This window comes from Glycine soja, chromosome 12, assembly GCF_004193775.1.
Source record: "Glycine soja cultivar W05 chromosome 12, ASM419377v2, whole genome shotgun sequence".
Lineage (NCBI taxonomy): Eukaryota > Viridiplantae > Streptophyta > Magnoliopsida > Fabales > Fabaceae > Glycine > Glycine soja.
In genome coordinates, this window is record NC_041013.1 from 920,902 (window position 1) to 971,658 (window position 50,757).

General features: G+C 32.3%; 7 protein-coding genes across 9 annotated transcripts; 4 read left to right on the forward strand and 3 right to left on the reverse strand.

Moving 5' to 3' along the window:
• Nucleotides 1-1,460: 1,460 nt before the first annotated feature.
• Nucleotides 1,461-5,162, reverse strand: LOC114380379 (cell number regulator 6-like). The gene is made up of 4 exons (XM_028339398.1): nucleotides 4,911-5,162; nucleotides 3,384-3,498; nucleotides 2,634-2,911; nucleotides 1,461-1,932 (listed from the first exon to the last, which is right to left on the reverse strand). The coding sequence occupies exons 1-4, from the start codon at nucleotides 5,013-5,015 to the stop codon at nucleotides 1,705-1,707; spliced, it is 726 nt and encodes a 241-aa protein (XP_028195199.1). The 5' UTR covers nucleotides 5,016-5,162; the 3' UTR covers nucleotides 1,461-1,704.
• A 1,165-nt stretch (nucleotides 5,163-6,327) lies between these two features.
• LOC114378481 (peroxisomal membrane protein 11B-like) lies at nucleotides 6,328-7,282 on the reverse strand. Its single transcript, XM_028337079.1, has one exon. It carries the CDS (start codon nucleotides 7,141-7,143, stop codon nucleotides 6,457-6,459), a length of 687 nt encoding a protein of 228 aa, XP_028192880.1. The 5' UTR covers nucleotides 7,144-7,282; the 3' UTR covers nucleotides 6,328-6,456.
• Nucleotides 7,283-9,805: 2,523 nt separating this feature from the next.
• On the forward strand, nucleotides 9,806-12,623 carry LOC114380163 (luc7-like protein 3). The gene is made up of 7 exons (XM_028339111.1): nucleotides 9,806-9,987; nucleotides 10,086-10,214; nucleotides 10,503-10,542; nucleotides 11,143-11,218; nucleotides 11,323-11,523; nucleotides 11,655-11,864; nucleotides 11,945-12,623. Exons 1-7 carry the CDS (start codon nucleotides 9,945-9,947, stop codon nucleotides 12,284-12,286), a joined length of 1,041 nt encoding a protein of 346 aa, XP_028194912.1. The 5' UTR covers nucleotides 9,806-9,944; the 3' UTR covers nucleotides 12,287-12,623.
• Nucleotides 12,624-15,379: 2,756 nt separating this feature from the next.
• On the reverse strand, nucleotides 15,380-21,932 carry LOC114379799 (conserved oligomeric Golgi complex subunit 7-like). The gene is made up of 11 exons (XM_028338529.1): nucleotides 21,863-21,932; nucleotides 21,350-21,681; nucleotides 20,957-21,046; nucleotides 20,723-20,842; nucleotides 20,514-20,615; nucleotides 20,145-20,425; nucleotides 19,811-19,956; nucleotides 18,889-19,087; nucleotides 17,716-18,385; nucleotides 16,663-16,992; nucleotides 15,380-15,993 (listed from the first exon to the last, which is right to left on the reverse strand). The coding sequence occupies exons 2-11, from the start codon at nucleotides 21,632-21,634 to the stop codon at nucleotides 15,712-15,714; spliced, it is 2,505 nt and encodes an 834-aa protein (XP_028194330.1). The 5' UTR covers nucleotides 21,635-21,681; nucleotides 21,863-21,932; the 3' UTR covers nucleotides 15,380-15,711.
• A 5,577-nt stretch (nucleotides 21,933-27,509) lies between these two features.
• On the forward strand, nucleotides 27,510-28,850 carry LOC114380589 (heat shock 22 kDa protein, mitochondrial-like). Of its 2 annotated transcripts, none has more exons than XM_028339719.1 (2): nucleotides 27,510-27,869; nucleotides 28,180-28,850. In XM_028339719.1, exons 1-2 carry the CDS (start codon nucleotides 27,656-27,658, stop codon nucleotides 28,602-28,604), a joined length of 639 nt encoding a protein of 212 aa, XP_028195520.1. In that variant the 5' UTR covers nucleotides 27,510-27,655; the 3' UTR covers nucleotides 28,605-28,850. The 2 variants fall into 2 exon arrangements, with proteins under 2 accessions (XP_028195520.1, XP_028195521.1); XM_028339720.1 differs by having other exon boundaries at nucleotides 27,517-27,866.
• Nucleotides 28,851-36,812: 7,962 nt separating this feature from the next.
• On the forward strand, nucleotides 36,813-40,919 carry LOC114379476 (putative glycerol-3-phosphate transporter 1). 2 transcript variants are annotated; one of them, XM_028338147.1, is made up of 3 exons: nucleotides 36,813-37,008; nucleotides 37,732-38,757; nucleotides 38,932-40,919. In XM_028338147.1, exons 2-3 carry the CDS (start codon nucleotides 37,752-37,754, stop codon nucleotides 39,480-39,482), a joined length of 1,557 nt encoding a protein of 518 aa, XP_028193948.1. In that variant the 5' UTR covers nucleotides 36,813-37,008; nucleotides 37,732-37,751; the 3' UTR covers nucleotides 39,483-40,919. The 2 variants fall into 2 exon arrangements, with proteins under 2 accessions (XP_028193948.1, XP_028193947.1); XM_028338146.1 differs by having other exon boundaries at nucleotides 36,814-37,008; nucleotides 37,685-38,757.
• A 4,587-nt stretch (nucleotides 40,920-45,506) lies between these two features.
• On the forward strand, nucleotides 45,507-50,213 carry LOC114380102 (RNA polymerase sigma factor sigA-like). Its single transcript, XM_028339035.1, has 10 exons — nucleotides 45,507-45,675; nucleotides 45,959-46,752; nucleotides 47,525-47,723; nucleotides 47,815-47,907; nucleotides 48,467-48,595; nucleotides 48,694-48,747; nucleotides 48,830-48,907; nucleotides 49,046-49,108; nucleotides 49,584-49,696; nucleotides 49,867-50,213. The coding sequence occupies exons 2-10, from the start codon at nucleotides 46,079-46,081 to the stop codon at nucleotides 49,973-49,975; spliced, it is 1,512 nt and encodes a 503-aa protein (XP_028194836.1). The 5' UTR covers nucleotides 45,507-45,675; nucleotides 45,959-46,078; the 3' UTR covers nucleotides 49,976-50,213.
• Nucleotides 50,214-50,757: the final 544 nt, after the last annotated feature.

The following is a 50,757-nucleotide window of genomic DNA, read 5'->3' on the forward strand; positions in this document are numbered from 1 at the left end:
TAAAAATGAATACTGCAACACAGTATTTGATCTAGATTGGGAATAAAAACTTTCAAGAGTTAATTGATAACATAACACAAATAGTAGGTTACATCAGAAGTTGATGAAAGCAGGGAGAAGCGTGAGAAAGTGAAAGCATCGAAGGAAGTAGAAGTAGCAGCAGTTGTTGTTGTTTTGTCTGCGCTTGAGGTCTTTGATTTCCCGTTGGCTTCTCATGCTCTCCATCACTACATCCTCCTTATACATACAATCATCGTTCATTTCTCGGTGGTCATCGTTGCCGTAGAATACGTCTCCCATACCTTCGTCTCACCCACAGTTGTCACTATGATCCCTTTAGCTATGGCGACATAGATCACTAAAACAACTTTCTTATTATTTTTTTATACATTTCATTAGGAGAATCTTACCTGTTACCAAAACTCCATTCTGTTTTCAGTTAAATTTTATAACTTTAAATGAAACAGTTGACTTCGATTAATCCCTAAAAATAATAAAGGTTGCGTAAAATAACGACTCTACATGTTAAATAAAAATGGGATATGGATAAGTACAAAACGTGGACAAAGATAAGCATTATAAGAATACCCAATTGTTTACATTTTATAATGTTCACACGAAGTAACCCTGTTTATAATAGTATTCAATAAGTAGTCACAAATATAAGTCGCAAGAATCTTCACCAAGAACAAGTCCTAAAGATTATATCATTTAACAATTTTTTATTAAATTATGTGACATTAATTTGATTATTACATTTATTAAATTTTAAACAAATTAAACACGATTGTAAAAATTTATAGTTCATATTATTTATATTTTTAAGTAATATATTACACGTTGAAGTAGTTCATTATACAGTACATTAAGATAGTATACACACGGCTCTTAAAAATAAGGATATACACACACATAAACCCGATATACGCATCATTGGATGATATCAGATGTGAGTCTTGATAAATTTATACATTTATTAATTTAATTATTTGATTGCAAGTTTTTAAAAAATAGATAAGATTTATAAAATTTTATACAATTAAAAATCCCACTGTTATCAAAACTGTAAATTAAAATTTCCATTTAACATGTCCGAGTCATCGGAGCTAAAGTAGCCGCGTTTCATAGTTTTATCATATGCATAAAAAAATAAAAAATAATAAAAGTCTTTTGGTAGGTCTCTAATGTTTTTGGAACTAAATCCCGGTTTCTTTACATAAATAAATCCAGCATATAAAATGCTGAAAAACTTCATACATTGTAATATTAATGAAGTGCCCATGTTAAACATTTCTTACTCAAGGTTTACTCTTAACTTCATTATCACTGTCTGATTGAATATCACCGGAATGATTAATTGGCGGCTTAATTTTTTTTAATTATATGTACCTACTTCACATCTGTATTGAATCAGTGAATCTTGACAGTAAGAAATATGATGAAAAATAAGCCGAAAAACAAAATTGAAAGATGCACTTGCATATCACCAAAATGAAAAGATAGACTCTTGCAGAGAGCATTAATGGTTGAAGCCGGAAAACATTCAAAATTAAGGATACGGTATAATTTGGCTCTCTATAGCCGAGGAAAGTAATATGTGGTACTCCTACATATGACACGCCCAATGAAACAGGAAGAAAGAACTCCAGTCAAAGGTCAAAAGAAAAAATTCTCTATTAAAAAAGCATAGTATTCCTTCCTTCCTTATACAGCCTCTATCTCCAACTCAGTATGCTCGATGTTGTTAGGTGAAGACGTTTCAGGAGTTTCCTTGTCATCGGTAGATTTCATCTCTTGAACGGGAGGAGGGTTTACAACGGTCATTTCTGAAAAAATGTTGTCCGAGAGCCGTCCATTCATCTCCCTGTGTTCTTGACACAGGGCGCACCAGTGAAAGCAGCAGTGCACACAACATGCATTACACGGTGAATTCTGCAATCATAAAAAAATGATTAAGCAAGCCTTGAAAACAAGTTTCATGCATATAAGTCAAAGGAAAAATCAGAGGAAAGAATTAACAAAATCATGTGTGTAAGTATCATGCTTCTAGGAAACACAACAAATGCTATATGCACTGAATTTGACCATCTGAAATTCTCCACTGCACCAATAACCATCATTATGCATTTGATGGTTATTGGTGCAGTGGAGAATTTGAAATTGTTCTAAAGACAAGGCCATCATAGAAAAACAAGAAAGAGTGGATCTACCTGTTAGTTACACCAGATAAGGGAAGAGATGACATGCAACACAAGACTACCCCTCTGCCCAGTCTTGTAGCATTGAAAGAACAAATGGCAATGCTACAAGTTTCTCAGGATTTCATGGCTAGGTACCAAGATTAAGACGGCAAGTCTATCTGTTTCCTTTCCATTTGAGTAGTTCAAAATATGCATCCACTTACATAAAAATTGTCTTATCACCAAATAATTTTGCTCAAAAAGAAAATAACATAGGTTTCGTAACAGAACAGGCTCCTGAAGAAGGACATAATTTTTTATATGCATTGATTCTACATTACAAATATAACGCAAGCCAAAGAATACTTCTCACTAGAGGGATATCTGATATATATCATTCCAGATTTGATGTTGACCATTTATCCTAATGAAAAATATTTTCAAGATATATACCTTCAAGTGATATTTCTTCTGTAAAGATTGGCGCACTTGACCAGTGTGAATGCCACACATCCACCATGTAAACAATAAACCCTCAATAATGAGACATACAGTCCCTGGCTCAATAGCAGGAAAGATGGAAGTTGCAGCAGCAGTTGCTATTGCCAGAGAAATGCCACCTTCAATACAAATGGCATGACAAATGCATGGCCCAGTCCAAGGAGTGTCTTCCTTCAATCTTTCTACATTGCGCCCAAATAATACACAAGGACAAAACAGTCCGGTCAAGCCTGCAAAGAAGGTGGAAAGAATGCAAAAGGAAGCAACTCTTAACTATAGTATGTCAAATGCAGTGCAACGTGCAAACTCCTACCACAACCATGCATATAAATCCTTCACATTGAAGTTTAAAGCATAGCCCAACCATACCATATACTGAAGATATTTTGATAGTAAGAGAACAACTTGGTCAAGGGAAGTTTATAATGAAATTTTATGTGATACTGATGCTCACTCTTTACTTTAGTCTCTGGCTAGACAACAAGTTAGTATTAAATGAATTCATGGATCTGCATTCTAGCCTTATATAGCTAAACTTAAATCACATCAATTGGAAAATTTACATTGGCAAAAAATTACACATTGGAGACTATTAGCACACACAATGACCATTCCCAAATCTCAGCTGGCTAATCTAGAATATATCATAGCTACCATCCCAATTCTAGTAAAATTTAAGAGCTTGATCATGCATTAACTTACAGCTTTCTCTGTCTTCAGCACATCCAAAGATCCCAGTCATCCAAGGTTCATCTGCAGGAGGAGCATAGCTTTCAGGTAGCGGCTGTCTACATTCAGGGCACTTGCGAACGTCCAACTGAAAAGTATCAAAATCATGAGCAAATATTATCTACTTAGATGAAAAGTCACTCAAAACCCCAAAGAAATACAGACGCACATTTTTAACATTTACATATTGATGTGACTCACAGATCTATAACTATTAAGTGAAATTTTAAATTTTAAAACAGAAACTGCATCACTAGTTAAATTAAAAGCATCATTGGAAGTTTCTACGGGACGGGGTGTAGGCAGGTTTTTCCTTCCCCATCTCCGCTCCCTCCCGACTCCTTGACTCTATCCTCGACCCCGTCCTGATTCCTTTCGGGGGAGGAAAATAAGTAACCTTCCTTATCCCTGGAGGGGGTTGGGTTTCCCTGCCCCACCCCCAAATACTATATTTTTTATTAGATACATTTCTATCACTTAATGCATACATTTCTCCATGTTTTTTGCAGATGCTTTTTGTCAAAGAGCTATAAATTGGTACTAGTATTATTTATTGATCTTTCTAAATTGATTAATATAGTTATTCATTATTCTCGATTGATTAACAAAGATGATTTGTAAAATTGAAATAAGTATGTTTTAAAAACAATGTACCAACCTGTGAGAGTCAAAGTGAGAGAGCACTTCAAGCATAAAGGTATTTTTGAAATTTTCCTGAACAGCGGGATGGGTATGAACATCCCCTGACTTTTAAAAATAGAGAAAACCTGAACCTGAATCTAGCCCCAGTAAAGTCGTGGGGAGTTCAGGTGGTTCAGGTGGTTCAGGCTCTTTTGTTATGCCTACCACCATATCAACAACTGTTGTATAGATATAACAGCAAGAAGCAATAGAACCTACTTATTTTGTAAGTCCTAAGCTGTCATGTCTATACATGTTCTACTCATCACTAACTGACAGGCAAGAAGGTGCAAAAACATTAATACTCTGCATCCAAGATCCATGATCATAACATTTTCCTACAAAACTTGAACACCACATTTCGATGTCGTGTCTGGTCAGCGTGTTATTTTTTTGTTAAATTTTACAAGATTTACATTATAACGGAACAGTTTAATCAACAAAAATTGCATCATGTTTGAAGTGATGAAATGGTGTAAAAATGTGAAACATTAGACTAGTATGAACCACTCCATTCGACTTGGTGTTTGTGCTTCATGGATTCAAGTTGCGGTGTTGCCGCGTGTTTGTTGTTCATAGATTCAATTTCACGCTAGCAAGCGAATTCAGAGTTTAAAATAAGAGAAACACAACCCAAATTCACATTGTAATGATGGTGGTGAGTGAGGAGCCAAGATTTAATGTTGGAGACCTAAAAACAAGGGGATTGTGCCCATTTGACTGCAATTGCAATATTTATCCCCTTGGTTGCAAGTGGAATAGAATAAACCCTTCAACAAAAGATAAAGGAAAGAACAGAAGAAAGCGTTGGTTGGTTACCTGAGGAACCTGAATTGGCTGGTTGAGTTCGCCAGGGGTAATGTCTTCGAGAGGTGTCTGATCTTTAGTCAACTTCACATAACGTGATTGCTTCCTTTCTTCCATCTCACCGAACACCAAAACACTATTCAAGATCTAAACAACAACAACGTTGTAGATCTCGTCGGAAGGAAGAAGAAGAAAAGAAACAGAAAGGAAACAGCGTTGCAACGCTGCTTACTTTAGTCAACCGCCATATGCTATGCCTGTCTTTTATCGCCATTTATTAAGGTTAACTTTCTTTTTTGAAAAAAAAAAACATATGTCGGTTAATACTACTACTAATACTTTTTTTTTTCGAAGTGTTATTTAAAATAATTTCTGATTATTTTGAAAATTAAAAAAAATTATAGAACATTTACAAAAATGATAATATTTTTTAAAACTAGTCTTTTATGGAAAAAATATTCCAAAAGAATCCTAAATATTCCTTGAATATGACATAAGTGATTGAAAAATACGCATTTAGTCTCTTAACTATCGGCTAATCCCTTAAATACTAGTTAATTCCTTAATACAAGAAAATGTTTACGTGATTATCAATTTTCACGTAATTGAATTTTATTAATTATATCTTAATAATGTTAAGCACTATCATGTAAAAAGTTAACAAAATGGAGCAATTGACTTCAGGGTATTATCAAAGAGCAAATTTGGCTACCAAAAAAGTCTAACTTGGCGTAATATTTATATATATATATATTTATACGGTCTTGCTAACTTGTTTAAATTATTTAAAGAGAAACATTTTATTAAAAATTATAGAAAATTATATTTTTACATATTTCAATAAAAAAAATTGTCTTTATAGAAAATTATATTTTAACTAGTGTTCTTAGTTAGGTTAGCTGCCCATATTTATATTTTACCTTAACTCGTTTGACAATTTGACACATAGATCCAAACGTGAAAAATACCAACTTCGACTCGCTTGGGTCTGATGCCTCAGTGCTGCTGGTGATAATGCAGTACTTGGGGGCGTGGATTAACATATATAGGAAAATTTGGGATTTTATAAATAAAAAAATGAGCCAGATGAAAATAGTCTCTAATCCATTGTACAAGTAAAAGCAAGTGGTGAAAAAAGCACATGCGTGGAAATAACCATTATATTAATATTATCAGTTGAGTTACAAATTTATATATAATAGTTAGATTAATGGTGATTTTCATAACTTGTTTCTCTATGACAATTTTTTAACTCAAAAACCACAAACAATGACCTTTTTGAGTCTCTGAAGTTTCTAGTTAATTATTTCATAAAAGTTCTTAAAATCAATTAATTATATTAATATTATCATTTAAGTTACAAATTATACATGACAGTTAGAATGATGGTGATTTTCAGATGTTTTTTTTTTTCAAGTCTCAGAAAACATGCACGAACACTGACCTTTATTTGGCCACTTAGAAACAATAAGAAAAACCATGTAAGAGTTTATAAGCTAGACACGATTAAATTCAAATATTTATTGAGCATCCATTAATAATAACAGCTAGCTTAGGTTTATGAAGGCCAATTTCTATACCAACCAGCCCAAGCAGAAACCAAGCCACTAATGCCAAGAGTAACAGTGTGGTTGCAGAAGGGGTTGGGCTCAATCTCGGCTATTGCTATGAACAAATCCGCAAGATTAGCAGCCACAGCCATTAGCCTCATGATCCTATCGCTTCTGATCTTCAGAATCACTGCTTTCTCTTCCTCCTCGGATTTCTCCTTGGAGCTGCTTCTTCTCAGCTTTCTCTCTGCCTTGAGCCCTTCTTTCAGCATAATGAAATCAGCTATGATGAAGAAGACATACCCAACAGACTCACCAAAGGCGGATATGAAGCTCATCTTCTTCGCCAAGCTCGCGTCTATGGTACCGATTCTGGCCAACCAAAGAAAGTGGTCGAAGAAGAAATACACCATCTCGCCAGCATTAGAGAGCACTGCTAGTAGCCTCAGAGAAAGGGTGGAGCCTGGGTTTCTGCGAAGAACGTTGAAGCCGGTGAGGAACCTTCCGGTTCTGAAGGCTTTTCTGCTGAGGCCGGAGGCCACTTCCCATTGCTTGAACCTCTTGGATGTGTCGGGGTGCGTGGCTTCCACGTGCCAGTTTACGAGCTTTGACACGTACTGGAACGTCTTCACCAGCTTGTCTATGCCATCTCTCTTTGCTAGGAAGATTACCAGTTTGTCCACTGAGTCATTCATGCTTGTGGGGATGTGGTTCTGTTCATGAAGCAGAGGCAGAGTTTTGTCGTGCCAGCTTTAGCTATGTTAAACTTACTTGGGTCACAGATGCTAGGTTTTTTGGATAAGAGAAGTTTGTGGTTAGACTTTGTTTTACTTCATACCACCATTCATTTTTTTTGTGACATTGAAATTTTGTTCGTATTTCAGACACTTGGTTTTGTTTTTATATTCTTCTGCTTCTGGCTACGTGTACATCTGTTATTCATTTCATTTCTTGTCAAAATGTCTAAGGGATGATTTGCCAGTTATCAGAAAAATATGATGCTTTTTAATCCGTTAGGCTTTAATTTGATTTATAATATGGAACCACGGGCTTTCTCACAGTCCAATTAGCAGGATAATAAGACTTTTTGTGATGGGGGATATATAACATGTTTGTCCCTAAAATCGGAACTATATGGCAATAATAAGGGTATTTAAAAATTATTTATATTGGAATCTATATCTATTAATTTGATTTTCCATATTCATATTCCAATTCATGTTCATATTGTAACTAAACGTATCTTTTTCTTATAAAGTAGTAAAATAATAATATTGTTTTAGAATTAAAAATAGATATAAAGGATCATTTTTTTTTCTTTTCATTTAAGACGAGCGTGAGTGTAATATTTCAATTATTATTATTTTAAAATTATGTATTTTCATTTTTTAAATCATCAATAAAATAATTACATTTATTGAATTAATCTAAACCTAAATTTTTTTAAATTTTATAATTTCTATATATTTACATATATTTAAAATACAAAATAAATACACAAAATATTTATTAACCTCTTATAAATCATAATCTAATCGATGATTCCTTGCTAAACATACCAAGTTGTACAAGTAACGTAAAAGAGTCTAACTCACCTAATTTTATAATTTATGTATATATATTTACATATATTTGACACGAATATGATTATTACCCACACATTATAACATACTTTAATCATGATTCCTCAAGTGAAAGAGTCTAAATCACCTAATATCTATTAGAAAAAATTTAAGTCACACATTGGTTAAAAATAAAGGCAAGTTAGAGTATATAAGTGAGGGACAACTCTCACTCTTTAAGCTAAATTTTGAGGTTAAATTAGGTCTAAATTCACATTTTAAGAATTTAAGATGATATCAAAGTATATCCAAGATTAATCCAAAGGACCACCCACCATTGTTATCCACACACTAAGCTCAAAAAGTGTTGGACATGAGGGGTGTATTGGAAAAAACCTTAATCCCACATTGACTAAAAATGAAGTGAGTTAAAGTATAGAAGTGTAGTTTCTTACACTAAGCAGTTTGCTTGAGTTAAACAGTTCTGATTCGGAGGTTACAAATCTTTCGGATAAAAACTAAAAACTCAGAAAAAGTTAAGCTCTTATTATTTTAACACAAAATAAATAATAAACAAAGGAAAAAAATGAGATAATGACCATGTAATTTCAGTATACAAATGATGTATGCATACCACTTATTACTATCCCATCAAAATTCATTTATAATGATGAAAACATGCAATAATGATTATAATATTGGTTTGCATTCAATTTAATTCATTTTAAAAATGTAATTGTGTAATTCTTTAATTTAATAAAAAAATAAAATTAAGTATTTATTTGTATAAATTTTAACATTACCAAACATGCCACTGGAGTTAGGGTCTATGGGCATTTATGGGACAGGTTTATCTATGTCCCTGTTTGATATGAATTTTGGATAGGTTAGAGCTACACTAAAACAAACACAAGGAAGCAGAATTCCCCTAAAGTCTTCCCAAAAAAGACTTGTAACCACAACAGGTGGTTCGACAAAAAATTAGATTGATGTTATTCATGGGATAACTATGAGCAATAAAGGCCAGCTTTTTAAGGTATGTTGTTGGATCATTTGGTGAGCTTGCAACAAAGTAGTTTTTCAAGATAAAGAATGACCTTTTTTGTTTTGCATCAACCATTCATAAGATTCTCTAAGATGATACAAAACACAACAATGTTCCTATATCCCCTATGATTGTTAAGTGGTTCCTTTACTCATGGCAACTCGGTAGGCAATCCTGGTAAGTTTGGGTTTGACGGCTTAATTCGCAATGCGAAAGGAGAACGCGCCTTGGGCTACTCGTCCTCTTGCGGTTACATCACCAACATGAATGTTGAACTTTTGAAAATTTTCTTTGATCTCAAATTAGCTTAGGAGTAAGAAATTAGACAGTTGATTTGAGAATCATATTCATTCATGGCCTAATTATCAATGAAGGATCTACATTTCATCATCTATATGCCTGTGTGATCAAAATGCATAAAGTCTAACTTTCTAATCTTTAATAAACCCGTCAAAATTTCCTTTGAGTCCAGCCTAGTCAGATGGGTCGTGAGGAGTCATAATACTCCTTATTAGAGTTCTAGGAAATTTATTTTGAGTAAATATTTATTTTTGGTTGATTCAATTGAATGTGAGTATGTATTTTTAAAATTAAATAAATACAATAATTTTTCAAAGTCAAAGATTTATCACTAAATTGTTATTTTTAAAATGTTTAATAATTTATGAAAACAATACCATATTAATAGTGTTATAAAATTAATAATAAACAGAGGAAGAAAAAGATAAAAAGGAAAAGTGGTAACTGTCCATTTAACCAGTGTTCAAGGCACCCACCCACAAACCCTACCCTATAAACCAAATTCGCAATCCCGTGTTCTCTACCCTTCCCATTCCAATTTCGAGAGGAATTCATTTGAATTAGGGTTACTCTTTTTCTTCGTTTCATCATGGACGCTCAGAGAGCTCTACTCGACGAACTCATGGGTGCAGGTACGTATGTCTCTTTTTCGCATTCTCAATTCACGAAATCCACTATTCCTAAATTGACGAATTTGTTTGTTTTGTTGTCACTGTGCTGAATTTTTCAGCGCGCAACTTGACGGAGGAGGAGAGGAAGGGGTACAAGGAAGTGAGTTGGGACGATAAGGAAGTGTGTGGATTCTACATGGTGCGCTTTTGCCCTCACGATCTCTTTGTCAACACGCGCAGTGATCTCGGTGCGTTTCAATTTTTATTACAGTTCATTCAATTTCAATTCTCTGTAGTTTGATGTCAATTCAACTACACTGTCACTTTTACTTCACGTGTTAGATTGTTGTGATGCCTTCGTTTTAGAGTGTTTTTATTTGTGTGATTTGGCTGAGGTTAGTTAATGAATTCATTATTACTAATATATCTTTTGAATTGAGTTCCCTCGGCAACCATAGGGATCTTCTTTGTTGCGGTGGCTTTGGCTGAATCTCATTTTTAACCATTTGCTTGATGTGCGGTAAATTTTGATGCAGGACCTTGTCCCAGAATACATGACCCGAAGTTGAAAGAAAGGTGAACAATTAAATTTATGTTCATATAATTCAGGTTCTGTAAATGAAACTGTATGAGATTTCTAATGATGAGCTGCATGGAACTTCTTTAGTCTTGCTGCAAATATTCGCTAATAAATCAGTGTGAAAACTATTTACGTTTCTGATTGTTAGGCATACCTGTATGAAGATGCAATTTTATATTTTTTTTAATGTTAGACAGTGGTTTCCTGTGTGGTTCTATTGCAAAAATTTTGCTACTGTTAGTACTCTATCATTGCATTGAAGTTGGTTTAATGTTGTGTTACTTGTAAATTTCATTTTAAAGTAGATCCTAGTTCTATTATTAACCTGTTTCAGTTTATATTACCATATTCAATATAAGTTTCAGAATTCCTGCTTCAATTGGTGCTATAGTGGTTTTTTACAAACCTTACCAGTGATGCTTCTTTTCACAAGTTTACTATCCTTTGCCAATTTTACTTTGTCATATGTGTACATTTGATAACAAGATATGCCAATAAATGAAAAGCACAAGTCTCATTACATTGCTTTTAGATTATTCCATAGTTATATAGTTGGGTTTCTGATTTAATGAGTTTTACTGTATTGGTGACTTCAGTTTTGAGAAATCTCCAAGACATGATGCATATGTACCGAAATTTGAAGCTGAACTTTCTCAATTTTGTGAGAAATTGGTAGGTCACCTTCCTGTTGTCGTACCCTCCCAAGTCCCAACACTCCAGAATTTACTCTTGTTTGTATGTTGACGAATCATTTTTAATATTTTCTGTAATCCCAGGTGATGGACTTGGATAGAAGAGTAAGACGTGGGAGAGAACGTCTTGCTCAAGAGGTAGAGCCAACACCACCACCACCACTGACAGCCGAAAAATCTGAACAGCTATCTGTGCTGGAGGAGAAAATTAAGAACCTTCTGGAACAAGTTGAATCTCTTGGTGAAGCGGGGAAAGTTGATGAAGCTGAAGCTCTTATGAGAAAGGTGCTGAAGATGATGCAATACCTTTTTTGCCTTTCATATAAAATTAACTTATAAAGATTTAGCTCTGGCAGATCTGAAGAACCTTGGGCTAAATTTCCATTTTTGGGTGTGGACCTGACTTTCTCTTACAGGTGGAGACACTTAATGCTGAGAAGACAGCCTTAACGCAACCTCAAAATGATAAGGTGTTGATGCTTGGTCAGGAGAAGAAGATGGCACTCTGTGAAATATGTGGTTCTTTTCTTGTGGCAAATGATGCTGCAGAAAGGACTCAGTCTCATGTCACAGGAAAGCAGCATGTTGGTTATGGAATGGTTCGCGACTTCATAAATGAGTTTAAGGCGAGTTTAGTTGTCTTGAACTAATTTACACTAAAAAATTTATAAAATGTTTCTTGATATAAGTTGGTATTGTTTTTCAGATTGCTAAGGAGAAAGCTAATGAAGAGGAAAGATTAGCTCGGGAAAGAGAGGCAGAAGAACGGAGGAAACAGAGGGAGAAGGAGTCCGAGAGAAGGAGACGAAGTGATTCAAGTGACAGGGATAGGCATCGTGATAAAGATCACAATAGGGAGCGGGATAGGTATAGAGATAGAGACTCAGATCGTGAAAGGTCTCGGGAGCATGATGTTAGAGGTTATCGAGATGGAGGAAGGGGGGTGGATTATAGGGCGAGAAATGGAAGAAATGGAGGTAGAGACAGGTACCGTGATCGGAGCAGGTCACGCTCCCCTGGTAAGCATAGCCACAGAAGGTCTTCTTGAAGTCCAGTTTGCTCAAATTAGTGGAATTTCTTGATAGATGTCAGAATTTAATTTTAAAAAGGTAGTCTTTAATATCCCAAGACTTACATAAAATGTGCTTTTGGAGAGTTTTTTTTGTCACCTTCAAGGGTGAATTTACTCTTTTCCCATCTCAGAGCTTTGTTGAGACTATACAATCTCCCTTTCATCAATATTATTAATGGAGAAAGGGGTTGAGGTAGGTATTTCACTGTTGTAACTTTTCTTACAATTTGTTTTGCACCTTGATTTAAGTGATTTATGACGATTCATCTCTGAAGCATTGTGTGTAGTCTTTCTTTTCTCCCATTTCTGGAAATCAATTGATTGATTTAAGATGTCCGACACAAAATTACATGAATGATTGTCATTGCTGCTGAGGGGGATGGTTTTCTCTTGTATTGAGGTAACATGTGAATCTTATACCCTGAGACAAATAGATTGATATTTGTTCAGCATACAAATGTTTGTTTTCTTTCCCCTTTCCTTTTTTGTTTCATTACCTTTGTGTCTTAAGTTGACATAAACCAACAGGTTTAAAAAAATGCTGCTTATTCTGACATGAATTTGACATTGAACTGCATTCCGAAGGCACCAGTTTAGAGGATATAGGTAAACTTACTGAATTTGTTGTTAGTTATCTCCCAAATCCATGGCATCATATCTGTTATATATTTGGTGTGATATCACCCGATATGATCTTATCCTCTGGTTAGACAATTATTTTTTATTTCCTAGTAGTTTCCTGAATCCTGATGTTATTCTTAACACGGTTTCTGATGGGTAAAAAAGATTAGTATGTTGTCCAGTATAAGTAAGCAATTGGGAACTGTTTGGAATGGTAATTAGAGAATGGTGAATCATCCTATGTAAAAGTAATATTTGATTTGCTGAGTTTGAATAGAAAATTGAAAGGACCGGCAAATACAGGGATTTGGTTGTCTTTGCCGGGTAATTTGATAGCCCGAATGGTCGACATTTGCATGAAAAACTTTCGTTGAACTGGGTTGCAGAATGTCTTCTTCTTTCATGAACCAACGCCCTACCTTTATTGTCTGGGTGATTAGAGGTAAATGTTTCTCATCTGAATAAGAGCGTTTAATTTGGTGTTCAGGCACACAAAAATGCCCTTGTGATCTTTGTTGGCTTGATTGTTTCTGGAGGTGATATGTGCAGGAAAACAATCGTCGCCTCTTGTTATTAGAAGCGAGGCAAAATGAAAATTAAGCCTTTTCTTTTGATATCAGGAGAAAGCGTTGTGTTTTTATCATTCGAAATGACAGTCAAATTCAACAAGCCTTGCGACAAGTATGGTGATAGACTCGATGAGTTTGATGTCTTAGCAAATGCAAGAGCCTGTACGGAACTTACAATGTATATTATTTTCGAACTTTATACAAAATATATAAAATATTTTCTGATCTTATTTATAACTCAATCAAGTTTCTACGCATTCTCAAATATAAAAAGATAACGGGATTATGTGGATTAAAAAAATACAATTCAACAAGCATTCAGTAAGTTCTATTTTTGGGTTGAAAAACCACTATTTTCGTTGTTAAACTATTACTTTTTTAAGCATAAAAAACTTACTATTTTAAGTAGTCTTTAAAATAATGAAATTATCTGGGTGATTCTTAGAATATTGAATTTTTTTAATTTTAATCCTCAAATATATTTTAGTAAAATTCAGGGATTAATTTGAAATCTTCAACTTAAAAAAATGGGAATTGTCTCTTTTAACGTTGCGGTGGTAAGAAATTGCGACTGAATGTTAAGTTTAGACACGAGGGATTAAATTCCTCTACATTATTGTGTTAAAGTTATCGGATGACGTTATAAAATATTGATGTGTGAAGATTAAATAGAAAATAAGTGTCACGTATTAAAGTAAAAATATTTTAATTTGGTCCTTATATTTTACGTAAATTTTATAAAACTTGACAAGCAAACACAACTTAATGACTGTCAAGGATTCAGAGTTATTTCTCATCCTTATTCCTTTCTATGAATTTGGGTTCAATGTTCATTAAAGTCTCAAATTTTATTTGTTAGGGAACCTTAGTTGGATCCTTGACCCTCCAGCTAGTTGAGTAGATGTAATATAACTAGGTAAATTTGTTTGCAGTTTGGGCTTGTGCATTGATGTCTTGCCCAGTAGTATTAGGAGATTCCCGCATTTTACCACTTTTCTTCAACGAAATTATGACTGATAATATGATCAAAATTGAAAACGGTTATGCTTAAGAAAATTAGAATTATATTTTTTTTATAAGATTGAAATGTAGAATGAGTGATATGAGAGAGATTTAAACTTAAAAAAAGTATGTTCGAGAGTTTTTTTTTTTTTTTTCCATCTTTGACTTCCCCTCACGGACTGATTTTGTTTCTTTTTATATTGGTTTTCCGTCGTTTAAGTGTTGTTAGTAGTCCTCTCAAATCAATTTCCTACAATGTGAAATACGGTTCAATCTGAAATTTATAGGTGATATTCATTTAACACACATTTTAAATTATATTTCTAATTTATTTCTTGATGTTTTTTCTTTTACAAATTTTGAGAAAACCTTGCTTATATTTAATGTCCATCAAAAGAAAAGGGAAAAATTTTCTTTTACAACTAGAGTCAAACAATTTCTATTTAAGTATTTTTTAATAATGCATATATATTGAAAATCAAATAAGAAACGAAAATTATTATAGATAATAGTGTATTGCACATAATCTCAATTATTTAATATTTAAATAATGAAACTGAAAGAAAAAATAAACACAACTTTCACATATCTTGTCAATTGAAAATGTCACATAAGATCCACTCCAGCGATATTTACTCAACAATGTTCGCACCTTCCTTTGGAGTTTCTCCTACTCTTGTAATTTACTAATTTCTGTTTGATCTTCCTTTGGGCTCTGCCCCGTTTTATACAAAAAAACAAAAAAAAAAAATAATGTGTAACTGGGCTTCTCAGTTTGTTTTTCAATATTTTAATTTCTCTGGTCCAATTATATTTATATTTTTTAAATTAAAATAAGTTTGTTAAACTTGTTAAAGGATGGATCAGACATGGAAGATTACTTTCACGCGAGAGCTACATCTTTTGTAGATTGGCTTCAAACAATACAAACGCGTTACAAGGAAAAGAAATAAAGCAACAATTGCTGACAGACTACTCTTTCTTTTCTCCAATAAACCAGAAGATATAATATGCAGGAGATTGTATCCCTTTTGTAACTAGTTACAAATTCAATATGCAAGTAGGTAATAGGTATATTCACCCACATGACAAAAAACTGCAAGTAGGCATTGCCGATGTAAAAGAATCTCCTCTGCAACGCAAAAACATGTCTGGAAAAAGGGAGAGAGGGTGGAAGGGGCTCGGTTGCTTGAAGTTAGTTAGGAACATTCACGAATCCAAGTTCACTCGTCGCATCTTACAGACGAGGTTTGCTGTTGGCATATCAAGTTGGTTTCCTGAATCTGTCTTCAAAAGATCTTTTAGCTGGTTTCTTGGAGTAGAAAGACAACTTTGGAATGTAGCCAGAACTGGAGGGATTGGCATTGACAGAGCAGAAAGCACATTACTAAGATACTCAATATCAACTGATAGCTGCTGTGCTCCACGATCTGAAATGTACTGAATCCCACGCAACTGCTCTATGTAAAGTGCAGTTGCACCCTCTGCAACCTAAACAGAAAAAACGTTTGTCATTAGTCATTTAATTTGCAGACAGAAAAGAGATTCACGATCTAAGAAGGATATCAAGGTCTGAATCATTTCGAATAATCCTTATTTAATGCACAAGCCTATATATCATCTCACCCATCTACTTACGTTCGGAAACTAGTCGCATCTTCCTTACATTTGGGGATAATTTTTATTGCCATGTCATAAAAGGAAAATTTTTGTTTATAAGCTATCCGAGAATCGTGTAAGCAGGCTCAACACTGAAAACAGACATGTATATCAAGGCAGAAAACAAATTGATGGTGTGTCAAGAATACTAACTTCATGCTGAAGCATTCAGATCAAATTGCAGGAAATGATGACACTTGATTTACATTACAGGGAGATTCTATGTAAAGAAGAAGCTGTTTTTTGTTTGGTTGCAATTACAGAAAACACTCTTCATTACAAAAGGTAGTTATATTTTCGTTTCAAAAGCTAATCTGTAGCTTCACAAAATAATCAGAAATCTTATTTCTATATATATATATATATATATATATCAAACACTAACAAATTTTATAAAGTGATGTTTTTAAAGATGAAATGTGTGTGGAAAAAAACTTAACAGGGTGACAAAACGGAAAATTGAATCTGTTTACTTTGATCTTTCTTTATATTATGAGTTACCTTGAACATCCATTCAGTTGCAAAGAACTGTGCTTCATCATTGACTTCATTGTTAGAGATTCCCTCAGCAAGTGGCTCTAATTGTTGGGGTAAAGTAAGAAGATATTCACCAACACTGGTGACATAGGACTGTGGATATGCACTGAAGGTAGGGAGAGGAAAGGATCCTTGTTCCTCAACTGATGACCAAATTGGCAAACGGGACACGTCACTGAGGCGTTGCCGTACTTTAGATATGAGGACATCATATACAAGTTCATTAACTGTATCTGTAAATGATGCAACTCTTTGAGATGCAACGGGAAGTGCGTGAAATCGAGGATCTTTAGACTGCAAAAAATAGTCATATTTTATGTAAGTCCCAAGAATAAGAAGACAGGGAAAAGTGTGTCAGCACAGAGAAAAAGGAACACCAAGGTAATCTTGTGGTCTTAAAAAAGCAATGAATCACATTCATTGAAAACCATAGGCATAAATTTTAAGTTGTTTGAATCTACATTAACCATTTTCAGATTACAACAAAGACGCAATGAAAGAACATTTATTTTCCTTTTAGTTTTGCTTTTCTTTTTTTGCAGGCAAAACATCTAATTCTATATATAGGAAACAGAAAAATAAATGTTTTTTCACCACCTTTTTCAGAAAAATTATGGTAGAAGCATGTGGATGGAAGGACACAAAACAAAGGGATTAAAGCACATGCAAACTGCAAAGAAGCCAATTCCATAAGAACTCTGAATTCATAACCTTATTTAATTTCTTAAATTATAATATTTACCAATGTGAATAATTAGCATTTTAGGGAGGGGGGGATAGGGGTAGTTAAATCATCAGTTCATCACCACATTCCAGCACACTGCTAGGAGGAAGAAAGGAAGATTTAAAAAGATTAAAAGAATGTTAAAAGGATTGGGTTATATGATAGATTCCTATCATTATATCTTTAAGGTTCCTCCTAATTTCAACTTTAAATCTATTCACTATCCCTTCAATCTATTTTAAACCAAAAGAAAAAGAAAAATGAGACTACAATAAAGCTAGTCTTATATATACCTGATTCAAAAGGTTAAAGAGTTTCCTGGCTTTCTCAGGCACATCAACCAACCGCAGTGTTGCCATATCTAAGGCAGCCCTTCCACCATAAGACGGTTCCCCATCTACACTACTATTTATAGCCTGGTGTTGGTCTAAACTTGAACCAAATGCAGAAAAAGATAGAGTTGTGCTCAATCTAGCAAGAGTAGCTCTTAAGGATGCTTCAAATACAGAAGACCTGCTTGTCAAATTATCTGCAACTGTCAAGATCTGCAATGCCCCTTGGACTATCGACCATTCCTCCTCATTTGAGATCAAATCAACTCTCCGAGCATTTTGGTTTCCATCCTTCTTCTCCATGTCCTTCTTAAAAGTACCATCACTTCCATAATCCACACCACAGACAGTTCTCAGTGACTTGAGAGTTTCTTGCAGAGTGGAAATGTATTGTAACATTATGTCATCAAGAGCAAGAATTAACTCATCTGCCTCAGAACCTCCAGTGAAGTTGATGCATCTCTCTGCAGCTGCTTCAAGAAGTATAATTATTTGGGGAATAGACTCCTCCATCCTGCGAACTGTTTCACTGAGTTCAACACCTTGGGCTCCCAACCCTCGAATAACAGCTCCTCTTAAATCTACTCCTGCAATCTCAGCAGAAAGGATGGCACGCTCCATTTGTCCATATCTGTAGGATATTCCCAATAAAAGATAGAGTAAGGATAAAATTGTACATTTCTAGGAATTGGAAAAGGGTTTATATATCTAATAATTAGGAGCATGCCAGCAACACACTCCTTCTATTACATACTCTATTATTGGTTAAAATTTATTGAAAATTATAAAATACAACGAGAGAATCATTAAATAACAAGTGGGACACACAAAAAATTGTAATTTTCAATCAATTTCAGCCAATTATAGAGTGTGATCAAAAGAGCACGTTGCTAGCATTTCTCAAATAACAAGCATGACATATCATAAGGCCAGTGGTTTATTAAAATTTATCTTTCTGTTCCTCTTATTTCATACTTCTACATTTTGAGACATAAATTGTGAGATATGAAGCTCTCTCCCATAGACCCACCCAATTCTTCTATAATACTGAAGCCAAATGCCAAAAGGCATAATCAGCCAAACTTAATTTATCATTTTTTTTCAATTATGCTTTAAATTAAAATACACTTTTACCTCTGTTTAAACGATTCATAAGGCAAGTACACAGATTTAAGCACATCCATTAAAACCCGGACATCAGAAACAGAAAATAAGTGCTGAATATTCCTTGCAAAGGTCCCAGTCATATTGTGTAATTCAATCAAGGCCTCCAGATGCTTTGTCTGAAGCTTAATACCCTTTTGCATATCACCAGCTAAAATATCTAACAAACCTACAAAAATTCATGAGCTTAAAATATCAACATCTTGTAGAGTTAACACAAAGCAAAATAGCTAAAATATCTTACATTTCTGTTAAATGAAAGATATACACTGAATTATCACAGTTCTAAACTTAAACCTCTGGTTTCTTCGAGAACACTATTCTTTCAGAAGATCAATTAAGAGAGAAGAAAAAGGAATGAAATATAAGATTTCATGATCCATTGTGATAAATGATACAAGGGACCAAGGAACTCGGCATTAATAAAAATGCAATAATTAGTTAACTGCAGTCAATTACATATCTTGGGCCTCACTAGAGTACATAGCAGAATTCACCAAAAAAAAAAACTAGCGTACATAGCAGATTTTCTTTTTTTTCTTGCTATATAGCTCTATGTAAACTACAAGTTACCTTAGTCATTCATCATTAAATTGTTTTCCCTAGTGAGCAGAAAGAACAATTCATTGGAACAAGAACTAATGACCAACTGACCAAGATAGTTCTCTGTGGAGCACTACATCTACAACTATTTTATATTTTTATATACATATAAAAAACAGCCTGATGTGCAGGGACTAAAATCCATTATCACTTTGAAAGATCAGTGAGGGTAACCATTGTTATATAGTGAAAAGTTCTATAATGTTATATGCAATGAAATATAAAAAATATGTAAACAAAGCTAACAACTTTCTCTGACAGGAAACCATTCCAAAGATCTAAGAACCACCTTTAGCCAGTGCTTTTGTTTCTGGAACAGCATCTCCAATGGCAAGGTTGATACGAGATATGAAACTGGAGCCTATAGCCATCATAGTCTCACTTAGTAGCTTTGGGACAAGAGTTTTATAGTCTTCAGGAAAAGCAATCATACACCTGCAAGCAACAGCTCAAATGCTTTTATTATGCTACTTTAATATGCAAATTTGATTAGTATCATTTTGTGCCAGCTGATTTTTCAGTAGGCCGAAGCACTACATTTTGAGTACAGAATTATTGTTAGTTGTAGTGTTTTAACCAAACATTTGTTCAACAGTAAAAACAATGTAAGCTAACACTAGTACCATTTCCATTCTTGTTCAAGATAAAGTAGTAGCTCATCATAAAAGCTTGGTAGCCAACTGGAGAATGGTATTGCAGGTGAAACTGACTGAAAATCACCACCACTTGATGTCCTATCCATCTCATTCTTCTCATTTGCAGGCTTACTAGCTCTTTCTCTTGAATCAAAATCTTCCCAAAGCTGCTTTATTGGTTTCAGGTGAACCTTTACATATTGTGATTCCAGAGACTTAAACCTTCCAATTCTAATGAGAATTCCACGTAAATCTTGAGCAGCATCAACCTGAATAACAGCAATAAGAGCTAATACAAGGGATTCAACGCAAACCATAGGGTGTAAGAACATGTTTGACAATATATATGTTTATAACCTTGCGATTAGATAATGCATCCATAAGACGAGGCTGCACCATATTGTCTAGCCTGTCCTCCAAGACTTCAAGTTGCTTTCTTATGTTGGCAAATTCAGCAACCTAAATATAGTGTGAGAGTAGGTGAAAACGAAACAACAATATTAAACCAAATTATAAAATATCAACCCTCGGGAACTTCTTAAGTAAGCAGAGGGGAAAATTAGTACCTCCCCAACTGCAGACAAGCAATGCCTCATGTTAGCTAACGTTTCTGCAGCACGAGGAAGATCTCCACTGGCAAATACATCCTCCACGGTTGCACTCAATTGAGTTAATCCCGCAGCATCCTGTCATTAAATTGCAAATGAAGTGAATCTGCCACATCATAGAGAATCTCACTGAATTACATCAATATGAGCTAACAACTTTCCAATATGCAAATTACAATCCCTATTCGCTACCTGCAACGTTTCATATGCAGCTTCCATCCTCTGCTTGACAACATCCACTTTAGCAAGTGCAGCTATAGATTCAGCCGATGATCCCTCTGCCTATAACAAAATTAAGGATGAAAAAAAATAAGTGAAAGCAAATTTACAAGTGCTTGCTCTCAACTAGATCTCAATGACCAGATCAGAATTTCAGATCATTCAATAGCGTGCGAGATAATGCATAATGGTGCGTAAGTTACCAACCTCTAATTTCTACAAGGATCTATAAGGAAATCAAAAGCATTCTAAAACTTCAATTCAGTTATCATAATTGATTCATTGTTCAGCTCAATGCGATGTAAGATTTCTAGGAAACAAGGCAAATTGGAAACCTAATCCGATCCGGAATTTCTGTGTACGTACCTTCTTGAGCTTCTGGAGGATGGAGGAGACAGCGGAGCGGAGAGAAACGGCATCGTCACGGAGGCGGATGACGTCGCGAGTGGCGCGGGGGACGCGGAGGAGAGCGGCGGCGCTCTGCTCCTCGAGCGAAGCGGCGATTTCCTCGGACACCATCTGGAGCTTCATCTCCATGTCCACCAGGTGTTTGTCCAAAGAGTCCTGAGGGTGCCGACTCTGACACGCTGAGTTGATCCATTTCTTCGGGTCGAAGTTCTCATTCGAGAATGGACCCAAATCCAGCATCATGGTCGCAGAAACTTATCGTCTTCTCTTCAGGCTCCAAATGCCTGCAACTGCAAGATGCACAGACAAACTTACTGCGTCTTTGTGTTTGGATATGATCTGACGATTTTTAGTGGAATTATTTGTAAAATTTGTTTTGGAAGTGAAATTGATTAGAAACTAAAAGCACCCTAAACAGAAATTTATCCTAACCAACAAAGTACAATATCCAAATTTCACTGGTGTTCTTGCCTGAAAAATTTAATAACTTCAATCGCACCGTTTTCTTCTTTCACTTAACTAAGTAGCATAGAAAACATATCTGAATTCTTAGTTCTTGTTATGGAAATAATTCTTTCCAATTAAATTAATAAATGAAAAAAATATATATTATATATTATACTAGAGTATTGTGATTCATACCATACATACGTAAATAATTTTTTTCTAAACTAAATTTCAAATATATATTTTAAACTTTGCCAATAAGAATTATTTATAATGTTTACTTCTTTATTTTAACCATTTAGTATTTAGTTATTAATTATTGCGGGCTATAATAAAAATAAAAATAAAATATTTATAAAATGATATTTTTAATTATGTATTTTTAAATTAAAATTTAAATTCATGTGTGTCATTCATAACATATATGTTGTTTTTTTGAAAAATAATATAAAACATTTTAAAATTTTAACATATAAGAATTTAAAAATTTTGAATTAGGAATTATAAATTAAAATCAATATTTTTGTGCTAGATATCAATAATGTATTATAAATATAATAATTTTTAAAAGTTATTATTTTGTAATATAAATAGTCAGTTGAAGATCCAATTGATTATTATATCTTGAAAAATATGGAAATAATAAAAATAAGAATTAAATTTATGTTCACTTAATAAATTATTTATATTTTATCTTAATTTGAGTATGTTGTAATTTTGAATCAAAATATATTAATGTTAATAGTCAATCCAAATTAAAATATATATTACTCCTAATTATTTTAAATTAATTAAATTAAATATTTAAAAAAATGTTTGAGTATTTCATGTTGAATTGTTTTATATTTAAAATATTTTTTACTTACAGAATTATAATGAGATGAATGATATTCATAACCCAAGAAAAAAATATAAGCTGATATTTTGTTCACACGTGATAGAATTATCTATTTTAACATATAAATCAATCAAATAAAAATTAATTTTTTTGTTAATTTATTATGCAAATAAAGGATATTATTTGTTTCTAAATTTTAAAATTTCTTATATTAATATCAACTTATTTTACTCAATTTATATATCAATTTAAAATAAAATTAGTTATTAGCGACTACACGGATCGCGATACTCTAATTTAACAGTATATAAAACCTTCTTTTATATTATATAATTATTTTTTACTTGCTTTTGTTAATAAACAATTAGTTTAATAATAATAATAATACATATGCAGTAAAAAAAATGTATCATTATCATATACCATTGTTAATTAATTTTGTTATTATAAATTATAAAAAAAATCTTATTACAGTCAATTATTATAATTATATTACAATTATTATATAATTTAAAATTAATTATCTTAAAAAAAATCAAATGAATTTATCACTGAGAGCTCTTGTGAATGTTATGTGCAATCATTCCTATTAAAAAAACATTTTCATATGTATTATTATAGATTAAAAAAATGTTAATAGTTAGTTGAATTTAATGTTAGAGAATGCAGTGGTTAAAATGAAAAATGATTTTGTATAACTATTTAATCATGTATTATCATATTAATATGTTGTTTATTAATTTAATATCACTGAATTATATTGAAAACAATTTCTTAACATTGATAATACTTCCAATTATACTTGAGTTTTGTTCAAAATATAAATTATACTTGTGCTACATAAGTTGATTTTTTCAATAGATTAAGGGTATGTTTCATCTAACTTAATTTTGACTTAAAAGTTATTATAAGTCAAAGTTAAAAATAAAAGCTTAAAATAAAAAAGTAGAAGTCGGTGGCAGTTGGTAGGCGACGACGACGATAACTGTAATATGAACAAAACTGTCATGTATATTTATTATATTATTATGACCTGGATGCAAATAGCATACAGTGCAAACATAAACACAAACCCAAGTATTGTATCAATAACATATGGAAAAATTATCTAAAAACTAGCTCAGAGAAATGCCCTAATTTTACAATGGCTACTGCCTTCTCGAACCGTATTTGAATTTATAATAAATATTAAATTTTGTTTAGAGAAATAAATTTTGAACTTAACGTTTGGTTTGAGGTTCAATAGGTGAAATATTCTCCTGCAACTCAGCATTAGGTCCTTTAAGTCTTTTGTGCTTTAGATAATATATGCGTATATTATATATATATATATATATGTAATCTTATTATTTATGAATATAAAAAATACAGTCTCTCTACCCCAAGGATAACACACTTCCGAACTCGATCGTTACATAAACATGGGCAATGCAGCTCAAGCATAACACGTAATTAGGCATGTCCCCAATTCCATCAGAAACAACAATAAATACATATGTATTTATGTTGAATGGAACAAACTCAGATTCTAAATATTAGGAAAAATATAAAAGGATTGAAAGAAAATTGAAAAAAAGACAGAAACTACCTTAGAAAAAGAAGAAAACAATCGAATATGTATTTTTTTGCGTGTACTTATTCCTCCATAGAAACTCAAATGAAAAGAATAGATGTTAGCAATTAACTCCTTTAGAAGAAAACAACAGTGAACGTGAAAACACTCAAGTATGCATAGGTATTTATTATTGAATTGATTATCGGATTAGGTTTCATTCCATGAAGAGGTGTGTTTATGGCAAATAATATTTTTATATAAATACAAATTACATGATTGACATGGAATGTGAAATTAAAGTTATATGGGATAAAACAATATGAAAAGTTAGTTAAAAGTTAAAAAATTAATTTATTAAATTATAAATGTTAAATAAAACCAATGATTGATGTAAATAAAAAATATAAAATAACATAAAAATAATAAAATAATTATTTATTAAAAAATAAATAAATATGCTAGGAAAAAAATAAAAGAAAATATAAAAAGTAAAAATTTAATATTTTAAAAAAATATTACTTCAAATAATATTTAAAAAAATATTATTTTACATGATATTTTAAAAAAACATTAGAAATTATTAAAAAATTATTTACCAATCATTCAAATAAATTTATCCGCCGGTAAAAAAATTAGAATTCAGCTGAAAAATCTTCTCAAATATAATCTAAAAGTTTTCAAATTATTTTGTATGGGGAAATAGTAATGAATTGATTAATTAATGATTGTTTTTTACGAAATTGATTAGTGACCGATATACCAACTTAAAATCATGTGAGATTGATTGAAATTGATAAATGATTGATGTACCAACTCAAAGTTATAAGACATTTTTGTATAATAACACCGGCGAAAGTCATTGCAAGGATTGAAATTAGAATTGAAATTACATCTCCGACCATATATAATAATGAAATTAACTTGTTTTAATAAATGAAATTAACTATTATAATAATAACGTCATTTTTTAATGACTATATATAAATTCATCCTCTCGTTGCGAGGATTCCATTAATTTAGTAATTATTGTACATGAATTTGATTTTAACAAAGGAAAATAAAACAGCTAAAAGTGAAATTGATTATATTTATTTAATTGAGAACAATGAATATAAGATTATATATGATATCATCCCATAAAATAAAAATTTATTCTATATAATAAAATAATAAATATATTATTAATTGACGAGTCATCACAATACTAACCCATATTAAAGCTCACACGTCACATCTAACATTAAAAGTCAACTAAGGCAACTGGATGGAAGACCAACAACAAATTGATCAAATAGGGTCACTTTTACAAACAATTTATCAAATAGGATCCATTTTAAAATTATTGACGAGGGGGATCTTTTTTTTCATGTATGTCACCATTGATGCCGGCGATACAACTGAGTCACCATTGGCATTGGCGAGATAGCGCTGATGTGGAGGTGTTTTGTCATTGACATTGACGAAACACGTGACGTGGAGGTGGGTCTAGCCAGCAGCATTGGCGAAACAGATGAGACTTCCCAACTAAGTTCAGGTGTTGCAGAGTAGGGCACAGAGGGTTCAGGTGGGTTTCACTAACATGTCTGGCAAAACATGTGAAGAAGGTATCTCGTCATTGCTTGCGAGACAGGTGCTTACGTGGCATGCATGCATGCAGGGTCACAGGTTGAACGTAGCAGCGTAGCATAGGAAGCAGGCTTTTCAAAAACCTTTTCAAAAAGGGTTTCGCAACTCGGAGTGGCAGAATAAGCTTATCTCCTATAAAACGATCATGCACGAATGAATGGGAGCATCTGTGTGAATTTCCTGGTGCTTGTTACGCTTATGCTGGTGGCGAAAAGTGTGAGCTGCGTATTCTCCTCTTTCTCAAGCTTGGTAAGTAGTTAATATTTGTTGTGTTTATTTTTTTTTTTTCTGTTGCTTGATAATTAAATTATTTGTTTTAGGTTTAGGTATTATAAAGTTTGTATGCTATATTTGTTTTAGATATTCTATGTTATTATTTGTGTTATATATATATATATGGTAAGTTAGTTTGTAGGTTAATATTTTTTTAAGATATTATTTAAATATATGTTATGTTAGTTTGTATTAATTTAATATATATGTTGTTTAAATTTTTTTTTGTTATTAAAATATATATTGTGTTATTTTTTTTAAAATTTATATCTTACGTTATGTTTTAGTGGTAACAAAAAACTTGTGAGTTGCGTGTTCTTTCGTCTACCCGTATTTGGTTTTCTCAAACTTGGTACGTAATTAATATTTTTTGTGTTCAATTTACAGACAGAAAATAGTAATTAAAATTACTTAATGAATTGATTATAGATTAGGAATGGAAAAAGAATAAATAAATTAAAATAGGTTAAATTATAATTTTGATTTATTAGTTTTTAAAATTCATAATTTAATTGTAATATTTAATTTTTTAATTTTATAAATTAACGATTTTGGTCCCTAATAGATTATTAACAAATAATTATAATTAATAAAATTATTAACTTAATTATAAATCAATTAAAAAGATTAATTATTAAAAACTTTAAGAAAAAACTATTCACCCTACTCCCTGCGACAATGTGTTTTTTCTTTCATCAGCAAACACGTATTCTACTTCTACCACCACATGTGATGACACCGTAACAACATCATATTATGATCAATAATGTTTTATTAAATTTTTTTAATGATTAATAATTTTTATTTAATATATAATTCACTTAATAATTTTATTAATCACAGTTATTAGTTAATAAAGAAGATAAAAACTGTTAATTTATAAAATTAATGGAGTAAAATTACAATTTGATCTTTAAAATAAAATATTAATCAAAAAATATATTTAGTAGATATCTGTCCGAAATATTTTAAATAAAAAATTGATTACATAACATGTGTCATAATCCTAAATATTAACAGAAGTTGAGAAAACAAATTGTAAACCGAGGGGTAGGATCTCATTTTATCTATCTCGACAGAAATAATTTATTTAACGAGAAAATTTATGATTGATTCTTATTATAGATAAACTTTTCTTTAATTAAAAACAATGACAAAGTGGGAATGAAATTAATCTTTAAGAAACTATCGGAAACCATGTCTCTGATCCACGGGAAAAAAAATTAAACTGAAAAGATTTTAACACAGTGAATTATGAATTAAGTGTGGCCACGATGGTCGATGGCTAATAAAACGGATATGCTTGCTCTCCAAGGCAGAACCTTCGAGAATCTCTTAGAAGCGAATAACACTAGTGACTACTCTGGAACCTTCTGACCTTTTTCTAGGGTCTTCTAGCTCCTCTCAAGTCCCAACCATTCCCCTTATATCACCCACTCTCACTCCCCATTTCCCTGCACAAAGATTTTTTCCCTGCTTGCTCATCAAGTCCAAGAACCAACCTACCTTTTGCAATCTCAATTCAATGGCGTCCTCTCTCATTGCGAAGCGCTTCCTCTCCTCTTCCCTCCTCTCCAGGTCCCTCCTTCGCCCCGCCGCTTCCGCTTCCCACCGCTCTTTCAACACCAACGCCATGCGCCAGTATGACAACCGCGCCGACGACCACAGCACCGACATCGATCGTCACTCCGAACGCTCTTTCCCTAGCACTGCGCGCCGCGACGATATCTTCTCAGGTAGTTGTAGTCGCTCTCTCCCTAACCTCGCACTAACCGATTCTCTTAATTCTTCTATTTTTTATGTAGTTTAGTTGATTCAATCGTGGTTTTAAATTGCGTTGCCGCAATTGTCCAAATCTATAAAAAATTTATGGCTCACCGAAAGTGCAATCGCAATTTAACACCACGGATTCAATAAATATCATTACTTAAACGTTTTGTTTTATTCGATTCTAGCTAACCTTGCACTAAACGGATCTCTTCAATTATTTCTTTCCGCGGTTTTGGTGATTCTGAACTCTACGTTTTGTTCGATTCTTGCTATCCGCAGATGTGTTGGATCCATTTTTTCCGACTCGGAGTTTGAGCCAGGTTCTGAACATGATGGACCAGGTCATGGACAATCCGTTCCTCTCCGCGTCGCGCGGGATCGGAGCTGGCTCTGGAGTGCGTCGCGGATGGGACGCGAGGGAGACAGAGGATGCTCTGCATTTGCGCGTGGACATGCCTGGGCTCGGCAAGGAAGACGTGAAGATCTCCGTGGAGCAGAACACTCTCATTATCAAAGGTGAAGGTGCTAAAGAAGGCGATGAAGAAGAGAGCGCTCGTCGCTACACTAGCAGGATTGACTTGCCGGACAAGCTCTACAAGATTGACCAGATCAGAGCTGAGATGAAGAACGGTGTGCTCAAGGTCGTTGTGCCGAAAATGAAGGAGGAAGAGAGGAAAGACGTGATCAGTGTTAAGGTTGAGTAGAACAACCCAAGCTGATTTGGCCATTTTGCATCGACACTACTCTTTAGTTTTCTTTTATTAGGTGGTGATGAATCTAGTTAGTAGATATAACAGCTTAATAGTATTGTTGCTGTGTTTGGTTTTGAAACTTCAAACGTATCTGTAATAATTGTTATATAGAGTTGTGAATGAGCTTGTTGTTTAGAAGTCTACTGCAGTCTGAATTTGACTTGTCAATGAAATTCGTGTCATTTTAAATTCGTAAAATCAAGCGTTTCCCTAATGCATACTCTGTTTTAGAACTATGAATCCTAAGTTCATAGGTAAAGAAACAATTGAATATCAACAAAATTAATTCCGAGCCACTGCGACGCCAATGCATCCTTTCATTACCCTCTTTTTTGGGTCTCTCTGACCGTAACCACTTTGGGTTGGGAGCGTCTGACATGATAGCTATATATGCGTTGGTCCCTGGGTCAGTGAAAAAATCGGTGGCTTAGGATCAAATTGAATCAAATTATTTTGGGTCGGTTGTGCATTTGAGCTTTTGCTGGATTGAGATAGATAGTCAAGTTATTTATGTTTTTTCTCCCGTATGTTAGAAGCCTAAGCAAATCTCAAAAAAATATCAAATCCCAAAAAAATATCAAAAACACAAATAAGGATCGAAGATAGACGAAAATAAACACGACCTATTTTCTTGTTTTTTTTCTTCTTTTTTCTTTATTGTTAAAATACTTTTTTTAATATTCTTATCGGTGTGCTTGTGCATGCAAATGAGTAATAAGCTGTGAAGGATTCAATCAAAATTAAAATAATTTTTAAATCCAATATTTGTTACTGGGGATTTAATTTCCATCCGTTTTTATACATAGACTCTCGAAACCAACTTTTTTTCCTCAAAGGCCAACTTTATCAAACGAGGATTTTTTTTTTCTCCCAATGTTCCCATATTTTGAGTAGAATTAGTGGCAACTCCAATTATTTATATCAAATATTTGCTTTCGATCCTGTTGCAACATCTTCCAAGCACACTGTGGTAGTATTATTTTGTGTGAATTTGATAACATAATTTCCACCCCCATTCTTGGTGAATATTCGTCGTCTAGATGACCCTTTATGATCACATGGAAGAGGCTTCACTGGTGAAAGAATTTTTTTTTTTCATTTCTTTCTTACTCTACTTTTTCTATATTTATATTTTTTTTTCCAATCTATTTCTTTTTTTCTCTATTTAACTTCTAATGGAACAAAGCACAAGCGAGAGGGTCACATTTTACAGTACAAAGAAAAGGTTCTATAGTTTCAATTGCTAGGAATAAATATATTATACGATTTTTGGAATTTGTATGAAAAATGTTTCAATGCATAGCAATTAGCAGGTGCTACTGGCATAGGGTAATAATATATCATTATTTCTACACATTAAATTTTGTATTAATATTTATCATTTATATATTTATTTTCTTAATATATTATGTTTATAATTTTTCTTTTTTTTTTCATTAATAGTTTAATACCTATTGATGAATTATTTTCCAATAATGTTGCTTGAAATAGTTTATGATAGATTAGAAAAGTTAAGAAAAACATCAGTCTGTAATACTGATTTTAAACAATTTAAAATAAAACTTAATTCGTTAACAAGTAAATATGCGTCCTAACAATTATCAGTGAAAATTGAATTAACATCTATCCTAAGTATTAACCTTGAGAAAAAGCAAAATTAAAATTGTGACAGTAAACCGAAAAGTCATTTTTATTTTAAGGAGCCCAATGAAAGTGAATTAGTACTATAGTAGTGATGAAGAAAGTGTGAGAGCACGGTCACGATGAGTAATAAAGGATTTGCTTCTAGAATCTCTTACAACAGAATATCACACCCTCACAATGGCGTCCTCTCTGATTGTGAAGCGCTCTCTCTCCTCTTCACTCCTTTCCTGCACATCTCTTTCTCTCCTTCGCCCACCATGCCGATGACAACGGATGCCTGAGCTCCATGTGAAGATCAAAGCTCAGATGAAGAACGGCGTGTTCCATGTCATCGAGCCTAAAATCAAGGAGGAGGAGACGAAATATGCTATCAATGTTAAGGTTCAATAGAATAAGCACACTTGTTTCTTTGGATCTAGTTACTAGATGAAACGGCTTAATGCCTTTGCTCTGTTTAGTTTCTAAACTTTCCAAGTTTCGGTGTTTAGCTTCTTGAAACTTAAACTCTTTTGTGTAATGAGATGTTTGTACGTAGATTTTTGTGATTGAGCATGCTGCTTCTGCAATTCGAATTCGAATTTGACTTATCCATTGTTAAATTCGATCGTAAAATAAAGTGTTTCCCCAATGCACTATGCATGCGATTGCAGTTGGCTCATCCTGTATTAGAACCATGAATCTTAAGTTCATTGATAAAGAAAACACTGATAAAACAATAAATAGAAAACAACAGAATTAAATTATGCCAAAAAAACAAGGATAAAAATACATTTTGTTAAGATTTAAAAAAGCATGTTTTCTAAAAATATTTTCAAAATCAGACTTAAAATTGAAAATATCCGTCTTTTATCAAGAAGTAAAAAAAAAAGCAATAACACTTACTATTATAAAAATGAAAATATATATAAAAAGTCACTCATGGATCAATTATTGATTCGATATATATTAAAAAATAAAAATATATATAATATATCTAATACAATATAATCAATTTATATTTTTATACTTCAAAATTAAAATTATCATAATCATACTATAAATATTATATAATTATTTATTATTATTAATTATTTTATGTGTATTATCATTGAATAATTAAAAAAAAATATTTTTTAAGATTAAATATAAAAGTTAGAATGATTATAGATAAGTATTGGTAAAAATATATGAAACAAATAAATATTGTATAATATGATGATGAATATGATAATAATTAATTAAGAAAAAGAATAATGTTATAAGAATATATTAGATGTGATTTAATAATTAATTATTAATAATTTAATATATTATAAAAGCGAGAAAAAATAAAAAATAAAAAATCTGAGAGTGGATCAAACAGGAGTAACTCGGTGAGATGAAATTAGATTCCGATCCTGCACCCTACACATTGAACCCCCGTTTTAATAAGTAGCGTTGGTGTTCTAAGCGCCATCCACGTTTGTGTTCTAACTGCTTAATCATTTCGTCCTCTTCACTTCAATCTTGAGGCCAGCCTCTAAAGTCTAAACCACACCAGAGCCATCGCAGCCTCAATGCTTTGTTTTTCACAAGTCTGCAATCTGAATTTGTCTTATCCATGGAATTCTTGTTTTCTTAATTCGTTTTCCCAATGCTTATAATAGGTCACTGTCTCGTTCAAGCTGGTTTAGAATTATGAATCCTAAGTTCATTGATGAAAAAACAATTGACTAATTGCCCAAGTCACACCCAACACAAGTCAAAGGGGCTTTTCCTGGACCGTGTATTCAATAACTGTGTGACATTAATGTATCGTTGTTTGTGGGTCAGATTGGTTAATTATTGTGGAGGTCTAAGATACACTTAGTAATAGTTAACCAATCTGCCATTGACGTTTTGATATCACAAATTAAGTGTCATTGTGCATCCAATGCTTGGTTAATGTTTCATTCCCCTCTTTAATCTTTTGATCTGCCTGTCCACTGGGTCTTTGAGCTTAGGTTTCATTTGCTAATATGCATTGGGTCCTTGAGTCGGTGAAACCGATAGCTTGGGTCTTTAAATTGAACATTTTGGGTCCAATGTACATTTTCGGCTTTGCAGGATTTAGCTAATTTGGTTCGTCTTTTATTTATTCTTATTTGGGCTATGCTAATAATCGTCTCATCTGTGGGCATGAAGGGTGTCATGCTAGAAGCCTAAACAATATCTTTTATTTTTTTACCAGTCTCTTGTGGGTTTTTTCTTTCTTTTTTCTTCTAATAGTTATTTTTTGCAAGTTTATATTATTTTTCTTTTCTGTTGGGCATGCAAAACTATTAGTATAATTAGCAATGAATGGTGTATAATTCTATCAAAATTAAATACTTATTAAACCAAATGTTTGTTTAATAAAAGCAATTTTCAAGCTATTAGTTTCTTTTTGATAAATTAAGTTGAGTAATTTGAATAGATTAAGTACAGATTTAATAAATAAAAAATTATCAGTAGGAATTAATTGATTAAATTATTCTCTTTATTAACATGTTTTATTTTCTTATCATAGTAAAGTATTCTTGTTTAAAAAGATTATTACTAACCAAATTGAAACCTAAAGAACAGACCCTAAATTTTATATTTGGCTCTCCCGTATCCATTTTCTCAAACGTTTGTCTTCAATTTATTCCTAATTCATTGCTTTCCATACACCCCAATAGGTGATGGCAAATAATAACCCATCTTTACTAACAACAACTGACAAAAACCATTTCTTAAAATCTCAAACATAAAATCTCAAACATATTTATAGCGTTATAACAATTTTGGAGTAGATGACTTCTAGATTATTGATGGTTGGAACAAAATAAGGTGATTTAACATAAACTCGTGATTTTAATATTTTACATTATTTTGTTGCAAGATGGTCCTTGGTGATTCACATAGAGTTACACATGTCGCATGCTACTCTGATCATAATAGCATAAAACTAGTGATGTTTTTGGCCATTAAACTCTCACCAAATATTAACATAACTTGCTACATAATCATCAAATAATGATATAATAATAATAATAATACGTGTCTTACTAAAAGACTCTACGTCTACAAAGTTTACAAATAATTGGTGCGCTATTTTCCAATTAGACTTATCCTAGAAGCAGTTTTTTCAAAATCTTTTGGAAAACATCATTTCGTTATTTGTTTTCTTACCCCCCACCCCCAACATCCATATTCATACGAAAGCAACATAAAAGAATGGGCTTACTTAGCCCATTACGAGTGTGAAAGCAAACGAAGCAACAAACAAAAAAAAAGGACTCAAATTGGCTACGCGGTGTTCGGCGTCCGCTAGTTTTGCCACGTCATATTATTGCTAACCTCCACGTAGGACAATGAGAACACGTGGGGCCCATTTTTGAAGAGGCGGATATCCGCTTCACGTAAGGAATAATGCCAATCGGATATTCGAATATCCTCTTTATTCCTCCTCATTATTTTGAAGTGAGAATGGGCGGCTATCATTTGACGATTTTGTCCCTGCTAGTTGAGGTACATTTACAGTTAACGCACTGTTCCAATTTTGGTGACATTGACAAATATGTCCTTGCAGCATTGGACCCCGCATTTTGCCAAAGTATTTAAATTGCAGGTATGGTTGGTAGAGAATTTGAGCTGTTTTCTTATTTTGATTTTGACATTTTCGTCCTGTTGCTTGTTTAGTTTCAGGCAACTTCCTACACCAAGGTATGTTTCCCTTGCTGCACCATTTTGATTATTTCTTCGTACCGTTTTGTTCCATAGTGATTATTTATTTTATTGATCAAATTTCACATTGTTTTAATATATATAAAAATATTAATTTAAAATTCAAACATAGTTGATTAAGATATGAAAAATACATTTTGTTATCGCTAAAACAATCTAAAAGCATCCTCTTTATGTTCCTTTTTATTTTTTTTAAAAAGCATCCTCTTCATGTATCACATTCAAGTCACCATAGTCCATAGGGAGGGTCTTATTTGAACATGCAACTAGCCCAAATATTTTCAGAGCTTACTTATACTTTTCTCCTTATTTTGAATTTAATGAGATCACTTGAGTAGTGAGTATAAAAATATATTTTACATATATCCTCTTGTTGTGTATTGAAGGAGACAAACAAAAAAAAATATATTAATTAATAAATTATGAATAATCACATAAATAAAAATTATATCATATTTTAAAATAAATTTTAAAACTAAGTTTATAAATATCATCTTCATTTATATAATATTCAATTTTTTCATTTGACTTTATCTCACATCTATATAACAACACTCCCTCACTCTACCACAGAATAGATCTTGTGACCAATTGACGCGGAATTCATTTATATAGAACACTCTTGCAAGTTGCAAATCACAGGGAAAGAAAACAAGTGTCAAGTATAATATTTTTTCTTGGGAGAAAACTGAAGGGGATATGTTTTTTTTTTTTTCGAAAACAGGGGATGTGTTTTCTCTTCACTCATTAATGCCCTTATTTACTCAAACTAATAATACCAAAATAAAACATAAACGTCAAGATCGATGTCGGATACGAGTTTTTGACGATGATGCGAGTGCTCCAAATCATAAAGAGATTTAATTATAAGAAATCCATTTATTTTAAATGAATAAAATATTTTCAAACCGTTCAACTATATGTGTGTGAATTAATTTAAATTATAATTTTTACATTAGAATTATATGTTTCAATAGATTAAATTAATTTTGATATTTTACAATACGGGAACAAAATCTTTTATATATCAAATTTGAAATCAATTATTATGACATGACTCTATCCTCTGACAACTTCTGGCGGAAGGCAGCGAAGTGAATTGTTATCCACTCCTAGCACGGGATAAATACTCTTTCCAGATTATACACTCATGAATTTTCATGTTTGAAATAAGAAAAAAAGAGAGAAAAATAGAAACATTTTATTATGTCATCGAAAAAATGAAAAAAAAAAACTTAGAAATACTCTTACCAGATTATATACTCATGAATTTTCATGTTTGAACGAAGGAAAAAAAAAAGAGAAAAATAGAAACCTTTAATTGTGTCGTTGAAAAATGAAAAAAAAGAAAAGGTAGGATGAAAAAACCTTAGAAAGTCAAATTCCTAAAAAAAATATTTTACTTTTTTCTTATCTTTCAAAAGCTCGGTTTGTCTAGATAATATAAAACATTTCCTAATTTGAAGCAACTATTTTTTTTATAATTAGATATTTTAAAAATAGCTGCAGTAATTTTAAAATAAAAAGACTTAACATTAAAATTTATGAAAAATAATTATAAAAAATAGACCAATATCAGCAATGTGAATGAATTGAATCGTTTAAAACAACTTTATTATTGTGACTGAAAAACCGTACGTAGTTAATTTCGTCGAAGTATAACTATATATATGAGTCCCTTATTTTATTTTATTTTTCATTTTTCAACCCATTATGAAACTCGTTCAAATGACAAAGATAACAATATTATCTGTGAGCCAAATTATAATATTTACAAATGTTTTAATCCAAACATATTTTAAATAATAATAAAAAATCTTACAATCATTTGGTTGTCAGAAAATGATAAAATAGAAGGAGAGCAAGATAAAAAATGAATTAATAAGAAATATTATATCATATTAGCACAACAAATAAACAATTACAACAAAAATATAATAATTATTTTATCTTATTTTATTATATCATACCATAACCTGACAATTAACAAATGCTTGTATTTTTCTATTTTTAATAACGTTATATTATCATGTTAGTAAATATCATTATATTATTCAAATAACTTCAACGTTAAAAGAGTAAAGTATCCATAGTGATTTGGAAAATTTACTTTATTGTTGTCATATATCACAAAAAGAAAAACGAGTCTACAAAATTGTTAGATAGTAAATTTAATTCGTAATGCCAATGCCTTGTCAAAATGTTAAAGAGGGTTGTAGTTTTATTTTATTGGCCGTGATAATTATACTCCTTAAAACATCGGTTAAAAAATTAAAAAATACTTACTTTTTAAAATATCATTAATAACGTTTTTTTTGTCTTCTAATAAAAATATTTATATTTTAAATTTTTTAACCAATGTCCTTAAGACATTGATTATTATTTTTCTTATTTTATTATATTACATATCACAAAGCAAAACTCAATAAACTATTATAAATTTTAAAACAGTTAATATCTCATATTCCATCTCATTATTAACAATTCAACTTTCAAAATGTGATTTATATATCGTTTTTTTAAGTTTTAAAATATAAATCTTACTAATGTTTACATAGATTTATCAATACTAAATCCACCATTCATATATATATATATATATATATATATATATATATATATATATATTATGGGTGTGACCCAAATGATGTTATTGAGGAGGACATTTTGGTGAATTCAGAGGAAGCAGGGTATTCTGGTAATTGAGATAAACAGGTAGTTTCGGGGGGCCAAGGGTGTTAATGAAGGAGCAAAATGGACATTTCGCATAATAAAATAAGCATAAACGTCAAGCATAAGTAATCACACGTTGTTTCTCTTTCTGCGTCTCAAGAGCGTTTTCCTTTTCTTTGGTGTAAGCAACTGTCATCAAACACGCACGCACGCACGCAAACTCTTCAACGCAACGGTGGTGAAACTCTTTCAAAGTTCAAACCCAGATTTTGAAAAAAAGAAAGACAAAACAAGCAGAGCATAAGCCATTACTTAGCTCCACTTTGCTTGTGGGGTAGGATTTCTCCTTTTTCTCTTTTTTCCTGTGCAGAGGCAATTTTTCTTCATTGCACTTTTCAACTCTGTGTCCTTGTTTTTTAATTTCTGGGGTGCGTTTTTTTTTGGTGTTTGGAAATCCATTCATTCCATGTTGGAGTAACCGTTGAGAGGATAATAGTTGGGTTGTTTGTCTCGACTTTTTTGTTTTCCGAGGTGGCTTAAATTTTATGAAGAAAATCTTTGCTGTAGATTTTCTTAGGATTTTATTTCAGATTCACTTTGGATGTTGTCGATACTCTATATTGCACCCCCCTTCCCACTGTTATTAATTTATCACTCATTTTAAAAAAATATTTTGTTGAGTCAAATCAAATGGAACTCTATTTTTCCGACCTTACTTCTTGCTTTTGACGATTATGCTTTGTGGAGAACATAAGAAAAAATATATGGTTTCTCTTAAAATTTTTTTACCTGGAATTAAGAAAAATATCGTCTCTATAAACTGTTTTGAGATCGTGGGGGATTGGGACCTTTCTATTTTGTATGGGATATAGATTATTTTATGTGTTACTTGATAAAGTTTTTGTGATTCATATCAATTTCTTACTGTGCAATCGGTGCCAAATCTATTGTTCGGTGAAGAAACGGTAGCATAGTCAGTCTTGCTTATTTATTCATTTCATTTTTTGCAGTTATATTCTATATAAGGGGAAGCTCAAGTTCTTCCTCTTTGTTGCAGCTGTTATAATACATACGTAGATGGGTTCGACACCAGAAGTGTTGGCTCAGAGAAGTTGTGGCAAGCTCATTGGGACTCGATTGCTACAGTACTTAAATGGAGGTCCTCTCTCCTTCAAAACCCACCAAGCCATCGTTCTGATTGTAACATTTTTTGCTTATGCTAGTTACCATGCCACTAGAAAAACCACAAGTATTGTAAAGAGTGTCCTTGATCCCCAATCAGCAGCTACAGGCTTGACCTTCTTTCCATTTAGGCCAACCAATTTCACTGAGTCAAATGGATCAAAGAGACTTTCTTCCAACCTTGGAGATGGTTGGGCACCCTTTAATGGATCAGATGGGACATCCCTTCTTGGTGAATTGGATGTTGCTTTTCTTGCAGTGTATGCTTTTGGAATGTACTTTTCTGGACATTTTGGTGATAGGTGTAATTTGAGGATATTTCTAACAGTGGGGATGCTAGGAACTGGCTTGTTTACTTCACTGTTTGGGGTAGGGTACTGGGGAAACATCCACAACTTCTACTATTATTTAGTAGTTCAAATGATTGCTGGATTGTTTCAATCCACTGGATGGCCGTCCGTAGTTGCTGTTGTGGGTAACTGGTTTGGGAAGAGCAAGAGAGGGTTGATCATGGGAATTTGGAATGCTCACACTTCAATTGGGAACATTGCTGGTTCTTTGATTGCTTCTGCCATGTTGAGCTATGGATGGGGTTGGTCCTTTGTGGTGCCGGGACTAATAACTGCTTTCATCGGTTTGGCGGTTTTCCTTATATTGCCGGTCACACCCGAGTCAGTAGGAGCAAGAGAGGAAGATGAATTCAGTGGTCCTATTAAAAGTGGAGAAGAAGCGGCAGAGCCTCTGTTAAGGCAAGAGACTCCAGTTGAGGAGAAAGAAGCAGTTGGGTTCATAGAAGCATGGAAAATTCCGGGGGTTGCTCCCTTTGCTCTCTGTCTGTTTTTTGCCAAATTGGTCGCATATACGTTTCTCTATTGGCTCCCATTCTATGTTAGCCACACAGGTACTTAAACTTCCTACTTACTTTAAATTTATCTTTATGTTTAATCTGCATGACATTTACCTTTTACAATTGAAGCAAACAATCATACTCTTGCAAACTTCATATTTCAAATATGCAATGCATTTTTGCCTTATAAAAATCTGTAGTTTCTCATTGATGTTCATTATTTTGCAGCAATTGATGGGAAATATCTATCTAGTGAGACATCAGGAACTCTATCCACTTTATTTGATGTTGGAGGGGTGCTGGGTGGAATTCTAGCCGGCCACATTTCTGATCACTTAGAGGCTAGAGCCATTACAGCAGCAAGTTTCATGTACTGTGCAATCCCAGCTCTCTTCTTCTATCGAAGTTATGGACATGTTTCTTTGATTGTAAATGGAGCATTGATGTTCGTCACTGGCATGTTTGTGAACGGGCCTTATGCTCTTATAACTACTGCAGTTTCAGCTGACCTGGGAACACATAAATCATTGAAGGGTAATTCACGAGCTCTAGCAACTGTCACAGCAATCATTGACGGAACCGGTTCTATTGGGGCTGCAGTTGGACCTTTGTTAACAGGTTACATATCTGCAAAGAGCTGGAGTGCTGTTTTCACAATGTTGATGGCAGCAGCTTTAATTGCAGGGCTGCTTTTGACCAGGCTAGTAGTGTCTGAGGTGGCCACAAAGATTGAAGAGTCGAGGTCTAATAGAGCACAAGACTGTTCACTTAATGTATAAGAATAACCTTGAAGGGTCACAGCGATCTTATGTTGCTGTATGTGTAGTGTAGGAGTGCCTATAAAGTCTCATTCACAGCTTCACTTCGTTAAATTAAAGAGGAGCATGCCCAACAGTGTTTGTACATTGTGTGATATACCCAATTACCAACTCTAGCATAGTATCATCCCTACACACAAGCTATTCAAGAATTCCTTGTAGCCTTTTAATTTTGGAAATTGACCACATTGTTTGGAGGTCAAGAATGAAACTTGTCTAGTGAGTTTACAAATTAGCATTTTTCAATGGCTTAATGGGTGCACCAAACTGCAAATACAAATAGCTGGTAAAGATAAGCTCCATGCTTTTGTAGATTTTGCTCCAAGCCCCTCAGTTGGACTTCTTTGAGTTTGAGGATGCCCTTTGCTTCTTATTCTTTGAACTTGGACTTTTCACTCAATACTGATATCAGAAGACAATAGGTCAACTCCCTTGAAGCTTTCCTCAGAAACTAACACTATTAGCTTATTAAATACATATATATGCGCTTTTAACCATTGCCAAAAATATGGCTTGGGATCTTATGTAGTTGTGGTGATAAGTTGCCGTTGTATTCTGAGCGAATAATCATGAACTCTGCCCAGAAGTTTTCAGTAAGGTGGCTTCAAAAGTTTACAATACAATTCTTTCATTTTTTGAAGATTACTTTCTTTCGGAGCTGGAGCTTGTTGCACGTACTTCTCAAATAATGGTTCAAGTACAATGGTTGGAAAATGGAAAGCAATTATCATTTTCGGTATCTGTCTAGAAGCATTGTTTCTCCTCTTACAGCTTGCAATTTTCCCTTCTATTTATTGGTCAAGTAATTAGTTGCATATCAATAGTTTGGTGTGGAAGTTGAAAGTCTGTGGACTTTCGACAAAGCATGACATTTTTGAAGAAAATTGACGTGCAAAGCACACAACTTCTCGTAAGAATAAAGGACACAATTGGCATGTCAAGTTGATTGCGTTGTATATTAAGATTGGTTTGAAGGCTGTGAATTTAGAAATAAATTTATGGTCCAAAATTGATGTCGGCATTATTCATGTTTGTAATGTATATTGTTATTATTTAGGTGTGGGGACGAAGGAAAAATTGGTCCACTAATCAGTATATTTTGTTAAAATGTGAAAAAAGGAGAAGAACCTAGCTTTGGCCCCCATTAGTGAAGAAGTCCTAAGGTGGTCCACCACACCAGGAGGGGTTTATCATAAGTTGGATGGATCATTTTTGTCGCTGCAATTTTCTTTTGTTTGATAGTTGATGTATCTTCGCCAACTTGAATAAGGTACTATCATATGGTGTGATTGCATAGTTTGTCGTCATTTATGATTGGACAGAGAATTCTATCCGACCACTTTGCCATTCATAGAGTTCCATGCTCATTTGATCAATTAAGAGTATATTTACTGTGTATTGTGATTGTACTTCTTGTACCTTTTTAATATAATTATTTTTGTCTGATCCAAACAAAAGAGTATATTTGGTTTAATTAGTGGATAAGTTAGTTAAAAATTGATAATATTATTTTATTAAGTTAAAAGTGTTAGGAAAAATTACTTAGTTAGTAAGTGTATAATAACTTAAATAGACATAAAAGAAAGAATTATGATAAGATAATAAAAAATAAAATAGAAAAACAAATAAGCTAATAAACTTATAAACTTAAAATATCATAACAATTAGAGTTTTAAAGAATGTTATCACAATATTATAGGGTACTAAATTAAGTATCTTCACTGATTTAGTCCAACAAACTTGTAAGTTCTAAGATAATTAGATAAGTTAAACTGAAAATCCTTACCAAACATGTTCTAAAAGACTATAGGGTAATTTCATTGCTATCTGCGTTAGTTTTTTTGTTTTTTGTTTTTAAGTCAAGATTAGCTATTTTCTTACATCTTAGTCTAGGATGTTTACACTAGAAGGAAAATATAAGCCCAAGAAGTAATAAATGTAATTGATAATACGGTGTAATAAGAAAAGAGAGATGAAAAAAACAAAAGTGTCAATTAAGTTTTTGTATTATACCTAACTTTTAGATTTAATATATTTTATTCCTATATTTTTATATTTAAATACGTAAATTTTAGTCTTTAAAACTAATACTTTTTTCCCGTATAATACCAAAGTTTAGGTATTTCAGAAAATATAAGAACTAAACTAATGTTTTAGAAGTTTGAAATATAAAATCAAATTTATAAATTTTTAAGCACTAAAAACACAATTAACCTAAGAGACTCTAGCTATATGTAGTCAAATTAGTTCATAAAATGCCGTGAACAGAAAATGAATAATTCTTAAAAGTATTCGAATGACGATTTATCAGAACTACAATGTATATTATATGGATATCTAACACTTTAGGAGTATAAGATGGATTAAATTCTCTAATATGAGGCTCAAAATCTCTAAATGGCAATATTAACATGTTTTTAGAGTAGAAATATAGTGATTTTACTCTAAGTTGATGCATTGTAGTGTTCTTACAAGACGACATTAACTTTAGTCAACATGACAAATTAGGTTGATTCTTTTCTTTATATTGAAGGTGTCTTATTAGGTAGAATGAACCTTATCCAATTAATCTGAATCTTAATCAGCTAGAAAATTAGTTTTAATTATACTTCTTGTGAACATTATTCAAGAACGGATGAAGAAGAATGGCAAATGAGGATGACGGCGAGAGAGACAGTTATGGTCTTGTGGATGGATGTTATCCATGGAAAAGGTCTTTCTGAACTTGGTGGAATAAATAATCCCAACAAAAGTGGCGTGTCTTCTGTACCGATAGAATTACTTATGGCTACCAATAATGCAACCATGGAATTGATAATAATGACAATAATGTTTCGTTACTTCAATATCAAATATTTAATAGATGAAAATATTATTCTTATTCGTAACGGGAAGCTTCATTATTGTGTTGTCACAAGTTTTTAATTCACTCATCGTTTCATTTATTTATTTTTACAGCTGAGTAGTGGGGTGACTCAGCATCGCTAACCATGCAGTTAGTGATTTCCAATTGTTAATTGTGACCCAGAGTAACATTAATTAATTTTGTCCTAACAATTTTCAACCGTGAATTTGATTCGTATCAGCTTTTGAATCGTTGAATGGGACAAATATAATAACCTGATTAATATAGCCACTATGGTAAAGAGGGGTTGAGTAGTTTAAAGTTTGGATTTACGAATAAGATAGTTCGGCGTGATTTGCATCGTGACTCATGGCCTGAATATTTATGTCCATAACCACTCAAGTAAAGCTTAATGATACTATTAGTTAATATTTTAATCAAGTGACGCTATTAGTTTTATTTTTTATTTTTTAAACAATGACACTAATAGTTTATTTATCATTGGATTGTACACTTTCATTTTACCGAACTCTTCAAGAAACAAAACAACTAATCCCACAGAATTACACCATCTCCACATAGATACCGGCCGGCAGAAATATTTTTAAATTCAAAATTTAGATCAAAATCCATATATTATCGTTTGATAGGACAAATTAATGGTAAGGATAAACAACTTAATTTAATTTTTGTCCTATTTTTTAATAGTAAGTTTTATTACATGAATATGATTACTTTGTATTCGATTTCATTGTCTTTATCCAATTATACAATTTTTTCTTTGAATTTAATTTTAAATCAAGAGAATGTAGGAGTGTTTAAAAAATAAAAAACGTAAAATAAATAACTAAAAATGATAAAAGTATAATAGTATATCATTGAATTAAAAAAATCTTTGTAGATAGATTTAAATATTATTTTTGAGGAAAGTAATAGATGGGATAAATAGCCAATAGCCAAGCAAAAGCACAGCCATTTTGAGAAGCCCATTGATTTATTCTAATCCAATACCAGCCACATACAAGATTCGGCTATTACTTGTGGCACTCTCTTTCTATTTGTACAACCTCCCCTACTTTTTTATATTTTATTTAAAGATAATCTTTCTTGTTAACTTTTTATTTTTTTTAATAATTATTAGATATTCCAAAAATTTAGTTTCAAATACATTTAAAAACTGATTTTTCAAATACATACTTAAATTCAAATCTTTAGGTATTGTTAGTTTAATTCTTCAATCAAATTTTAGAGTTTCACTTTGATAATTTATGTAATTTTTTTATGTATATCTTTATTATGTGGATTACTGAAGTACGATTTTAATTCTAACAGGAGAAAAGTATCAATAACACCTAAAGAATTATATCTATGTTTTATCTTTTTTTAAAATTCTAAATTTAATTTTAAAGTGTTATATTAATTCTTAAAAATTATTTTCCACAAGAGTAAGTTGCCATATTAAAATTTCGAGGTAATGACAAGGTTAAGAAAGGAATTTGTTGCAAAAAATAATACTGGGCAAAGGCAAGACGCCAATCTTAGATGTCTCAAACATGGCAAGGAACTTTGTCCACATGACAATACACAACAAAAACAGACAGAACTATGTTTGTAGTTATAAGCGGAGGTTCTTTGATAGGATCCACTAAAGTAACAAACACGTACCCAATGATTAGTGATCCAGTGTCAACACATTCTAATGCTAATGCTAAGCTTGTGAAGATAATCTTTGATTATCATAAAACACATTAATGAAGAGAGATGAAGGAGTTTTAAATATAAATAAATATTCAATTAAAGATCAGTTAGAAAATCGATTTAAAAAGTCAAAACTTATGAGATATCTTAGAATTTCATCCAAAAGTAAAACATTCTAATTACTGTGGTTAAAACCATAGAAACATTCTAATTGATTTTTAGAGAACAAAGAACAGGAGAGATGTATAAATAAAAAGGAAGGTTGCGAAAAGTAATACCCGTTGAAGAAGGTGAACCAAGAAGTCCATTAAGTTCAGTAAGTTGCACCCAAAAAAGGGGCCCAGCATTAAACCACACAAATGCTTGCATTGCTAAATCTCCTGGACCTCTAGGAAGGTGGGCTACTCTTTCTTTTCTTTTACTTGCTGATTATTGTAGAACTAGGTTTGTTAGATGATTTTCTCTTAATTTATATGCATTGCTCGTGTAATTGTTTTTTTTAAATGTCAATCGATAAGAAATTATGACAACTGACAAGTATAACTTTTAAGGTAATTATAGTAAAAATTAATAAATTTATCATATATGATCATTTGTGATTAAATATCATTATAAAATCCCTTTATATTAGTGCATACACTATACTCATTTTTAAAATAAAATAAGAGAGGCGCAACACGTAAAAATATAAAAATTAATTTCCTGCGATTGTACATTAACAATTTAACACCAAGTAAGAACTATTCGGACTTGGGCTGCCTGTTTTAGTCAAGTGCTTGTATGCCTTTGGGCCTTTTTATTTTTTTCTGGCCCTTCTAGGCTTTCAATATATCATGCACCTATCAAAAACGGAAAAAGAAACAAATAAAACGAAAAAAAATCCTACATATTATTTAATAAATGACTAATGAGTTTTATATGTACAGTCAGAAGATTAATAAAATAAATATTCATCATTAAATCGTATCCGTATGATTAAGAATAAATAAACCATATATATAAGCTTGTAAAGTACACTCAAGACGTACTTATGTAAACAAAGGTTTTGCTTTTGCCAACAGAAATCCGTTCTCGTCGTTGCACTTAGAGAGTTAGACATGTGATTGGTTTGCATTCAGTAATAAAAAAAAATCTAGTAGTTAGCACCTAGAATAGAATTATAGAAACAAATAAGTTGGGGATAAAAAAAAATAAAAAAGAATGTTGAATCCAAGGCGAACGTGGAATCAAGAGAAGAGAGAAACATAACGCATCATAGACCACACAAGGTTGGTCCCAATATCTGTTTCAGCCAATAACGTCTCATCCTTCCATATCTTTATCTTTTCATTTTTTTTCTCTCTCATTTCTATTTTTTCTCTCAACCAAATTAACTTCATCCTCATACGAATAATAACAAATAATATAATATAATAAATAAAAGGAAGGAAAAGGAAAAAGAAAAAGAAAAATCTAATAGTATACTAGCATAGTTATTTCCTTCCACACCAACAGTTTTGTGAGTGAAGCCTTTCCAGTGTGCAGCTGCATCTGCAGCCGGTTCAATCATTCAAAATTGTTAAGTTGTTTGGTTTGGAGCAATCATCATTGTCCAAATTACAATTTTTTCAGGTACTTCCATTCACAGACATAGCATGCAGCCATGCACTATTATCTTCTTTTTTTTTTTTTTAGTTTGCAGGTTTTGTATTTCCATTAAAAATTGCGTTGGTTTTCATTTGGGTACTTCCAGTTTTATTTGCTACAGGCATGTATTGTTGTTTTCATGAAGTATGCATATTCTAGGTGGTGGGGGGCAAGAAATTATTAATCTTCTTTATAAAGGAAATCTTGAATAATTCATTATTTATATTATTACAATAATTAATATTTTTTTTATTCTTTGATTTATCAGAAGGATAGCAAGAATTTGGGAAGTTGCTGAAGCAATAGGGAGTAGTGGATACGGTTTAGGATCATTGTTATAATAGGCAAAATTGATGGTAATCGTACATAGTGGCTAGGAAGGGATATAATGGCTACTGCTGCAGTTATTGGACTCAGTGGAGGAAAGAGGCTCTTGAGTTCATCATACCATTACTCTGATATTATAGAAAAGCTTTCTTATGGCAGTGATTTTGGATCCACACACTACCAAATTGTTCCTACAAAATCTTTAATAGTTGCCAAGAAGTCATCCAACTATACTCCAACTTTTCCAGCATCGAACCAGCAGAATCAGTCCATTAAGGCTCTTAAGGAGCATGTTGATGATGCCCCTACCATTGCGGATCCATGGTTTCAGAGTTACAACTCTAATGACTTAGAGGTGGAAAGCTCTGAAATGGGTTATTCTGTGGAGGCTCTTCTTTTGCTGCAGAAGTCAATGCTGGAAAAGCAATGGAACCTTTCCTTTGAAAGAGAAGTGCTTACTGAAAATTCGAGTAAGGGAAAAAAATGTAGGAAAGTGGCGGTGACTTGTTCTGGGGTGTCTGCAAGGCAAAGAAGAATGAATACCAAGAGGAAGACCGCTATTAAAACTTGTGGTGCTATGCAGCTGAAGTCCAAAATCAGTCCAGAGCTGCTTCAACACCGTTTGAAGGGCTACGTAAAAGGTCTAGTGAGTGAGGAATTGCTCTCTCATGCAGAAGTTGTAAACCTATCGGAGAAAATAAAAGTTGGGCTTTCCTTAGAGGAACATAAATCCAGGTAATTGCATATATGGTTGATCCTATGATTAATTAAAATGATGAAGAATCTGTTCTTATAGTCTGCCTGTTAGCTTCAATATTATGTAATTGTTACATAGTGATATTTTGTGTGAAACAATGCAGCATGTTAAAGAATCTCTGAATCACTTAAAATGGAAGTTTTGTTACTGACGCTTTAAACCTTATTTATCATCTTTTATTTTAATCATACTAATCTGAATGGGGAATGAGAGTAATTAATAATGCAATAGGTAAAGGTGATTCTAACTTGCTTGGCATGAAGGTCTGCTTTTGTTCATTGCAACTTGTTCTGTAAAGCTATTGTTTTAACCGTTTGATTGTTTTATTACAACCCTATTGTTTAAAACTTTTATGTCAATGCCTGAGCCTTAGTTTTCTTGACAAGTATATGTATCATATAGTGCATATGACTTTTTAGCAGGTTGAACACAGAACTAATTTGGATTTCTGTCACCTTATTTAATTAATGAAATTCAAATATTTCCTTCTCACCGTGTTAGCTTTCAACAGCATATAGCTGGTGGTAGAGGTGGAAATATTGCTGTTAAGAATTGCATTAGGATGGAAAAAAGGTTATATAAATCATTAAGCACGTATTCACTTCTTATAAAGTCATAACATAATAGTCTTTTATAATGAAAAGTTTCATTCTTCATGGTTACTTATATATAGTATATATTTTCTTTATGGAAATTCTAGCAAATAATTTTGTAACTTGACTATTATACATAAACCTTTTTGAGTTTCAGACTGAAGGAAAAACTAGGATGTGAACCCTCTGATGATCAAATGGCAACTTCTTTGAAGATTTCTCGCACTGAACTACGAGCAAGAATGATAGAGTGCTCTCTGGCAAGAGAAAAGTTGGCTATGAGCAATGTACGCTTAGTTATGTCTATTGCCCAAAAGTATGATAACCTGGGTGCAGAAATGGGTGACCTTGTTCAGGTGATTATAAACATATCTCTGTTTCAACTAAATATCTGGTTGGCTCTGCTCCTTCATCTGCTGTAAAATACTCATCTTATCTTCTCTGTAGGGTGGCTTGATTGGATTACTGCGTGGTATTGAAAAGTTCGATTCTTCAAAAGGGTTTAAGATTTCAACTTATGTTTATTGGTGGATACGTCAGGTGAGGTTTTGCGTGCTTATGAGAATTTTCTAGACTTGCCTTCTATATGGTTGATTATAAGACATGCTTGTCATTGTTCTTTAAACAGAATATGTCATAAGATTCACCCAATTTATATTTTTAAATTCAATGGAGAGAACAGCATATGAGAAAATATATTCATGAAATTTCTTAAAATAATTTCTGTTAAATACTTGAATTTTTCTCATAATTTCTGTAAACCTGGATAGTATGTAACTAGTACTTTATAATCAGTATTAAATCTCTGACAGTCCTTGCAGTCCTAATTTCTGAATTTGGGTATGATTAATCACTAATCAGTTTCATCCAGTGGGATAAGGTTTTTGTTGTTGTTGTCAACTGTCAAGTATTCAGTTGCTTCTTTTCACTTCATATTTTCTGATATCATTTCTGAAGCAACAATTTTAGGTGTAGAGATTGCATGTTCTGCATCATTTTGTTCCCTGTCCATTTTCCTTGGTTTTTGAATCCCACGTGATTGTGCTGTTTACATCTCAAACTTGTCCAAACACAATGAATACTGTTTTTCTGTTGACAGGGTGTTTCAAGAGCTTTAGTTGAGAATTCAAGAACATTAAGATTGCCTGCTCATTTGCATGAGAGATTATCTCTAATCCGCAATGCAAAGTTTAGACTAGAAGAGAGAGGCATTACTCCAACTATTGATGTAAGTCAGCCAAATGTATAAAATCTGCAATCTGTATCAAGTATGTAAAAATTTCTAAATATTGGTAGACCTTACTGAATTGTTCCCGGGTTTTGTAGAGGATTGCAAAATACCTTAACATGTCTCAAAAGAAAGTCAGAAATGCTACTGAGGTAACAATGATCCTCATACATGACACATGTAATGTCTCTATTATCCATTTGCTCACCTTGTCTATAACTATACTTGTTGCAGGCAATCAGCAAAATTATCTCGCTTGATAGAGAAGCATTCCCCTCTCTGAATGGTCTACAAGGAGAAACTCATCATAGTGTAAGTGTTAACACCTTTCTACTAGTCCATCAAGGAAGATCATAAGAACTGCTTTCTTTCTTATTCTTTGCATTTTATTTTCTTTTTTTCTCAAGAATATCAATTGTGTCATTTGTGTTTTTTGCTTTCCATTACCAGTATATTGCAGATAATCGAGTGGAGAACATCCCATGGAATGGAGTAGACGAGTGGGCACTAAAGGTATTTTGTTGACATGCAGAGGATTGTTTTAATGCATGTTGTCCTTTAATTCTCAGTATGTTGATTATTTTTAAGTATATGTATATTGATTTGGAGTCATTGGACAAAAACAAAATAATTTTCAGTTTTCAGTGGACAATACGATGTATTATAAATGTGCTATTTTAGAAACTACGAAGTATATTAACTGAACTGTAATCAATCATTTCAGATAAGCCTGCATAGTAATAGCTCTTCTGTTTTTATATGTTGTTTCATAAAATTTTTATGGGCCATGCTAACAGAATTTTTTTTATTGAAAGAGTGGCATTTCATTGGAAATCGTGGTGGGAATATATTGATAACTCAACTCTTTGTCATAAGAGCTCCATTTTCGATTTCTTAACCAATAGCCTAAGATCACTTGTTAGCATTATCAGTACTCAATGTTATAAACTTCCATAATGATTAATACCACTTGTATATATATTCACAGGATGAAGTGAACAGACTCATTAATGTGACCCTTGTGGAACGAGAGAGAGAAATTATTCGACTTTATTATGGACTGGAAAAAGAATGTCTTACGTGGGAAGACATAAGCAAACGGTGAGTTTAACCACGATTTCCTATTACTTTTTTTCTTAAGTAATACTTATGCTAAGTTGGAATAACTAATAAGGCTTGAAAATATCACACTAACAGCACGGCTTCCCCTGTCTCTGTTGTCCTCAAAATTAAAATTCTGGCCATTACTCTTTGTTGTGTTCTTTCTGCAGGATAGGTTTGTCAAGAGAAAGAGTAAGGCAAGTTGGACTTGTTGCATTGGAGAAACTAAAACATGCTGCGAGGAAGAGACAAATGGAAGCCATGCTATTGAAACATTAAATTTGGACTCATCATAGAAATATGTTACAATGTATATATACAGAGAGGAAGTATGTACCTAGAAATTTGACTTCCCGATTCAAAAAGAGGACAATCATATAAGGGAACATTGAAGATTTGTAAATCCCTTTAAATATGGTGTTAGTACCAATAAATATGGGTAATTTTTGTTTTAATACTCCAAAAGAAATTGTTGCTTTAAGTTCTCATATATTTTTTTTAAATGGTTTTTTTGTAACATGACGTTTACTTAGAAATGTTATATCAATGCTTATTCTCACATGACATGGTCATTAATCAGAATTGTTTAAAAAAGATTATACGAATAAAAATCAATAAAAAAATTGAAGAATTGTGGATAAGGGTGAAAATATGTAAGTTTATTTAATAGGAGTGTATCTAGCCTATATTAGATTCAAGTTAAGACATGTTTTTTTAGAAAATAAATCAGGTCAAGATTTCTAAAAGAGTACTTACTTAGAAAGATGTGATATAAATATTAATTTTTGTTAGTATAATTATTATATCCAGTTTATTATAATGTTTTAAATTTATGCACACACCTTTTTTGATATCAAGCATGATGACTTCATAAAAAGTCAACCTAAATGCTTACTAAAGGATATATTTATTCTCTAAAAAAAAAATACATTTATTCTGAATGTAGAGATTAAGGCATGTTTAAATGATAACTAGTATGAGTATTAGTTAAGGAAAAAAAATAAGTATTTATCTTGAGATTATAGGAGAACATAAAAAAGTTATGAATAGTATAATTTTAT

Coding starts and splice junctions, on each gene's coding strand:
- LOC114380379 (XM_028339398.1), bottom strand. CDS start 5,015: ATGGAAGAAAGGAAGCAATCACGTTATGTGAAGTTGACTAAAGATCAG. Junction 3,499..4,910: donor AGCCAATTCAGGTTCCTCAG/GTAACCAACCAA, acceptor GATACTTTTCAG/TTGGACGTTCGCAAGTGCCC. Junction 1,933..2,633: donor AGAAGAAATATCACTTGAAG/GTATATATCTTG, acceptor TTATGATTGCAG/AATTCACCGTGTAATGCATG.
- LOC114378481 (XM_028337079.1), bottom strand. CDS start 7,143: ATGAATGACTCAGTGGACAAACTGGTAATCTTCCTAGCAAAGAGAGAT.
- LOC114380163 (XM_028339111.1), top strand. CDS start 9,945: ATGGACGCTCAGAGAGCTCTACTCGACGAACTCATGGGTGCAG. Junction 9,988..10,085: donor CGACGAACTCATGGGTGCAG/GTACGTATGTCT, acceptor TGAATTTTTCAG/CGCGCAACTTGACGGAGGAG. Junction 11,219..11,322: donor CTCAATTTTGTGAGAAATTG/GTAGGTCACCTT, acceptor CTGTAATCCCAG/GTGATGGACTTGGATAGAAG.
- LOC114379799 (XM_028338529.1), bottom strand. CDS start 21,634: ATGATGCTGGATTTGGGTCCATTCTCGAATGAGAACTTCGACCCGAAG. Junction 19,088..19,810: donor AACAAAAGCACTGGCTAAAG/GTGGTTCTTAGA, acceptor GAATTTTTGTAG/GTTTGTTAGATATTTTAGCT. Junction 18,386..18,888: donor TATGAATCGTTTAAACAGAG/GTAAAAGTGTAT, acceptor AATATCCTACAG/ATATGGACAAATGGAGCGTG.
- LOC114380589 (XM_028339719.1), top strand. CDS start 27,656: ATGGCGTCCTCTCTCATTGCGAAGCGCTTCCTCTCCTCTTCCCTCCTC. Junction 27,870..28,179: donor CGACGATATCTTCTCAGGTA/GTTGTAGTCGCT, acceptor TGCTATCCGCAG/ATGTGTTGGATCCATTTTTT.
- LOC114379476 (XM_028338147.1), top strand. CDS start 37,752: ATGGGTTCGACACCAGAAGTGTTGGCTCAGAGAAGTTGTGGCAAGCTC. Junction 38,758..38,931: donor ATTCTATGTTAGCCACACAG/GTACTTAAACTT, acceptor ATTATTTTGCAG/CAATTGATGGGAAATATCTA.
- LOC114380102 (XM_028339035.1), top strand. CDS start 46,079: ATGGCTACTGCTGCAGTTATTGGACTCAGTGGAGGAAAGAGGCTCTTG. Junction 48,748..48,829: donor AAGTCAGAAATGCTACTGAG/GTAACAATGATC, acceptor TACTTGTTGCAG/GCAATCAGCAAAATTATCTC. Junction 49,109..49,583: donor TAGACGAGTGGGCACTAAAG/GTATTTTGTTGA, acceptor ATATATTCACAG/GATGAAGTGAACAGACTCAT.